Source organism: Bidens hawaiensis, unplaced genomic scaffold (genome assembly GCF_021521415.1).
Source record: "Bidens hawaiensis isolate Kalapana, Puna unplaced genomic scaffold, B.hawaiensis_p1.1 tig00024820_1, whole genome shotgun sequence".
NCBI lineage: Eukaryota > Viridiplantae > Streptophyta > Magnoliopsida > Asterales > Asteraceae > Bidens > Bidens hawaiensis.
The window spans coordinates 102,123-162,593 of NW_027493931.1; the positions used below are offsets into that span (position 1 = coordinate 102,123).

The 60,471-nt window shown below is 35.6% G+C and overlaps 5 protein-coding genes and 1 pseudogene across 5 annotated transcripts; 3 read left to right on the plus strand and 3 right to left on the minus strand.

Moving 5' to 3' along the window:
* Positions 1-266: 266 nt before the first annotated feature.
* LOC143570077 (receptor-like protein Cf-9 homolog) lies at positions 267-1,409 on the minus strand. Its single transcript, XM_077055823.1, has one exon. It carries the CDS (start codon positions 1,407-1,409, stop codon positions 267-269), a length of 1,143 nt encoding a protein of 380 aa, XP_076911938.1.
* Positions 1,410-10,463: 9,054 nt separating this feature from the next.
* On the plus strand, positions 10,464-13,410 carry LOC143570068 (uncharacterized). Its single transcript, XM_077055817.1, has 4 exons — positions 10,464-10,833; positions 11,036-11,289; positions 12,297-12,458; positions 13,352-13,410. The coding sequence occupies exons 1-3, from the start codon at positions 10,536-10,538 to the stop codon at positions 12,375-12,377; spliced, it is 633 nt and encodes a 210-aa protein (XP_076911932.1). The 5' UTR covers positions 10,464-10,535; the 3' UTR covers positions 12,378-12,458; positions 13,352-13,410.
* A 4,226-nt stretch (positions 13,411-17,636) lies between these two features.
* Positions 17,637-23,458, plus strand: LOC143570070 (nuclear pore complex protein NUP88-like). The gene is made up of 9 exons (XM_077055820.1): positions 17,637-18,008; positions 19,839-19,990; positions 20,083-20,205; positions 20,282-20,426; positions 20,505-20,566; positions 20,647-20,863; positions 20,932-21,843; positions 22,757-23,006; positions 23,089-23,458. The coding sequence occupies exons 1-9, from the start codon at positions 17,637-17,639 to the stop codon at positions 23,361-23,363; spliced, it is 2,508 nt and encodes an 835-aa protein (XP_076911935.1). The 3' UTR covers positions 23,364-23,458.
* A 1,051-nt stretch (positions 23,459-24,509) lies between these two features.
* LOC143570078 (uncharacterized) lies at positions 24,510-25,184 on the plus strand. Its single transcript, XM_077055824.1, has one exon. The coding sequence runs from the start codon at positions 24,510-24,512 to the stop codon at positions 25,182-25,184; it is 675 nt and encodes a 224-aa protein (XP_076911939.1).
* A 3,890-nt stretch (positions 25,185-29,074) lies between these two features.
* LOC143570062 (receptor-like protein 9DC3) lies at positions 29,075-32,201 on the minus strand. Its single transcript, XM_077055814.1, has 2 exons — positions 30,497-32,201; positions 29,075-30,418 (listed from the first exon to the last, which is right to left on the minus strand). The coding sequence occupies exons 1-2, from the start codon at positions 32,199-32,201 to the stop codon at positions 29,100-29,102; spliced, it is 3,024 nt and encodes a 1,007-aa protein (XP_076911929.1). The 3' UTR covers positions 29,075-29,099.
* An 8,150-nt stretch (positions 32,202-40,351) lies between these two features.
* LOC143570063 (receptor-like protein 9DC3) lies at positions 40,352-43,066 on the minus strand (annotated as a pseudogene).
* Between the last annotated feature and the right edge of the window lie 17,405 nt (positions 43,067-60,471).

Sequence of the window (60,471 nt, forward strand, 5' to 3'; positions counted from 1 at the left end):
CGTACATACCTATATACATCGATGCAAACCTACCGAATAGCCCGGGTACATTGTAATACAAAATTAAAACAAATACTTAAAATATAGCATAATTTGATAAGAAAGTTCCCTACAACTGCCTGATTCAAAAGGGTCCAGATGCACCCTAAACTTCTTTACCTGCATCATATTTAAAAAAAAATGAAAGAAAACAAAGTTACGAGTTCTGAACAGTTTTGGAGAATAGAAAAACATATGAAATACATACCATTCATGAACTAATTTTATCATCTTCTCTTATTTTGCCTCTTCATGATCACATAGTTTGCTTCATCAACAATTGCATTGACCCATTTCGATCTTCCGGTTGATAGCATTAGATATCCCAACACGAACCCAAGTAAGATTCCACATATGTATCCCATCATCACCACTTTCCATGCAAATCCACTCTCATCTTCATCTCCATCACCTTCAAGTTGTGGTTCGTGCAGACGCTCACTGCAATTTTTGGGCAATGGAAACCCACAGAGTTTTGGATTCCCTCCAAACGAATTCCCTTCAAATGTGTTGAACTGTTTTCCTTGCGGAATGTGGCCCATGAGATGGTTTTGGGACAGATTTAAGAACTCAAGAGAGGTCACATCAGCAAGGCTTTGTGGGATCTCTCCTGTGAGTTGATTCCATGACAAGTCTAACGATTCAATTTCTGAAATATTTCCAAGAGCCTGTGGGATTCGGCCCGTTAGGCTGTTATGGGACAGGTTGAGCGCTTTCAAAGAGTTTAGATTACCAATGATGTTTGGAATCTCCCCTTCAAATTTATTGTTTGATAGATCGACAATAGTGTACTCAACGAAAAGTCGCGTGAAAATTTGATCCACTCCTTTCACCGCACAAGTGATAGAGTAATACTTGCCACCTATGTATAAATAGTATGGTCGTGTGTTCTTTTTTACCACATTCTTCATCGCCTTGAAATTTTGAAAATATTTTGTAGGGAGTTTGCCTACAAACCCATTATGAGATAAGTCAAGAACTCGCAGACTTGGAAATGGGAAATTAACAAAGGAAGAGGGTACAATGCCACCATGAAAATTGTTTGATCTGAGGACAGGAACCTGTAAATTGGGAAGATCTCCTAACCAACCCGGGAATGTGTCATTTAAGTGGTTGTTTCCCAAATCAATTACACTCAATTGTTTACATTTGTTTAAAGAAGTTGGCACCTTTCCTTCTAACTCATTTCCATTCAAAAGAAACCCTTGTAATTGGCCCCAATCCTTGTATACATTTGGAATGGTGCCCGTTATCGAGTTATTTGAAAGATCAAAAAGTTCCAACCCATTTCCTCCTATCTCCCCTACCCAATCAGGAATGTGCCCATGTATATCATTTCTTGACAGATCTAAGTAATAAAGAGCTGTCATGGATCGAATGGATGCTGGAAACACCTTTAGATTGCAAGAGGCCAAACTTAAGGACCAAAAATTAGGATTGACATAATGATTAGCATTATTGGTGGTAACAGATATACCACTAAATGACAGAATGAGAGCATCAAGGTTTGTGAGGCTTGATAACAATGTATCCAACTCCCATTCACCTTATAAGCTTGTGTATGACAGATCCAAGTAAGTTAAAGATTTGAGATTGCCAATTGAGATGGGTATCTCTCCTGATAAGCTTGTGTATGACAGATCCAAGTAAGCTAAAGATTTAAGATTGCCAATTAAGATGGGTATCTCTCCTGATAAGCTTGTGTATGACAGATCTAAGCGAGTTAAAGATTTGAGATTGCCAATTGAGATGGGTTCTCTCCTGATAAGCTTGTGTATGACAGATCCAAGTAAGTTAAAGATTTAAGATTGCCAATTGAGATGGGTATCTCTCCTGATAAGCTTGTGTATGACAGATCCAAGTAAGTTAAAGATTTGAGATTGCCAATTGAGATGGGTATCTCTCCTGATAAGCTTGTGTATGACAGATACAATTCGGTTAAAGATTTGAGATTGCCAATTGAGATGGGTATCTCTCCTGATAAGCTTGTGTATGACAGATCCAATTCGGTTAAAGATGTGAGATTGCCAATTGAGATGGGTATCTCTCCTGATATGTTTGTCCGTGATAGATCTAAAAACGTGAGAGGGGAGTTAGTGCTTGTGTTAACATTGGGAAGTGGACCAGAGAGATTTTTGTTAATTTTCATTATTACCTTCTGCTCGAAGTTAATATCTTTTTTCAAAAGAAGTTATCACTAAATAATAACAATGATTTGTATATATTGTATTTATTTTTATTTTAAAGAGGGTTAAAACATTCAAAATAAAAGTTCACAAGATTAAAACACCTAACTAAAGTTTAGTGACGTTAAAATAACAAAGCACTTGTAATATTTTAGTGAAATAATCAGAAAATATTATTCGTTGGTGAAGTTTTTATGTACTTAAGATGATGTTCATTCTAGTGGTGCACAAAACTGGTCTTTGGGTCAACCGAACCGGTTTGAAGACTATTTACAATCAAATTAAAACATGTTGGACTCAAACCAGGTCTAGTTTAGAAACAGATTTATAATGAAAACCATACCGGATAGAGCCAGATCTGATGATATACCAAACCAATTTTGTACTAACGGATTGGATTGTGTTCAAACCGTTTTTACCCAGATGGTTACATGATTCGTTTCGGTTTTGATTGAGCAATAGTTCAATTTTAACCATTAGGAAAATGATATTGGGCCAAGCTACCAATATCTCAGGCTCAAAAACAAGAGGAGAAGAGCCCGTTTCAAATATGAAAATTATAGGCCCAACACATGTAGCTAAAAGTCTAAAACTAGGTGGAAGCCCATCACCTTATAGAAATAGAACTAGATACCCATCACATTATAGAAACATAAGCACTGTCGATATCTTATGTTGAAATGTTTTTTTTTCCTGTAAACTAGTTTTATCTTGCTCCAATCTTGATTTCTCAAAATAATAAAATTAAAAATTTAACCAAAATATTCACCCAAAAAACTCATTGAATGACAGATATTAATAAACATAAAATCAATCTCTTTATCCATCAGTATCATTATCCAAATGGAATGAGCACCTCTAGGCATAGCCCAGACTTATCCCTTTTATCTTTTTAATGACGACTCACACTTTACTTTCTATTTCTAAACTACACCAAGAGGGTAATCTACTCCAATAATATGATTTGAATCATAGTTTTCTCTTCAAAAGGTAGAAGTCTATACCACCCAATCAAAGCTGGAATAGTTGCTTAACACAAATATGATGACATGAACATGATAACATATGCCGTTGTAGCATCATAAAGAAACTCATAAGTTAAAACGTATTCCCGATTACGAGTTATAACATTACATCCACACCACATAATAACAAATCAAAAGTTTGTTATATTAAAAAACTAGGTTAGGTACCCGTGTACAACACGGGTTTAACAAAGTTAAATTTATAAGTTCAATATATTCGAAATATCAAAGTTAAATAATATATTTTTTTTAATAACTAACATAATGTCACTAAAAAATATATTAATAGACGTGGTATAAGCCATATGACAAAGCACTAAGTTTAGTTGTATAATTCATTACATACACAATCGCTTCCTATACAAAAGGAACCTTCTAATTTTATTGATAGCAGCAACATGACATCCGTTTTAGCATAGAGGCCACCAATTTCAGTTAGAGAAAAAATAATGGGTAAAGTAGGTAAAAGTTTTGCACTTGTGACTTGTTTACCTTGTTATCCGGTGTTTATATGATGAAACATTCATTCATCATGGTGGTAAATTATATGATTTATTATTAAGTAGAAAAGTACATTAAGAAGAACGACCTTGTACTCCTTTGACTCATATAAAGTCAAATGAAAAACAAAAATTTTGGTGGGTCAACCCAACCCACTCTGACCCTTTAAGATCATCAAGATAAATTCATTTGTTTATTGCTGAAGAGAAGAAAACTAAAAGTATTCATGAAATAAAAACTAAAACATCTAATTATGAATAAATTATTGCCGAAAGGTAAAAAGAAAGAAAAAAAATCACTTTCTTTTATTAATAAATTTCTTAAAGTTTTGAGTAAAAGAACAAAGTTTTGAGTAAAAGAACATGAACTATGCATTTTTCAAATATGTCACATAACTTAGGTACAATAAGCATTAAGTAAGCTTATTCTTAAGGAGTAAGCTCATATCACCAACTTTTTACGTAAACCTTGTTATGACATTAGAGGAATCACTTGAGCAAACAGATTTAGAAGCGAAAGCTTCTGCGTGGTCTAAAGAAAAAAATAATCCAAGTGAAAAGATAGCATATCATCATATAAAATATATAAGTTAGTTCATGAGAAGTAACAATAACCATAAAAGGGTTGAAGAATGTTCATTAGGACCAGTATCTGAAGCTAACTCATTACATGGTGCAATACTTAAAGAAAGATATGCTAATCCACTCTGAAAAATTTATATCATAGTCAGTTTTTGTTTAACAACATAAAAGATAAAAAATCAAACTATTGATTTGTTAATAGAGGTGTCATGCTCAACAACATTAGAGCACTATTTGAAGACAAAATGTTCTAGAAATAAGATATATTCATGAAATTAGCTAAACAAAAACTCGTCTAAACATTTAATGAATTAATTGACATTTTGGAAACAGAATAATTATTTTGAGTATGAATCAATCAATTTATTATAAAAGGATTACATGTAATATAAAAAAAATCTCATTAATTAGATTAAAATGTCAAAAAAATATGCGGTTAACATAAATGGTTAAAATTTAAAATTGAAATAGATAGTACACATTTACAAATTATTGAAGTCAATCATGATAGTTTCAGCCACTTTTAGTGTGTTTTTTTCTTTTTAATAAAAATTTGTGAAGACAAGGGAATTAGTAAACCGCATTAACGGCAGAAAAGATTCATGATTGGGGTTGGTTTTGTGGTAAACACTAAGGGGACTAATTCAGTTTTTGGTACTTTTAAGGTATACAAATGAAGTGATTGAATTATTTTTATCAATTTGTATAGATGGTAAGAAAATCTGTATCAGTTTTGTATTTGGAAATTGGTTTACTTGACAATAAAAGTCATATATTAACTTTTAACTAAATATAAAATTTCAATGAAGTTTTTGGCATTTTAATACGATTGTTCTTATAAAACATCAACTTTCAAAAGTCAAAAGAATACTATTTTTTGCTGATATATGTGTTCTTGTCACACCAGAGCAAAATTTATATAATAATGAGCTATGGTTCAATGTAGAACTCTATTTTAATTAAGTGAAAGATTTTTAAACTTATGATATTTGTTTGACTAATCTTTAACTGCCAACAACTTGTAGTTTGTGAAGAGTTGTAAATCATGTTTTTTGGGTGTTTGGATGTGGCTTATCATGAAGTTGAGCATCAATATTTAATGTCAAGAAACAAAAGTATATAAAACATTACTTCAAAATACATGATTACTAAAAAAATTCGGCAACTTACCTGAATGGTGTGAGGAAACAACTTGTTTTGATTACCGATTGCTTCATCAAGTTGATTGGGCATAATCAACTTCAAGAAAAAAAATTGTAAATGAACAATAACTATTAGCCAGAAGTTGAATATATAGCACTAACCCAAAAATTACAATATATATGTTATTGAAAAAATACATGGACAAAACACTACCTATTTATTTAAACTTACAATATATATGTTTTACTCCTACCACAAAACAATTAACAGACAGAGACCACTTAGGCTTTGATTTCGTTTGAAAAGTCATAGAATTTGGCGAGGAGTTTGGAAAGATTTGGTTGCCGGTTAATAGTCAGCAACATTAAATAGCCAACGCACAATTGATTTAGATTCTGATTAATTTTGGAGTTTGGGGAGTTGGCGCGATGATTCTAAAACAATACCAAAGGGGCAAAATTGATTTAGGGTTTCGCAAAAATTATGGTGAATCTAATTGTTTGATTATAAAATCATATCCAGAGTAAGGGATCAGACCGTCATTGGGAGGGGAGTTTGTTGTAGGCGGGATTTGAAGAGGAAGAATAGGCTAAACTAAGGACATGTAGCACAAATAATCCTTTATTTATTAAATAGTATAGATAAGTTTTAAATATTGTTATAAACAAGACATTTATATAAGTTTTATCATAATTTTATGCCATTACCATTTTTAGATTATATAATTTTATTATTATTATTATTATTATTATTATTATTATTATGTTACTGGCCCTCCCGATCATCTTCATTCCACGCCTAGGAGGAAACCGACCATAGGTGCCAAAATTCCCTAGTCCAGCCTGAAACCTCCTTTTATTTTATAACGAGTGAGACTTGAACTAAATACCTCTTCTATTTCTAATTATAGGTGACAAAGAAAAATAGTTTTTACAAATTATAAAACTATATTAAAAGTCATATATTAAAATTTAAAACGCACAATATGATATGTGTAAGCAAATACGCAATGTCCCATATATTAAAAGAAATTATCCTAAGGCTTTTGAACCTCCAAAAAGGGTGAGTCATTTGGACGAATCCGGGTATGATATACGTAGACCCATGGGTCAATAGATAAAGATTGTTGTGGGCCCACTTTATTATCTAGAAAACATGTCGACGTCATCCTTTATGTGTGTAATCTGTGTTTCTCTTTTTCTGTTTTCTATTTCAATATATTTTCATTTTATCAATCATTTCATCTCATGATAAAGGCCCAGGATATATGTTCATATTAATTAATTAAACGGGAATTAATTTTCATGATTTGTTAAGAGGATGACTTTTTACTTATTGTTTTGTTTGTTTAATGTAAATTAATTAACAAATGTACAAGAAACAGTAGACTAGAAATTATAGACTTTCAAAATATTTTAAATTTGTATTATGAAAGTGGACCTAAAGCGTGCAATGAAAACAGTTACGGTTTCAATAAAGAAAAAGAATTACTTGTGTTTAAAATTAGACGGTTACTCTACTAAAATATAGTACCCGTTCAATATAAAGATTTTTTTTCTTAAGTAGAGAATGTCGAAAACCGCATATATACATCGGATAGTTGTCAATGTTTATGTGGTACCTTCAAGCACCTCTCCAACAGCTTAATTATCTAATGTTCATGTGATCTTGCTCTAGTTTATGTTGATGTTGACTATATGAATGGATTGTCATTATCATTGTCATTTTACCATTAGATGCTATATGTTTTTCGGCACTAAATCTCCCTATTCATGGTTATAAGTAATTAACTCATATTTTTAAAGGCCTTCATTATTCCTTTGTCATCACTCATCATACCTTTTGATTTGACAACAGTAGAACTACATATTTAACTCATAATACAATGTTTTATCTACATATAAATTATCTTGAATTAAGTCTACATTATATTTGTGGAATGGTTTTAGCATAACCTATATGACTTCAGTGTATTTCTACAGTTGATCAGCTTGTTGACCTCGTGACCAAGTGATTGGCTTCCACACAGATTAATCATATTTGTTTCAAACTTCACGTGATCACGTCATTGTGAGCGTTTACCCTAGGGTTAAAATATTAGTTTTGTCAGTCTTAAGAGTCTGTTAAGTTCTTTTTGGTTATCATTAGCTGTTAATAACGACAGACTCACATTTTGCAATCTCTATAGCGTCTACTTATTAGTGTGAATACAATATAAAGCTCAAATACTTTTATTTTTTCTAAGTTGATAAATTCAAAACAAGATTTATCTTTTTAGTGTCATTTTCTTACCTTATTTTAAGCTTTGTATTTCATGTTCACATGTCTATGAAAGAATAAAGCCGTGTAAAGTATGGTTATATAATATCATCTAGAAACAATGGTTTTAATCTTCGACATTTGGGAGCATGTGACTTTGATTTTTCTATCTATAACTTGTATACATTTTAGCATTTGACTTCTTATTTTAATAATAAGCTCAAACATCCAATGCTCATTTTATGTTATGTTTTGTTTTGAGACATACATGTCTTCAGTGTATTGGATGTTTGACCACATATCCCAAGTCTCAGTTACCTGACTTTTCGTAGTTAGTTTGACTTTTTTGCCTTTCAAGTTTTGTACATTACAGGATGCATATGCATACATGTATATATATATTCACTAATTCGAATTTGGTTCTTTTTTATTTCTATAGAATGTCATTCACCCGAAACAATCATTTAAATCTTCGATTTCATCTATACTAGATCAACATTGTTGGTTTAACCGTGTATGTCTGTTTCAAATCACGCATGTCTTACTTTTTCTATTTATCGTCATTTTCATTATTAAGTTCATACTAACACTCGTTTCTTTCAATAAGAATGCTTTATTTAAAACTATTAATAAATAATAAGGTAATGTCTAATTCAGTGATATTCCATTTGTAGTATAATTTGTTTGCAAAATTCGCTAAAACTCCAATTGTCCACCATTGCCGTCGTTGCCGCTGCCGCCTCCAACGTTAGCTAACAAACCAAATATTAATATTCCACATAAAATAATACATTTAAATTAATTTGACAGTATTACTTTTTATATTAATATTTGTTTCTTTTTTGACAAATTTTAATTCTTTGATTGATTTCAAATCACTTAAAAAAATTAGAAGCAAAAATATTTATGACTATTTTGTCTCATATATCTAAAATTATATTCTTAAAAGTAACACCACTCAATATTTTAAATACATAACCAACCAACAATTTAACCAAAATTAGTGAGACATCTCTAGAATATTCAAGAACGTTGATTGTTATCTAATCAACCATGAAGACGTGTTGCTATTCCTATACAAAACGTACAAAAATATAACCATCATAATTCATATTATTTGAAAAGTATTGAAGTTTGTTTTGTTGACCCTTGACCGGTCTCGATACATCATGCAAGCATTCACCTACAAATGTTTCTAGCCACTAAAAAAAAGATCTTAATTTCAAAGAAAGTGATGGGTGCATGATATTTATATTTTATATAATGGCGTCATTGGATAAAATTCTTTATTTGGTTTCAAAGTTTATTTGCAGATATTTTTGAAAATTTTGATAATGTATGAAAGAGGACGAATTAGTAAGTAGGATTTTGGTTACTATTAAATTGTAATGTTTATTTAAATGTAAAAGATAAAGAGTGAGGTTTAGAATAAAGGTGTGCGGTTTATAAAATAACTAGGAACACGTCGGGTATATTACGTGTTGGTAAAATCTGAGCGTTGTTTTTGTAAGTTGGCGTGAATTTGGTTGGTATCGGGTGCGCTCTTTACGGTACCAAAATTATACCAAAAAGTAATTCCTCAAACTAACGTATTTAAAACAAATTTAAAAACGGACGTTGCGGCAGCGATTCGACATAAATTTAGTAGGTATACGGGCATGAAAAACAACAGAATCAAGTTGTAGTATGTCTAAAATAACTTCGACGTGTTTTTGAAATGAATGTAAGTGAGTTTTGATATAAAGTGTTAAGACAAAAATACCCTCCTTCCTAGCCTTCTTAGGAAAATCAAACTTTTTATTTGAACCTAACCCATTATGTTAGATAAAAAACATTATAATAAAAGGTAAATGATATAGAAACATTATTAAGTTCTACATTTGTGGTAAAAAATTAAGTTTATTTTCATGATTGATATAATAATCACTTCTAGATAAAAGTAAAAATTAATTAATCAGTATGTGTCTACTATGCCTTCCTATACCAGAAGTCCAGAACAAAAATGACTAAAGAATGAAGGAAGATGATCAACATCCAAACAAAATCTGATGACGATAAAGAATTAACAAATAATAGTGAAGTAATGAAAACCATTAATCATTATTTATAAAGTTTTATATCACACTATTTGTCATAAACATTGGTATTGACATTACTATGCTTATTAATAACTAAAATAGATTAAATTTTCTCTTTAATTTATGCACTCTATTTTCTATTACATAACATAAATTTCACCAAATCATTTGTTCTTCTATACATGTAATAAATATTAATATTATCGAACTAACTTATCAACAATTAAAATAGATTAACATATTTTCTTCTATATATACCAAATTAATAAAAATTTCATTAATACAAACATCTATTTCTCCATATATAATTTGTTCTCATATTCTTAGCGCTTAACCTTGTTTTACAAGCAATATTATAAAACTTAAAAATCTTGTAACTCAATAACATATTTACACAGTTGACAAATCATTGTATCTAGAAAACCAAATAATGCATATAAATAACACTTAAGACCCTTAATCAGGTAATTTCCGTTTATCTCATGCCTCTTTTAACACAACCCACCCGACCCCACACACATTTCATACGGTTTACAAACAATATAAAAAAAAAAAAAATTGATTGAGAGAGAAAGTGCCCCTCTCTTCTCCCCTATGTGACCCCCTTTATTTCCCAACTCAAACATTTGTTCTTGCTTCTTCTCTTGTCTCTAATATTATTATCATCACCAACATCATCATTATTATTATTATTATTATTACTTGCATACCTTCAAAAACATCATGGGGTTTTTGAAAGATGAAAGAAGTAAGAAGGCTTTACGAGGATTCAAAACCTTGTTCTTTTTAGTAACTATGATCATTTCCTTCATGTTCTTTTCGGCCCCGATATTGTTCGCAGTCGCAGACGCTTTGCTTCCCACAGCTCTGTTGTCCGCTTCGCTCTCACCGCCTTTATCCGACTCCCCAAAGGCGTTTTCGTTTATTCAACCCCTTAATTCTCATTTGATCAACTACGATTTTCGGTATTCGCTGATCGATATCCCGATAATTTCCATTATCCGATCAGCCATCATTCTTTGTGAGTAATCAATTTAAAAAACCCGGTCTAAGTGATTAGCCTGGATGCAGCCAGGAGGCTTCATGTTTAAACATGGGACCTCCCGGCCATGTGACCCTACCAGGCTAGCTCACCTGAAAGGGTTTTTACTTTATACCTTTTTATCGTATAAAATAAATATTTCTCTAATTAATTAACGATTTGACAATTTATGTTAACGTAGGTGTATACGGACTATGTGATGGTCCGGGGTTATCAAGGGGACCATACTTAGGAATTACGACAGTAAGTTCGGTGGTGTCGTTGTTGTTCGTATCGATCAAGGCGTCGTATGTGTTCGGCCGCGAGTTTACCTCGGTGCAAGTGGCTTTGTTTGTATGCTCTATATCGTTGGCAGTCGGACACGTCTTAGTGGCGTACCGGACTAGTTGTAGAGAACGACGGAAGCTTCTCGTATACAAAATCAACGTTGAAGCGGTAAGTATTTGTTTTGATGTATCGTCCTATTTAGCTGATAATTTTTATAATATAGTTGCCGTTTTAAAAAAATATATTTTTGAATAAAGATTCTTACCCATTAAACCTACAATAACCCTACCTTGAGTCCATTTATGCTTTATTTAATTCCTAAATAATTCACTATGGATTAAAAGGTTGTACATTATGCATAAGCTACTTGTAAGCCATCTCTCACAAGTTGTACATAACTGAAAAAGTGGGGCCGTTACAAAAGACGTGAAACGTTTTTTTCGTGATTTGCCTTTGTTGACTATTTCAACGGTGGAGAAGAATTTTAGGTGGTTGTATAAATGCTACATTAATATTTTTGTACATTTATTAATTAAAAGTGTTAATTATATATTTACATTTAACCAAAAGTAGTCAAATTAATTGAAAGGCGTTACATAGGGCTTTTGGCAAGCTAGAGTTATATTATTAATGTACAACTTATTAATGAGGGACCATGACATGTTACATGCCAACTACTAGAAGAGAGAATGTCCATTTTGTAGGGTAGTAAATTGATTTGACTCTTTGAGAAAAATACACTTTACACGCGGTTTGATTTTCTTTTACTTCAAGAAATATCTATAATTGTGGAGTTTTTCTGACATCGACATACGAAGCAGAATTCGGTCTTCCCAAAATATCACAATTTGTACGTAATAATATTCGTTTAAACGAATTTATTGATTAATGTATAGAAAATGTAATGGAAACTAAAGTGTAAGCCACTTTAGAATAACATCTACCGAGTGAACCGAAAGCGTTATATGATCCATATTCGATTGGGCCGATTGGCATAACTTTAAAACAAGCTAAAGGGACTCTATGTTTAACAAAATTCCTTTGAAGTACAAGTTGAGATTCAACCAAACCCTTTTGGTATAACTCTAGCAAGATAATTAAAGATTTGATCTTTTTATTAATTGGAATAAAGGGTTATCTTTATTTAACAAGATTATGTATTTTTTTTATTTCAGGTATCGACATTCAAGAATGGGTTTCCAAGGTACTCAAAGATTCTTCAAGATGAAAGAGTGAAAGTAAAATTGCAAAACTAAATATGCAACCTTAGTAACTATTCACATCCCATATTCAATATCTTTTCAATGGCCAGCCAAGATTCCACATCCAAGTTTCAGGTAACATAATCTTTAAAAATTAGGTTAGGAAAAATGTTCAAAATGTCCATTTGACTCTTGAAGACAAACATTTTGTTCATTTAAGGTTTCCTAGAATGTCCACGCTAAATCTAGTTGACCCGTATACTTAATAATCACTACCTGACTAAAATTTTCAACCAACCAGGTCACGCCATTGAGACTCCCAGATTTTTGAGAAAAAAACGTTTAACCAATGGGATTTTTAAGCGTTTCAACGAGATTCTCTTTGTCTTGCTACAAGATTTTTTTTTTGTTTCCGATGAGATTTTTTCGTCTTTAGACGGGGATTTTTTTTTTAACTTTTGCTGAGGGTTTTTAATTTTAGCTTATTGGTTGAAGATCTTATCGAGTAATGATTATTAAGTAAGCAGGTCGACTAAATTTGGAGTAAACATTTAAAAAAAAAACTGGTGAAGCAGAAATTTTGTTTAATCCGACATGTAAATGCACATTTTGGTCATTTTTCCCAATTGTCAAATTGCATTTGCTAATTTGTAATGTACAACTCATTAAAGCACGATTTTTATAGTTTAAATTTTCCCATTTTGTGGGCCATTGGTGTATAAATAATAAACATTTAACAAGGCCCATGCCAACCCATTTTCCCAGACAGATTGCTTGGTATCTAAAAAAGACTACTTTTTTCCATCAATCTGTCCTGTAATTGAACCTATTCAGTCATCACCATGTGCTCTTTGGCAACTTGTTCATGCCAACGTGGAATATAGTCACTTTTGTCCAAGATTTCAGTTAGGTTTAGTTTTTAATGTAATCTAACCTCATCTTGCATTAGTTTAATAATACATGGTAGGTGCATAATCAAGAACGTGAACGGTGAATCTAATCTTTGTTCGGTAATGTTCTTTACGCAGGTTAACCGAAGGAGAACCGTAACTTGATGGCCAAAGATGAAGAGATAATGACCAAGATAATATATAAGTTTGGGTACATATCACATATGTAAACTATGAGTTGTGTTTCGGTCTTATACAAGTGGGGATAAGTATCGCGTTTGAGATCTGTCTCCCACGAAAAAAAACATGTATAGATTTTTTTTGGTTTTATCAGAGAATGAAATGTTTACACACATTTTTGTCGGTACGAAAATTAATAACATGGTATGATCTTATATCAAGATGTATATGCTTTATAAACATCTAGAAGAAAGTGTTTTGTAAGCATGTTCTATGGAGGTTATTTTTTTTAAATGAACATGGTTACAAGTCCCACATGAATGAATATTATTGTGGACAGAGCATAAAGCAGACCGGCCGGCCCGGAGAGGCAGAAATATTGTATAACCATCTTCCAAAAAGATTCTGAACAAGATGGAATAATAGCTGGATGGATACAAGAGTAGGCCTTAAAACATTAAAACAACAATCTTGTTGTGGGTACCAACACACATTCCGATTTTTATTTTATTATTTTTTTCCGAACGGCAACTTTTATTTAGACGGCACAAGCGTTACAAGACGCTGGGGCACGGCACAACACAACACAACTAAAACGAGAAGTTACACTAATTTTATAAGATAAAAACTTAAAAGATTACCTATTTTTAATCCAAAGAAATGTCAACGACTTGATCTTCTACACCGTTTAGGTAACCGTGTAAAGCATACGGAAAAAGTATTTTCGTTTCTTGTCTTCCAAATGTATCAAAAAGCTGTCAAAATGTGTTTGTGCAAAACTTTTTTTATTTTAAAACAAAGATGCGTTGATGTATGAATCAAGAGAATATCTTTAACTAAAAAGACAAAAATCGGAGGATTATGACACCGCATATAATCGTGTTCCAAACCTACATGGTCAAGGGGCACGGGATGAGAAGATGGCTGGAGGTTTTACGACCATCCACACACATACCACATTCAACCGAACTTACCATTATGGATCAGAACCATAGCGCCTCTTTTGTCACAAGCCAGTCCTTCCTTACCTTCCACACAAAGATGCTGACTTTTTTTGGCACCCAATTGTTCCAAGACATAACAAAGAAGCCTGCTGGACTGTACACGCTAAACAAGGGTTTTTTTTCATAGATGCCACCGTATACTTTCTCCACGGGTCATCAAAGCCAAATCCAATCGTCCTTGGTATCCATCATACCAATTTTTATATTTAAAGAAAATTGTTGTGTGCACAACATAATACACGTTTGATAGAAAATCAATTTTAAGTTTAAGTAGAGAACCACAATTATGCATGGGTTGTATCAAACGACCCACTGTAAATTCATAGATCGAGACTTATTCGCCTACTCGGTTATACAACATAAAAGGGAAAAGAAATTTATAAGGGAGCATCAATTCTTTACATAATATATAAATACAATATGGGACATAACTTTGCACCCAACAATTCATGTTTTAAAATTGTTTTAACTTTTTAAAGTAAAAAATATTTATTTAAAAACTATGATATGTTGTTTCGTATATTATTCAACCAAACTACCCAACTATTGGTAGAATATCTTTGAAAGTTGGTTAGAAAAGACAATAATTAGAATTTAGAAGGTATACGTGCCTAATAATAGTAATAGTAATTACTAATTGACAAAAAAGTAAATATTAAAGCACTCATGTTTATTATTATTATTTTTTTAATTAATACTTATTTTGAAGTTTTGTTTCTGGTATGTTTTGATGTTTAGTGGAATATTGTTCGGTTTGATTTGTTTTCCATTCATTTCCAATCTCCATCTTTGGTGAGGTCATTGATTTTTAATTTAGATATTTTCAAACTTTGCATAAGTTTTGAATAGATACAAACAAAACAAACATGAGAAGGGGTCATAAAAAAATTGACACGGGTATGCCCAAAATCTTTTATATTTTTAAGTAGGAACATACACAATAAAATTAATATTTAAGCGACTATCTACCATTTGCATTAGACATAATAACAAGAATAAAATTCACAATTTATAATATCCGAATGGTTGATTTGAGGACTTGGAAGCTATCTACAATTGATTCGTGCGAGTGGAAGATGGTCAAGTCCATATTAATTGTTTAAAGTGGTTTAAATTATCCAAGCTAACTTTTTAAAATATACTCGATTTATACAAATTAATCGTCTCAATTATACAATTATGCTCCATGAGGGCGGTTCAAAAATTTCATGATTGGTGAGGTGGTCAGTATTAAATCGTATATATACTATTAAAGAAAGAAATTCAAGAGTGCGCCTACACGGCTGCACACCATCTCTCCAACGCAGGTCTGCCATCGTATATGTTTAGCATATCCGCACATGACAGGAAACATCTAACTTGATGGATATCTTAAAAAAACAACTCAGATGATATCTTACATCACAATGAGCCAATGACAAAAACAACACCAATATAATCCTCAAAAGCATCGGATTTGCTTTGCTGTTTATATAAACAAGAAACCACACGACACATAAACGCACAAATAAAAAAATTATCGACAAAGTTGAGCCAAAAACTTGCACATATACTGGCTTTCATAAAGGGAATAATGGTCCTATTGTGTAAAGATATAAACTTTATGAAGCAAGTCTATCTGGATTACAACATAAAGTTGCTTATAAAACATATTTTTATTAAACAGTTGATGGATGGTTGGATGAGATAAAGATCTTCCAATGAGAGATACATACCTACTACCATAATTAGGTTCTTATAATAAAACAAACAAAACCACATCAGCATTAAGTGGATGTGTTTGGAACATGATTAGGAACCAGAGTGGCATAACCAACTTGTGCAACTTTTTTTTAGGTAATCTTGAGTGGTCTCTAATCAGATTATTAGTAGCGGGGAACATGCATAGCGTTAAAAAGATGTGACGATTAACCTTTAGGAGTGGTGTAGTGATAAACATCTTATCCCGTTTAGCAAATCTCCCAAGTTTCGATTTTGCTTACACTTCCCCAGGTTTCCTACGGTCCTACCATAACAACTTATGCTATTTAACCTCTCTAAAACACCTGCTCAGCAAAAGTTTCAACTTTAGTAGGGCATCGACGGGTCATGTGAATTTATGGTCATGGTTTTTATGGTTAGAAAAATGGACGTATACGACATTTGAAGATGGATCCTAAACAAAATAATTGAACTTTTTAGCTTCACGGACATATGAAGATGGATCCAATAAACAAATTAACAAAACTCTATAAGTTCTCTGTTGAAACATATGTCTGTTTTCAATTTAATATCAAACTTATGCTATATATGTGCTTCTCTAGTTGTTGGTTAACTTGTTTTTGTTTCTTTTGTGTGGTACGTGTTATACTGAGGATAATGGATTTGGCCATTTGGGTATGCTAGTTGTTTTGAGTGTGGGCTAAAGATTTGCAACTGAGTAGTAATATAATCGGGCTTAAGAATGAGTTGAATTACTAGTAAGTTACTATTGAAGATGGGCTGGTTTATAGAGATGGGCTCAAGGCCCATCGCATCTTCTAATATATATTGAGATGTGTCAAAACTGTCGATTATTCATCATCGTCTTCTCGTCTCATTTATATTATGGGTTAATATTCCCGTTTGACGAACCCACTTTCAATCATATCTTATTTTGAAATATAATTTTATAACCCTAAACATTTGTAATATTTATTTTAATCGGTTCGTGCAATACATGAGTTTCTATCTTCTGATCTATTATCCAATAACAAAATGAATAACAAGGAGGTAACTTATACTAACGAAGTTTCTTCAAATGTCCCACAAAAGGCATTCATTTTTAATTATTTACATTTTATTTAAAATTACTCGGCTTTCATCAAGCGTTTTATGAAGGGGTTTAGATTGGGCTATAGGTCTTTCTCATCTATGGTGGGTCCATGGCCATCTTCGAGAATTCAAACGCCTAAGACGAGTACTAAAAATGAACCTCGTATAAAACAAGAGAACGACGATAATTGTAACACGAACAAACAAAACACATAGTCATTTACTTATTGTAACAATCTCAAATACACAAAATAAAGATAAGTGATAAACAAAACAAAATTAAACGAACGAAGAGGCCCTCAGAATACTTCGAAGCAAAATTTCATGCACTTATCACGAGACACCAGCCGAGCCCTGTATGGAGTCAAATACACTCGGCTACCAAACGAGTCACACACACACCCACCGTTCGGCGATTCAAACTGTACGTCGTCGTTTTACAAACAATGAGATTCAATTTTGACTTACCGGAACCTACCACAAACACCAACACCAACAAAGCCCTAACCCTAACACCAACACCACCGTCACAGTCACAGTCACAGTCACAGTCACAATCACCGTCACCGTCTACTCCGGCAACCGATGACGTGGATTGGCTTCCTCTTCAAAACCACCCCGTTTTCTCCACCTCCAATTCATCTTCAAATAATAATAATAATAATAATAGTATTATTCAGAGGAAGCGGAATCTTATGGCGTGGGACGGAGCCTCTCGCTTATACTACTGGAATCTCAACACGCAGTCTCTCCATCGGCTTTCGCTTCGGTTTGGCGAACCGGACCCGAGCTTTATTCTCGCCACTTCGCCTTCAAAGGTTTGAAGTTATAACTTGTTTTAATTGCAAATGCAGTCAGTATTTGAAATTATATGGTTAAAATGTTAATAATTAGGGTTTTGCTGTAGTTGCCCGTTGAACTATGTCTGAGCCTACGAGTGAGCAATAACCAAACCGAAATTAACCGAAAACTGAATTAACATAAATCGGTTATCAGTTTTTATTGTACCCTTGGTTAGGATTATGTTATAATAGGAAGTATATTTTTTGTAGGAATGATAAGAAATAATCTTGTCCATTAATTTTGACTATGGAGGGTTGAGATTAGTTTTGGGGAAATCAAGTGTGAACACAAGGTCAGTTGCATAAAAGGAATAACACATTTGTTCACTTTCTCTCTCCACATGCAACGCACATGCCAAATTCCCCCATCATTTTAAAACAGTCCATAACTTTTTTTTACGACGTTTTTATTGAAAAACAAATACACCATAATAGCGAGTGTCTTTTTATCTTTTATATGAGTACCATATTGTAATATAAAAATTAAAAAAATTAGTGGGTTTTTTACAAATTGTGTTTTACCGAATTGTGTTTTACAAAATTGTGTTATACAATAGTAATTTTCATTGTGTTTTTTCCATTGTGTTATTTACATTGTGTCATACAATTGTGTTTTTATCATTGTGTTTTTTTTTTCATAGTGTATTTTTCCGTTGTGTTTTTTTCATTGTGTTTTCATTGTGTTTTTTCGGACTTTTTCGGCGAGGTGGTGGCGGTGGGCGGTGGAGTGGTGGTGGTTGTAAGAGATGAGTGAAGATGTAATTGGGATTTATGTAAGTGGGTTTTTGAAATTAATTTAAGTGGGTTTTGAGATTAAAGTAAGTGGGTTTTGATATTAAAGTATTAGACTAAAATACCCCCCTTCCTAGCCTTTTTAGGAAAATCAAACTTCTTATTTGAACCTAACCCCCCCTTGGTTAATAAAAATAAACCCAACCGAGCAACTCATGTTTTCATATATCTTTAGCTTTTATATCCCTGTTTCTTGTATTTATACCTCCATTTCATGTAACTTTAAGCAAAAGTTTTAGCTCAAGTTTGGTTTTGGTTATTAACCGGAGTTCACCGAACCGAAAACCGACAAACTAACGGAATAAATCGATTCATTTAGCTGAAAATCAGTTGGTTAATATATAGATTAACCGATAACTTTGGTTTTGCTAGGCTAATAACCGAACTGAACTGTGCACATCCCTAGACTTTAGCGAACTGTTCGGTAGGAAGTTCGTTTATGCTCTTTTGTTTAATAAACATGTTCGTTTAATAAACGTGAACAAGGAATGTCGTTCGGTTAACTAATTGAATAAACACAAACAGAGGCCAAGTTCGTTCAATTGTGTTCGTGAACATTTGATAACGTGTTGATTTACGTTCGTTAATGTTTGTTTGCTTATGTTTGTTCATTAAAAGTTTGTAATATCATCATATAGATTTAAGCAAAATTATTAACAATTAAATAAGTGTATACATGAGTATTATGTGATTATACTTTATATGTGAATTAACTTATGAGTATGAATGCTAAAAAAAACACCAACACAAACTTGGTAACTGACCGAACCGTTGACATTGACCATTCTCGGTTAACCAAATAAGATAAAGCATTGTTTGTGTTTGTGAACCGTTCACGGACAAGTTCATATATGAACGAATACGAAAATATAAATTTCGGTAGGTTAGGTGTTTGTGAACAGTTGCTTGTCTGATAAATACTTAATGGACGAACGCGAACAAGGCATTGTTCGGTTCAGTTTGGATCATTTACAGCCCTATGAATAACCTGCGAATGTGTTTTGTACACTATAGGTATTGCGACCTGACGTGGAGCTTAATTTCACGGTAGATAGAATTACAATCAACAGACACGGATCAGCATTGCTCTTAGAAGGATCAAATGGATTATGTGTTATGTATCTGTATGGGCGTTCTTCATCAAAAGATAGTTCTGTTATATGCAGGTAATTAAATAAATATAACTTTTGGGTCTTAATTTTTTTCTGTTGTATTACTGCATCTCTTTCGAAAACACTTTCATTTTACTAATTTGCAGGACGATCTATGTTGGCTCGAATCTCTACCTCAACACGAACAATGCAATACGGACTTTGAAAGTTTCATGGCACCCTTATAGTGATACTCATCTTGGAATTCTATCTTCTGATTCAGTTTTCAGGTCTGCAATTGAGTTTTCATTTCTCATTGGTTGTTTTATTTAGTTGTAGTTTATGACTGTATCTCGCATTTTGTAGGCTTTATGATTTGTCCTCAGCTATTGAGCAACCAGAGCAAGAATATTATTTACAGCCAGTTTCACGTGGTCGATCAAGGAATGCCTCATCAATATGCCCTGTTGACTTCTCTTTTGGTGGGGATCATTTGTGGGATCGATTTAGCGTATGTTGACTTTTAATTGTTTTTTACATGCTTTTGCTATATCGATTGCTCAACTACTTGTAATATTTGATTCTGCAGGTTTTTGTTTTGTTTAGTGATGGTGCAGTGTACATCTTATGTCCAGTTGTTCCTTTTGGGAGGTGAAGTTGCAAACTTATATATGTTTCCTTTTAAGCAATATGGTATGATGCTATGATCTCATTTATTTATGTTGTTACAGCGTGTACAAATGGGAATCTGTATTGGAGATATATAATGATGCTCAAACATTTGGACTAAATTCTGGTAGCTCAAAAGCCTCTAGTAATGAAACTCTGGCAATTTCTTGGTTAGAAGCCACATTTCCTGAACTGGCTAAACAAGCAGCAGAAGGCGGGGTTCAACCTGCACTAAAGTCCCATCCTTATGCTCTGTTTGACGCATCAGTTCCATTGCAGGTATCTCTTTTTAACTACTTTTAGTATTATTTAAAACAATCCTTAAAACAGTTTTTATAAAATTATAGGGACCTTTGCATAAAGTGTACCATGGAAATGAAGAAGATTCTGAATTCAAAGTTACCGAGTGTGAGGGCCGAGCTGTCAGTTTTCTTTACAAGGCAGTAAGCAAAGATTCAATCCTTGTTACGGTTTGGAGCGGTGGGCAGTTACAAATAGATGCATTAGCTGATGAAACACAGCCTATTTGGATGGTGGGTAATCATCCACGTATCTCTGTTGATTCTCAAAACCGAATGGTCGGTTTTGCCATGATTTGTGAAACACAATCCAATGAGCTATCGGTTATGTCATTTGAACAATCGTCTGATAAAAACATCTGGTTGGGACATCCACCCCCGTTGTTGAAATTGGCCACTATTGATTTAGCCCTACCTGGGAAAACCGAGACCGGTTCCATAATTTCATTGTTTATTGATCCACTTATACCCGAGAGAATATACTGTGTTCATGATGGAGGTGTAGATTCAATAGTGTTGCATTTTCTTCCTTTCACTAATCAGAAGAACGGGATAGATGATGATATGAGACCGCCAAATGTGCAGTCGGTTCTCAATACGTGCCAGGTGGAATCCTCGTTGTCGTCTCTATATGGTTTTTTGGCGTTGGCGGATTCATTTGGATGTTGTTGGATTGTGGAACTCACGTCTGGTTTTGAATGCATTGTAGTTGGGATGGAAAGTTGGAATCTTTTGCTTCCTGCTCGAGTTGATAAAGAAAAGAAATATGAAAGTTTGGAAGAAAATGTTGGTACCGGAGATGCTACTATTATAAGTAAAGAATTACTCGCAGGCCCGAAAGTGGTTATTGTGCCGCCTACCTCACCGAACCCTGTTGCTGCCGACTCTATTGAAGGGAGGTCAACTCTTCATCAGTACTTCAAGCTTTTTCATGAAAACTATGTTGAGTATGCACATAAGGTAAGTTTAGGGTTTTGACCTTTTACTTACAAATTGGTAATAATATATATGTATGTATATATATATATATATATATATATATATATATATATATATATATATATATATATATATATATATATATATATATATAGGATCAGGATCATGTGAGAACTTTTTGGGAATTGAGAACTATGAGAACCATTTTGGACCACAAAAAAACCAAAAAATAAAAAAATCATAAAACAAAAAAAACACAAAAATAAAAAAAGTAAAAAAAACCAAAGTTCTTATTTATCACCCCGGTTTCTAAAAAAAAAAACCCTTAAAAAAAAACTCGGTTTAGCTAAATTATACATATATGTATAATATGTACACACATGTTTTTTTCCTATACACATGTATATTTTAAGGTAAATGATAATGTACATATGTGTACATTACGTAACTAGAGATTAAATGAAAGTATACATATGTGTATAGGTATAATACGAATTAAAAAGAAAAAAAATCGGTTTTTTTTATTATACATATATGTATAATATGTACACACATGTTTTTTCCTATAAACATATGTATAATTTAAGGTAAATAATAATGTACATATGTGTACATTACGTAACTAGAGATTAAATGAAAGTTTACATATGTGTATAGGTATCATAAGAATTTAAAAAGAAAAAAAAACTTTCGGTCTTTTTTTTTTTTTTGAAACCAGAATGAAATATAAGAATTTTGGTTTTTTTACTTTTTTAAAATTTTTGTTTTTTTTTGTTTTATAATTTTTTAAATATTTTTTTAGAGGTTTTTTTAGTGGTCTAAAATGGTTCTCAAAGTTCTCAATTTGCCAATGGTTCTCTTAGGATCCTTACCCTATATATATATATATATATTTTGGAGTTTGAAAATCTTGATGCTTTATGTGGTTTCTTAGGTTTACTTTGAGCTCAAACACCATGGACCGCAACTAAAGAAAATCATTGACGAACAACATGCTCGGTTACGTGAGGCACAACAAAAGCTAGCAAAAGTCGAAGAGAAACAAGAAAAGTTGGAAAACCGATTAGATCGTGCAATTGAGACTCATGGTATGTTGGAAGAACGGTTGATAAACCTGAGAAACCTACCAGGAATCCACAAGAAGCCATTGTCGAAAGCAGAGCGGGAGTTCAAGATGGAGCTTGGTAAGTTGTCTTCAACTATTATCTTTCATCTTGTTTGACCAAGCCATCCCATTTTGAAGATGGTTTTGTTTGTTTTATGCAGACAGATTTAGAGGATTAGAATTAGACGCGTTGCACACGACCATAGAAGCTATAAACGGTCGAATAAAAAGATACTCTTCTTTTTCTCCGCAAACCAAAAGACCGAATCAAAGAAGGCAGATTGCACTTGCAGGGAGGAGGAAGGGAAATGCTGAAGATGATGAGATCTCCCACCTCAAATCCGCTATCGAAAAGCTTTCTTTGGTCAACAGCGAGAACACCAAAAAAGTCAAACTTGTGGATTCGGCTTTGAGAAACCGCGAAAGCACAAGTTGAGGAAAGGTAACATGTTACAACTTCGTTCGAAATCAAGAATTATGTTATTACTAGCTTTGAAAGATTGTGAAATGCTGAATAACTTTTGTGTTGGCATTTTTGATTTTGAGTTCAAGAAAATAGTAGTATTATTTTCATGTTATAGAATATTTAATGTGCTTATAAATTACTCAAATATCACTTCAATTAGTTTACACAAACAAAAGGTGTTAAATTTTAACACCCTTGTTTTAAAAAAATAGTGAAATTATATACCCTAATTTAAGTGCATGGTTTGGTTTGGGACCCAAAACTAAAATTTTGGTTTTTAGTTTTTTGAAAAGCGTTTGGTTTTGTTTTCCTAATGTTGCCATTGCAGGTTGAAAATTTTGGGCTGATAAAAAATTGTCTAAAAAACAATGAACCTGGGTCTAAATTATATTGTTAAATAATAAATTGATTATACCATTTGACTAAAATAATATCTATTAATTTTCATTAGTTACTTAAAATAAAAAACAAAAATCTATAAATTCGATTCGTTAATAACTAATTGATTAATATACTTATGGGCCAATTTTGATAAGTTATTGGGCTATGATATGTCACTAACAACCCTAATTGATTCATTCACCTATATATACAATCACCGGCTATCATTCATCAAACGCACAATTAGTAAGCCCCACTTTAACCTTCATTATTTACCTGCAACCTTTGTATGGCGAATCGATATAATATTCGGAATATTGTCAAGACTGCCCGTAAAATCATTGGCTCGTTTTCGGTGTGTATGCAAATCATGGTTCAAGTACATCAACGATCCTTACCATTCATGTCAAAGAACCCACACCAATATTCTTTCAACTTTATGTCAAAAAACTCACACCAATAGGGTTTCAACTTTCTCCAGTTAATGTTTGGGGTTACATCAAGATCAGTTTTTTGCATGGTACTACTAGTCTGCGAAAGAAGCCGGTTTTGGAGTTGGATTTTATGGGTCGCTTCTTCGATTGTTTGCTTGTTGGTTCATGTAATGGGCTAATCCTGGTGTGTAATGAGCAAGACCCCCGTGACTCTGAAGGCATTCATCGGGGCGTCTTTCGGTTTGCACTTATCAATCCTCTCAGTAAAGAGCGCTGTCATTTGCCACCCATCCCAACCAAGATGACTGGACTAATTGACTTTCGCAGTCCATACTACTGGGCATCAGGGTTTGGTTTTGACGATTCCACCAACACTTTAAAGACGGTGTTTTTCGCTAACTTAAACCTAGAGGCTTATGTGCCATGCACCATGGTTCATTCTTCGGGATCGAGCTCTTGGCGAGAGGTTGCCCAAAACCCTGCTTATCCGATAAAGGGTGGAGGGGTATTTGCTCATGGACGTTTGTACTGGTTGGCAGAGTCGTTCACATTAGTATGGTTTGATGTGAAGAGGGAGGAATTCGGGTTAATCGACCCTCCCAAACCAAAAGGAGACCGTTGGTTTGACTATAATGAGTTGGATGATTTAAACGGTCAACTTGGATTTTCGTATTACGGCCCCTTTGGCATCAAGACATGGATATTGAAGCAACACGAAGAATGGGTGTTGCACCGTTGCTTTGATATCAGTCCTATTCTGCCACCACCGTATGAGGAATATGATTTGGAAATTTTGGGTTGTTGGAACAACGATGGGGACATATTATTGATGGGCTACATTTATCAAACGGAACGGTTGTTTGTTTACACCCTCAAAAGTGGTGATCTGCGAGAAGTTGATTGCGGGGATGCATCTGGAGGATGGATCCGAATGTACCAAAGCAGCAGCTTGTCTTTGCTCCCCACAAGTGCTTGATCATATGAACTTCTAATATTTCAAAATCTTTGTTCTTGTTTGTTAGTATAATGGATTACCTTTTTTGGCTTTAGTCCATTAGTTTTTAGTATGGATTGGTGGTATGAATTGCCTATTTGTATATTCACAACCAACTTTGACAAGTAACTAGAAATTTTCCCGTCGCGCGTTGCGGCAAGGGCACGTTTTGTTAAAGACGCGTACGTCAGGTTTTGAACCAACAAAAAGGGTGAGTCATTCGACGGATACATAGACCCTGGGTCAGAAGATAAAGATTGTTGAGGGCCCACTTCTATATTATCTAGAAAACATGATGACGTCACCCTGTATAATCCATGTTAGTCTTTTCTATTTTTATATTTCTGTTTCTTTTGAATGTGATCCTCATACACCATCCCCTGCTAAGACAGGACATGTATATACGTCTCGTATAGGCATATACGGGCATGACTGACATGGGACAAAAAACAACATTTTTGCAGCCTATACAACCTTATAGACCTATACGAGCCGTATAGGCATTTAATTGCTCGTATTGCTCCCTGACACCACCCCCTGGCGACAGGACATGTCTTTACGGCTCGTATAGGCATATACGGGCTGATAGGCTACGCATGACTGACATGGAACAAAAAAACAACTTTTTTGCAGCCTATATGACCGTATAGACCTACATGAGCCATATAGTCATTTAATTGCTCGTATTGCTCCATGACACACCATAAAACCTATACGACCGTCTATTGCACCATGTGTTTAGAACATAATGTATTTCGGGGTGCATTTTTATTTTTATATATGTGGATCAGATGTTTATCAGTGTGTTTTGACAAAATGTTTTCTTGTTTACTTAATCATTGATTGATTATTATGTATGGAATATTATAAAGTGTAACATTATATAATCTTAAACGAAGGTTCTCGGTATACAACCACAAAGGAGAGCGGCTAAAATTGCTAAAAAAAATATGTTGCAAGTCAGATAATAAATCTGAATGATGGCTATATAGGATGTTAAAGTCATAAATCACATAAATCTATGGTCGTAAAAAATTTGTGTCCAAAAAATTGTCTATACAGCCATATAGGGCTATACGAGGTGTTATACGACTGACGACATCCGACAAAAACTGGCACGATTCAGGTGCTATACGACCATATAATCCTATACGAGCCTTATAGGAAAAAAATGATGTGTGAGGATCTCTAGTGATGTGGGAAGATCTTAACCCATTTATAAATGTGAAAACACGTTATGATACTTTCAGCCTTTTCAACTCCCAAGCCCTAAAATTTCTAAATTTTTTTTTGTAAACTTGTTTATAGCGTACCACTTGGGGTAACTGTTTCGGTCATTAGGAGTGATGCTTGGTTTATTCTTATAAATTATTTTTTATTATTTCTACTAGCCTATGATACTTTTCTTTTTGTTCACGTTTTTTTATTTGTTAAAAATTATTAAAAAATTATATTATAGACTTATAATACTTTAATATTTTATTTTTTTATATATCAATCCATTATAATAGATTACTTAATTTTAAATGTCATGAAACTAGGCACCAATAAACTGTTATTTATATTATAATAAATTTAATATTCATTTTATTGGAAAAATTGCATTAGTTTCTCAACGTGGTTAGGTGAATTTACAAATGTACCTAATAAAATTTCTCAAAAATCTTAATTAACATTATTAGTTATATTCGGTCATTACCCTTCTTTTGTTTTCTACAATAAAATTTCACATTTCTCTTATAATTGCAAAGATAGTTGTAAGTAGGAACATAAAACCACTAGACCAAAAAAGTTATAAGACAGTTATTGACCTTCTAATAGTTAAATCTGCATATATCAAAACACTATAAGAAGATGTTTGTTAGTCAGGAACTGACAACCTGAGTTCAAATCTTTGGTCATTTTTGTGTAAATCTTTTATTAGATAGAATGATTTGGGTGTCATCGTAAAAATAAATAAATGGTCGGGAACAATAAAGAAACTATATTTGAAAAAAGATGGATGGATATTGGGGGGTCCGTTAGTAGATAAGTTTTCTCAAAAGGATGTTTGTAACAAGATTGATGAGACTAATGATCTCGCTTTTGCCACAAGTTTAGTGGCAAGTCAAATTTGGCATCTTATTGTGTCATGGCTCGGTCTTTCTTTGATGACGGGTTTTAATCATGGTGAAATGATGGATTGATTGGAAACACTAAAAGTTCAAAATGAAAAAAAGAAAGAAAGAAAGAAGAAGAAGAAAAAAGAAAAGGAGGAGGAATGCTTATTTATTATAATTAGATCATTTTTAACTTTTAATCAAAATTTCGTTTTCACTAACAAATGATATTTTTCCTTAGATTTCACAACCAACACACTATTTTGATTCATACATTTCCAGTCTCCATTTATTTGGAAGTGGGATTTAGGACCCCGCGCTTCTCGACGGGGCCGTTAAATCGGAAAAAAAAACATACGTAAAAATGTTAAATCATAAACTCACTGCAAGTCGACGTGAAGTCAATATATATCAAGTTACGACATCGAAAGTAAACAAAAGAAATAAATCCGTCAATGTCAAAATACAACCAATTATCATATATAGAACCAAAAAACCAGGCATGTGACAGCTGCAAACCAACACAAATTCTGTTAATATCAGCGGTACCAACACAAATTCGTAAACATAAATTAGTAAGCCAAAAAATATTTTAAAGGTGAGATGTCAAACGTTGAAACGCGGATTAAAACCACGTGACGATGGAATATTTTAAATCATGAAAAAGTTTCAGTTATTGTAAAGATGAACTATAAAAAATATGAAAATGAAGTTTAAAAAAATCGTTTAACCTACATGTAAAGCCGATACTTGCCCAAGTTAACGAAATAAAAACAATCATTTTTATTTATGAAATTATGTGATGAACAGGGCTAATATATTAGACGGGTTAGACGCGTTAAAGGGAAAGCTTTCATCATAGCTGAATCTAGATACTTCACTCACATAGCGTGATCTCACATGTTACCGCCCATTCGAGCTGTGGTCCATAAAAAGCTTGGGACACCGGTTAATGCAGCCATTATCATGACTGCTACAAACTGCCTGGTCACGAGCCTCAATGTTCTAGCAAATCTTCTTTCCATATCTTGGGACATCGGTTAATGCAGCCATTATCATGACTGTTCATATTCTTGCTAGTGGCAATCGGGCAATTGTGAGACGATACTACTCAACGGGGGTGACAACGGGCCAATATAGAACCATGCTGATTATCTTCTTGGTGTTGACCGTTGTTCGGCTACTGGGATGGGTTTAGTTTGGGCATAGGGAGTAAACTGTTGGTTTGTGTATCTGTTTGTTGTGCATACTAAGAAAAATATATATATTCTGCACAAGCAATTGCGCTGAACCACTTTTGTTTGAAAATACAAAAACATGCACATGAAAATCTGCTAATTTCATGTTAAATCAGCAACTAGTCACCCCTGCAGCAAATCTAACGCAAAAAATACACATGGAACTCTGCTAATTTCATGTTAAATGTCTGAATAACAGCAATGAAAAGTTAAACCAATTACTATTATAAAAGAGATTTTCGACTATCAAACGTAATTTTGAGACATTGTAATGCAAAACTAAAACAAATACTCAAAATGTAGACATTGTAATACAAAATTTAAATAAATACTCAAATATAGACATTGTAATACAAAATTAAAACAAATACTTAAAATATAGCATAATTTGATCAGAAAGTTCCCTACAACTGCCTGATTCAAAAGGGTCCAGATGCACCCTAAACTTCTTTACCTGCATCATATTTAAAAAAAATGAAAGAAAACAAAGTTACGAGTTCTGAACAGTTTTGGAGAATAGAAAAACATATGAAATACATACCTTTCATGAACTAATTTTATCATCTTCTCTTATTTTGCCTCTTCATGATCACATAGTTTGCTTCATCAACAATTGCATTGACCCATTTCGGTCTTCCGGTTGATAGCATTAGATATCCCAACACGAACCCAAGTAAGATTCCACATATGTATCCCATCATCACCACTTTCCATGCAAATCCACTCTCATCTTCATCTCCATCACCTTCAAGTTGTGGTTCGTGCAGACGCTCACTGCAATTTTTGGGCAATGGAAACCCACAGAGTTTTGGATTCCCTCCAAACGAATTCCCTTCAAATGTGTTGAACTGTTTTCCTTGCGGAATGTGGCCCATGAGATGGTTTTGGGACAGATTTAAGAACTCAAGAGATGTCACATCAGCAAGGCTTTGTGGGATCTCTCCTGTGAGTTTATTCCATGACAAGTCTAACGATTCAATTTCTGAAATATTTCCAAGAGCCTGTGGGATTCGGCCCGTTAGGCTGTTATGGGACAGGTTGAGCGCTTTCAAAGAGTTTAGATTACCAATGATGTTTGGAATCTCCCCTTCAAATTTATTGTTTGATAGATCGACAATAGTGTACCCAACGAAAAGTCGCGTGAAAATTTGATCCACTCCTTTAATCGTAATAGTGATAGCGTAATACATGTTACCCGTTTGCATATATTTTGGTTCTGTGTTACTTGTTACCACATTCTTCATCGCCTTGAAATTTTGAAAATATTTTGTAGGGAGTTTGCCTACAAACCCATTATGAGATAAGTCAAGAACTCGCAGACTTGGAAATGGGAAATTAACAAAGGAAGAGGGTACAATGCCACCATGAAAATTGTTTGATCTGAGGACGAGAACCTGTAAATTGGGAAGATCTCCTAACCAACCCGGGAATGTGTCATTTAAGTGGTTGTTTCCCAAATCAATTACACTCAATTGTTTACATTTGTTTAAAGAAGTTGGCACCTTCCCTTCTATTTGATTTCCATTCAAAATAAACCCTTGTAATTGGCCCCAATCCTTGTATACATTTGGAATGGTGCCAGCTATTGAGTTATTTGAAAGATCCAAAAGTACCAACTGATTCTCTCCTATCTCCCCTACCCAATCAGGAATGTGCCCATGTATATCATTTCTTGACAGATCTAAGTAATAAAGAGCTGTCATGGATCGAATGAATGCCGGAAACACCTTTAGACTGCAAGAGGCCAAACTTAAGGACCTAAAATTAGGATTGACATAATGATTAGCATTATTAGTGGTAACAGATATACCACTGAATGACAGAAAGAGTGCTTCAAGGTTTGTGAGGCTTGATAACAATGTATCCAACTCCCATTCACCTGTAAAATTATTATATGAAAGGTATAGGGAAGTGAGGTTGGTGAGGCTTGATAACAATGTATCCAACTCCCATTCACCTGTAAAATTATTATATGAAAGGTCTAGGGAAGTGAGGTTGGTAAGCCGTTGAAATGTTTGCTGGATGGGGCCATTATCAAGCACATCAATCTGCCCGCTTAATCGATTGTTAGAAAGGGATAATTGCATTAAAGAAGAAAGGGTAAACAATGAAGAAGGTAATGTTCCAGAAAGCTTGTTATATGATAAATCTAGATATTCAAGGGATCTAAGGTTACCTATGGATTTGGGAAGGGACCCATTCAAACCACAATCTGAGAGTCTCAAGACAAATAAAGATGTGAGATGGCCAATTGAGATGGGTATCTCTCCTGATAAGCTTGTGGATGACAGATCTAAGCGAGTTAAAGATTTGAGATTGCCAATTGAAGTGGGTATCTCTCCTGATAAGCTTGTGGATGACAGATCCAAGGAAGTTAAAGATTTGAGATTGCCAATTGAGATGGGTATCTCTCCTGATAAGCTTGTGTATGCCAGATCCAATTCGGTTAAAGATGTGAGATTGCCAATTGAAGTGGGTATCTCTCCTGATATGTTTGTCTCTGATAGATCTAAAACCGTGAGAGGGGAGTTAGTGCTTGTGTTAACATTGGGAAGTGGACCAGAGAGATTTTTGTTATCTGACAAGGAAAGTCCTTCGAGATATTCAAGACTTAAGATGTTATCAGGTAACCTTCCTTGTAAGCCGGTGGCGCTAAGCAAAAGTGTTCTTAATGATGAAGAGATATTAAGATAGGTGGGTAAAACAAAACCTATATTAATTTCACCAAGCCAAAGGTCTCTCAAAAAAGTGGAATTTTCAAGGAGAATACTGAAAATATGAGGTTGCATATGCAAATTATCAATCTCATTCCCATTGTTGGAGAGATAAAGTGAAACCAATTTAGAAAGAAATGTGATTTCTGAAGGGATATGCCCTGTGAAACTGTTTCCCCACAAGTAAAGTTCTTCCAAAGACTGAAGACTGAATATGTTGATAGGTAGGTTTCCTTGCAATCCAGTGGGGCCAAGATTTAGCAATTTTAAAGAAGAAGAGATATTCAGATTATTAGGTAAAACTGAAGAGATATGAAGATATGCAAGCGAAAGTTCTTCCATAGCAGTAGAATTTTGAAGCAGATTGATGAAAACATGAGGTTTTAAAATAAGATCAATCCCACTGTTAGAGAGATCAAGGGACACCAATTTATGAAGGTGTGAAATGTCTGCGGGAACTTGACCCGTAAACCCACAATAAGACATATTGAGATGTGTGAGACTATTAGAAAGCTTGCTTATATGAGGTGGAAACTGAGAATCAGTAAAATTATTGTAAGCAAGGTTGAGTCTCTGGAGACGAGGAAGGTGAAAAAGAGTCGTGTTAGGGTGGATAGTACCTTGCACCATGCCACAACTCAGGTCAAGACCGATAACATCACCGGTGGAGCGGTCACAAGTTACCCCATTCCAATCACAACAATCTGCACCAGTTTTCCAGTTAATCATTTTTTGTTTATAACCAGAACCAAGCCAGCCTTCACATATGTGGTGTAACCAAGACCGGTTATAATTGATTGAGGAAAGGTTTTGTTTGAACAGAATCAAAGCATGGGCTTGTTTAACTGAACATCTACGAGTGGTGTTCATAGAAGATGAAGAGGATGAACTGGGAGAGATAAAAATAATAAACGAAAGGAAAAAGAAGAGCAGCATTGAATTACTCATTTTTGTTGTTGGTGTGTTTCTAGTAGCTATACATATTCATACTTTGGTACAATCTATATAAACACATCATGGCTATTTGTTTGTGGTCTCAAACTTCTACTTTCATGTCTTATTATGCAAAATATCAACTTCTAATTGTTTGTGGCCCATAATAAAACTTCTCACCCAAATACTGGCCTAATGCAGATTGTTCAATAACGTGTCTTTTGGTTTACAAGACTTTGATTTGGTCATGTCTTTTAGGGTTTTGGAAGTATACTTACAAATATCTTGTAATGAAATTAAGCAAATTGGTTTCAGGATGACAAATATCATAGACACATTATTGCTTCATAAATCAAACATAAGGCAAACGCGTTACAATTGTCTCAAATAGTGAACATAGACCACAACTTACATTATCATATTCCATATGGAGATATAGAATGTGGAGATAAAAAAATATAATAAACAAAAAAGTGAAATTTCATCTAACGTCTCAAAACACATACTCTGTCCAATGAACTGAAAATATATAGATTGGTGCCAATAAAGTTGGCTAATTTATTGATTTCCTCAAACTAGCATGGTTGTTAGTAACAAGGGATTCATCCCCAAAGAATACAAACGTAAATGATTTCTGTCTCCGATATAAATGCTAATGATTATTCAAAACTAACTAAAAGCTGTACGGAATTGCAGCATCTATATTCAGACCAAGCACAACTATGGTTATTGCCAAATATCTCCATTTGCAAACGCACTCATAAAATAATAACAGCTAATGATATAAACCTGTAATCAAATGAGGGAAAGATCCAATGCAGAGTATTAACAATCAATTCCACTGTTGCATAATCTGCAGCTGCGGTATCTGTCATGTGCATATGTTGTACCTGCAAAAAGAATAATAAGAAATGAAATGAATAATAAGAAAAACTAGTCAAAAGTGTATTCATAATTAAACCTACAATTGGGATAGTCAAAGTAATATCAAAATTCGAACTTAGACCAATATTGGAGAAATCTATCAAAGAGAGATAACATCACCTGTTGGTTGAGACGATGGTTTTGAAATCCAAGATCGATGGAATTAGGGTTATGATTAATTGGGAATGTTTCAGCGCATCTGGTTACTTATTATATATATATATGACACATATATATATTTTTAACCCATGGATACCTACTAAAATGGCTGAGAATAGAGATTAGGATTTTAGACCGGAATGTTATAAACAAAAACAAATAATTGTGGATGTTTAAAACTTTTTTATTTTTAAGAGTCTGTGAGCGTTTACCCTAGGTTTAAAATATTAGTTTTGTCAGTCTTAAGAGTCTGTTAAGTTCTTTTTGGTTATCATTAGCTGTTAATAACGACAGACTCACATTTTGCAATCTCTGAAAAGTTTTTGAGGAAAAAAATCCTAACTTTTCTTTCCATTCTCTTTCTTTTCTTTTAATGAAAAACTCAATAATGAAAAAAGAAAAATTTTCTTATCTTTTCTTTTCCAAACCCTCAAATAAAAAACTCAAGAATGCAGTGTAAATTTAGAGAGCCCCGATGCCGCATTCTGGCCAGACTATGCTGTCATAGGTTCATAGTCGGGCCCACGCTGGCTTCAGAATATGGCTTGGGCGTTCCCTCGGGAAACCATACCATTGACTACCACTTGAGAGTTGTGCCACCACAAGAGCAGAACTCTTTGGTGTAACACACGGTAGGGAGAAAACCCGGGTGAGCTTAGGTTTTGAACTGACAACCTTTGCATAAGGCCTAGCCCAAATACTTCATTGTCAATATCCACCAAAAGTGACACAAGTGGGATTCGAACTTGAATCTCTACTGAATAACCCAAGCCTCCTACCATCAAGCTACACATAATGATTTAACTAAAATAACAATTATTTAATACTTTCTTTTTATTATATAAAATGTGAGTGAGAAGGTGTGATTGGTTAAAACATATGGCCCCACACAACAAGCCCTTAGCCCGCCAAGCTAGTGACGCCACGAGGGCTCTTATATTTTGTGCCCCTATGGAATTAGGACACCTCCAATAGTGCCTACATGACACCATCTCAAAATTCCAAAAACCAAAGTAACAAACTATTGACACCATTGGAGTGGTATCATCCGTCAAAAGTGGTTTGTGGGCAAGAACTCTTACAAATGGTTTAAAGTGGGCCCAAGTAATTCCAATAAAGGGGAAAAAAGGTGATCAGATGATAATTTGAAACATAAACTAGATAATAATTATTGGAAAAGAAATGAAAGTTTTTATATGTTGCTTTGAAATCTGATGTGTGATGTTGAGTTAACGGTTTAAAACAACGATACGTGTGTTAAATTGGAGATGCTCTTAGGATGTGGGATAAAGAGTGGATGAGGAGGCAGCCTGACATGTACACCACCCTACAACACTTGGTTTTAAAATGTTTAATTTTAAAAATTTAAATATCAGAAAGTTAAATGTATTTACAGAGAAATAAAAAAATCAATAACTCTTAAAAAACTTAAAAACATTAATTCCATAGCTCTGATTCTCATAAGCGTAGCTAACCAAATTTGTTGTTGTCTTAAGAAAAGAGGGTTTCATTTTGAATTTTGCATGTCACAAAGCAAGACGGAATGGGCACAGAAATACGCGCCGGTGATAGCCAATATGATCCAGTATCAGCGGGAAGCACTAGGCCGTGTGGCGCGATACCAATGTAAAAGACACCCAAGCAGATTTTAAGCTCAAACTGAGACATTTTCTATTTTAACAGTCAATATAGTTTTTTATATTTCAACCGTCAAATGCAGTCGGGCAATTTCTTTAAAAAAATATTTTTTTTTACCAAGATTACTTAATCCCGTCTCCTTTAACAAAACAGAAATAAATGTTGCATTTTCTTTCATGCAATAAATTGTTTTCTTATTGATTTTGACTACATTAACTAGTCTTAATTGGATAGATTCATTCATAAAATTAAATACGGATAACTTCGTCATCAATACGGATAAATTTGTCACTTTTGTGGTGTCACGTCATAATTCATAAAGTGCGTTATTACGTGTAACTAAACAAAAATAATCCACATATAGCACACATTATCATATCAAATAAACATCTTAAATCTTATCATAAATATATATAAACGGAACCTTTAGAAGCTCTCTGGTTACTCTCTACATTCCCTCAAGTCATCAGATTGCTTTATTTGTAAATGGGGACTTCTCATGCATTTGACCCAAATTCACGAGTACGAGTTTCACCAAACCCATATAGCCCTTAAACGGGTTATAATATCTCATTAAATTAAAAATTAATCTCATCAAATATTTGATATAAAATCCTATAAAATAGGGATATACTAAAAAATAATATCTGATTTTTTTGTTAAAAGATATTATTTATAATTAAGAAACAATTTTATAGTAAAAAAAATAAGCGGGTCATGGGTATCACCAAACCCAGATAGTTTTTTAACCGGCTTATAACATTTCATTTATTCAAGTCAAATGAAAAACAAAAATTTTGGCGGGTCAACCCAACCCACTCTGACCCTTTAAGATCATCAAGATAAATTCATTTGTTTATTGCTGAAGAGAAGAAAACTAATTAAAGTATTCATGAAAAAAAACTAAAACATCTAATTATGAATAAATTATTGCTGAAAGGTAAAAAGAAAGAAAAAAAATCACTTTCTTTGATTAATAAATTTCTTAAAGTTTTGAGTAAAAGAACAAAGTTTTGAGTAAAAGAACAAGAACTATGCATTTTCAAATATGTCACATAACTTAGGTACAATAAACCTACAATTGGGATAGTCAAAGTAATATCAAAATTCGAACTTAGACCAATATTGGAGAAATCTATCAAAGAGAGATAACATCACCTGTTGGTTGAGACGATGGTTTTGAAATCCAAGATCTGAGGAGATCGATGGAATTAGGGTTATGATTAATTGGGAATGTTTTGGTTTTTCAGCACATCTGGTTGCTTATTATATATATATGACATATATTTTTAACCCATGGATACCTAAAATGCCTGAGAACAGAGATTAGGATTTTAGACCGGAATGTTATAAACAAAAACAAATAATTGTGGATGTTTAAAACTTTTTTATTTTTAACAATAAATTTCTTTTCAACGAAAATCCTCTTTATCCATCTTATATTTTTCAATGATTTGAACCCACCATCTTCATTTTAAAAAGATAGACCTCATACCACTAGATCATTGATGAAACCTTTTTGTTATTTCGTGAATCTTTTATTCACTATTGCATTCTATTTCAAATTAATTGAAAAATAAAAAATAAAAACTATCATTAAAGTTGAGTGATCTTAAAAGAGCAAAATGTTTTTGAATGATATTATGAAACGGAATAATAGTTACTCTTTGGTGAAGTTTTTCCATATGTAAAATGATGTTCAGTCTAGTGGCACGCAAAATGAACGTGTTTGAAGATGGTTTAAGATCGAGTCAGACAAAGGCAAAACATGTTCGACCCAAACTAGATATGTTTAGAAACGATTTATAATGGAAATAAAAACTAGACATGTCAATTTCGAACCGATTTCATACATAAACTGGTTTCAAAAATGGATTCCAAACATATATATACCAAACTGATTAGGTCAATTAGACTGTATCCAAACTATTGCCCGTTTCGGTTTGGTTGTGCACTAGTTCAATAATTAGGAAACCGATGTTGGGCCAAGCGGCCAGCATTTTATGCTAAAAAAACAAAGGGAGAAGACCCCATTTTCAAATACGAGTATTGTAGTTCTACCCATGTTCTGATGCATAAAAAATCACCAGAGTAGCCGATCCTACCCGCTGGGTATTAATACCAAAACTTGTACCCGGATCCAGACCCTATTTCCAACACCTGAGTTTTTCAACTTCCCGGTCTATAGATTGCACCATGTTTTGTTCACCGGTGCCGAAAGAATGCTTATTGGCAACAAATATGCGGTGGCGGTAGGGTGTGGGTGGGCAGAACTTTAATTAGTTGGGTATGGGTACCATTTAAGTTGAGTGGTCGGGCTAATAATTTAGCTCCACGTAAACACAAGCGGGTCAACTTATTAATCAATCCCTATCAAATGAATTCTCACTTCGCTCTAAAAAGTAACAACAGAACGTGGCATTATTCCATATTAACTATGTTTGTATCATCAGTCTGGCTAAAATTAATTAAATGTTATAAAATCTCTTAAACTATTATTAGTTGTTTAAATTACATAAAATAAGTTATAAATGTTTAAAGTTTTTAAATTAAGTAAACAAACAAAGCATATTTATAATTAAATAAATTTACAATTGTTATTATTTAGTGAATCTGTTGTTCACTATTACCCTCCATTTCAAGTTAATTTAAAAAATTAAGCGATGATTCGTATATGTTTAGTTTTAGATCACATGATTTGAGAAGAAAAAAGTTAGAACACTTACAATAAAATTTCACAATATTAACACAACCTAACCGAAGTTGAGCTAGTTTAGAAGAAAAAAAAATACTTTAAATGATGTTAATTAATGAAACAATTGGAAAACATTGTTACTATTTGGTAGGGCTGAGCACGGTTCGGTTCGGTTATTAGGTGAAACCCAAACCAAAGTAATCGGAATATGTAAACCGTTCTGTTTTCGGTTTTCCGGCTTTTCGGTTTTCGAATTTTCGGTTTTGGTTACTTTTGGTTTTTCTTCAATTATGTGTTGACATTGCAAAAAAAATTACAAAAATGAAAATGCATATTTTAAACTTGTATAAGAACATGTTAGAGTGCCACAGTCCACATATATATTGAATTCAAAACACAAAAATAGGCACATGTTACGTGGAACTATTCGAATACAAAGTTGCTAAATAGAGTTTAAAAATTTAAAAAGCATTAAAAGTTTAATCCCGATCTTCATTCATCATCTTATTTATTTATCTTAAAAGTTTGGTCAATTCCTCATCATCTTGATAATATTTATCATCGTCAATCGGTTCGGTTTGTTTTTTTAGGTTGTTTAAAAATGGATAACCAAATCGAAACTGAAATTTCGGTTTTTCAAAAAAAATAAAAAATGAACCATCGGTTAATGCTTTGGTTCTGTTTTTTGGTGCGATTTTTTCGGTTAATTCTGTTTCGATTCGGTTAATTCGGTTTTCTGGTCACCCCTACTATTTGGTTAATTTTTTCCATACATAAAGTTATGTTCAATCCTTATGGCCAAAAAATGGGTTTTTGCCAAACCAAACCTGTTTAAAGACTATAATTCAGTCAAACAAATGTTGGACCCAAACCGGATCTACTTTAAAAGGAAAACCATAACGGGTAGGGTCGGATTGGATTGCATTCAAATTGTTTTCACCCAGACAGTTTCCAGATTCTTTTCGGTTTGATTGTACACTAGTTCAATTTCTATCACTAGGAAAATTATAGGCCATCACATTATAGAATTAGAAGTAGAAGTATCCAGACCCGTCACATTATAGAAATATAATCTCTGCTGATATCTTGTTAGAATGTTTTTTAATCTGTAAACTAGTTTTATACTATCTCCAATCCGGATATCTCAAAATAATAAAATTAAATTTAACCAAAATATTCAACAAAAAAGCTCATTAAGCGACTGGTATTACTAGACATAAAATAAGCCCTTTCAACTAAAACATATTCCTTCACTTCTATTCACATCCCAAGCTCAACCTCTTTATATTTCAGTATTATTATTATCCAAATGGAATGAGCACTTGTAGACTTTAGTCATAGCCCAAACCTTTCATTTTTTTCTTTTTTTACTACGGACTACTCACACTTTACTTTTTACTTCTAAACTACACCAGGAGAGTTATCTACTCCAATGATATAATTCGATTCATGGTTTTCTCCTCAAAAGGCAAAAGTCTATATCAACCAACCAAACTGAAACAGTTGCTTAACACAAATATGATTATATGAGCATGATAATATATGCCGTTGTAGCATCATAAAGAAAATCATGAGTTAAAACTTAATTCCCGGTTACAAGTTAAAATATTACATCCACATCACATAATAACAAATCAAAAGTTTGCTATATTAAAAAATAAGTAATAAAGTTTATTATAAATAAGGCATTTATATAAGTTTAATCATAATTTTATGCCATTACCATTTTCAGGTTATAGAATTATATGTTTTTTTAACGGTCAGTTGGATCTCTTTATCTTTCATTATCATTATCCAAATAGAATGAGTATTTAATGGCTATAGATATTCATACTTTGCTACAATCTATATATACACATCATGGCTATTCGTTTGTGGTCTATATCTATTTCAAAATGTAAGACAAGACTTTTGAGTCAATAGGCCTTGAACTCTTGCAAAATATCCACCTTTTAATTGTTTGTGGTCCATAACAATAAGTCTCACTCATATAGTAGCATAGTGAAGACTTTTCATTAACGTATTTTTTGGTTTACAAGACTTTTGACTTGTTATGTGTCGTGGCCCTTAGGGGTTTAGAAAGTATGCATACACATACCTTTCAAAATAATTAAGCTAATTGATTTGAGGAAGATGAACATCATAAACACGCTACTGCTACTAAAGCTAAGGTGCATATACTGATCGTTGACCACAACTAAATAAACGTGTATATAGAGAACTATGAAACACAAAGTAAGAAATAGAAAAGGGGGTGAATGAATCGAAACAGTAGGTTCCTTATTGGTAAGTACTTATCCTTTTGTACCTATTTTTATGTAATGGTAAACAAGATTCTTACGCAAAACTTCAAAACTTAGAATATAGATTTTAATAAACAAGTGACAAGCCGGCTAAGCCTTAGCCGCCGCTTTATGGGCACAGAATTTTGTGAAAAGTAAACGGAACCCACTTTCAGCTTATAAAAATTCCACACGTGTCAAGGACGTCGAAACTTAGCCTACATCTATAGTTATTTAGCCGACATCCTTGAATCTTAGCTTCAGTAGCAGTAGCGTGTTTATGATGTTCAAATATAGACATTGTAATACAAAATTTAAACAAATACTCAAATATAGACATTGTAATACAAAATTAAAACAAATACTTAAAATATAGCATAATTTGATCAGAAAGTTCCCTACAACTGCCTGATTCAAAAGGGTCCAGATGCACCCTAAATTACTTTACCTGCATCATATTTAAAAAAAAATGAAAGAAAACAAAGTTACGAGTTCTGAACAGTTTTGGAGAATAGAAAAACATATGAAATACGTACCATTCATGAACTAATTTTATCATCTTCTCTTATTTTGCCTCTTCATGATCACATAGTTTGCTTCATCAACAATTGCATTGACCCATTTCGGTCTTCCGGTTGATAGCATTAGATATCCCAACACGAACCCAAGTAAGATTCCACATATGTATCCCATCATCACCACTTTCCATGCAAATCCACTCTCATCTTCATCTCCATCACCTTCAAGTTGTGGTTCGTGCAGACGCTCACTGCAATTTGTGGGCAATGGAAACCCACAGAGTTTTGGATTCCCTCCAAACGAATTCCCTTCAAATGTGTAGAACAGTTTTCCTTACGGAATGTGGCCCATGAGATGGTTTTGGGACAGATTTAGAACTCAAGAGAGGTCACATCAGCAAGGTTTTGTGGGATCTCTCATGTGAGTTGATTCCATGACAAGTCTAATGATTCAATTTCTGAAATATTTCCAAGAGCCTGTGGGATTCAGCCCGTTAGGCTGTTATGGGACAGGTTGAGCGCTTTCAAAGAGTTTAGATTAACAATGATGTTTGGAATCTCCCCTTCAAATTTATTGTTTGATAGATCAATAATCGTGTACTCAACCAAAAGTTGTGGGAAATTTTAATCCACTCCTTTCACTGCACAAGTGATAGAGTAATACTTGCCAGCTATGTATAAATATTCTGGTTCTTTGTTCTTTATTACCACATTCTTCATGGCATTGAAATTTTGAAAGTATTGTGTAGGGAGTTTGCCTACAAACCCATTATGAGATAAGTCAAGAACTCGCAGACTTGGAAATGGGAAATTAACAAAGGAAGAGGGTACAATGCCACCATGAAAATTGTTTGATCTGAGGACGAGAACCTCTAAATTGGGAAGATCTCCTAACCAACCCGGGAATGTGTCATTTAAGTGGTTGTTTCCCAAATCAATTACACTCAATTGTTTACATTTGTTTAAAGAAGTTGGCACATTTCCTTCTAACTCATTTCCATTCAAAATAAACCCTTGTAATTGGCCCCAATCCTTGTATACATTTGGAATGGTGCCCGTTATTGAGAGTTATTTGAAAGATCAAAAAGTTCCAACCCATTTCCTCCTATCTCCCCTACCCAATTAGGAATGTGCCCATGTATATCATTTCTTGACAGATCTAAGTAATAAAGAGCTGTCATGGATCGAATGAATGCCGGAAACACCTTTAGACTGCAAGAGGCCAAACTTAAGGACCTAAAATTAGGATTGACATAATGATTAGCATTATTGGTGGTAACAGATATACCACTAAATGACAGAACAAATTCTTGAAGGTTTGTGAGGCTTGATAACAATGTATCCAACTCCCATTCACCTCTAAAATTATTATATGAAAGGTCTAGGGAAGTGAGGTTGGTAAGCCGTTGAAATGTTTGCTGGATGGGGCCATTATCAAGCACATCAATCTGCCCGCTTAATCGATTGTTAGAAAGGGATAATTGCATTAAAGATTGAAGAGAAAACAACTTCGGTGGCATATTTCCTTGGAATATGTTATGATCAAGCACGATATATTCTAAAGAAGAAAGGGTAAACAATGAAGAAGGTAATGTTCCAGAAAGCTTGTTATATGATAAATATAGATATTCAAGGGATCTAAGGTTACCTATGGATTTGGGTATCTCTCCCGACAAGCTTGTGTATGACAGAACTAAAACCGTGAGAGGGGAGTTAGTGCTTGTGTTAACATTGGGAAGTGGACCAGAGAGATTTTTGTTATTTGACAAGTAAAGGCGTTCCAGTAGATATTCAAGACTTAAGATGTTATCAGGTAACCTTCCTTGTAAGCCGGTGTATCTAAGCCAAAGTGATCTTAGAGAAGAAGAGATATTAAGATAGGTGGGTAAAACAAAACCTATATTAACTTCACGAAGCAAGAGATCTCTCAAAAAAGTGGAATTTTTAAGGAGAATACTGAAAATATGAGGTTGCATATGCAAATTATCAATCTCATTCCAATTGTTGGAGAGATAAAGTGAAACCAATTTAGGAAGAAATGTGATCTGTGATGGGATATGCCCTGTGAAACTGTTTCCCCACAAGTAAAGTTCTTCCAAAGACTGAGTATGTTGTTAGGTAGGTTTCCTTGCAATCCAGTGGGGCCAAGATTTAGCAATTTTAAAGAAGAAGAGATATTCAAATTATTAGGTAAAACTGAAGAGATATTAAGATATGCTAGCGAAAGTTCTTCCATAGCAGTAGAATTTTGAAGCAGATTGATGAAAACATGAGGTTTTAAAATAAGATCAACCCCATTAAAAATCCTAATGTTAGAGAGATCAAGGGACACCAATTTATGAAGGTGTGAAATGTCTGTGGGAACTTGACCCGTAAACCCACAAGAAGACATGTTGAGATGTGTGAGACTATTAGAAAGCTTGCTTATGTGAGGTGGAACCTGAGAATCAGTAAAATTATTGTAAGCAAGGTTGAGTCTCTGGAGATGAGGGAGGTGAAAAAGAGTTGTGTTAGGGTGGATAGTACCTTGCACCATGCCACAGCTCAGGTCAAGACCGATAACATCGCCGGTGGAGCGGTCACAAGTGACCCCATTCCAATCACAACAGTCCGTACTAGGTTTCCAGTTAATCATTTTTGGTTTACAATCAGAACCAAGCCAGCCTTCACTTATGTAGTTAAACCAAGACATGTAATCATAAAAATGTATGATTACAAGTGTTGTTTAAAAATTAGATGTCATACCAAAAATGCCACTTTTGTGGGAAGGCAGTGTGCGAACTAGCAAGTTGGCAGCATGTGGGTCACAATGCACAAATCCATGTTTAAACATCATCTCAGCAAATGTTCTACTCACATGTATTGTCAAAAATCAGTAACATACGAAGCAAAAAAAGAAATAATGACAATTTACTATCTAGAAAGAAAGAACTTACTAGCCTTGCAATGTCATGAGGGTTGAGTCCAAGTTTTTGAATGCTCTTCAAATCATTGACTTGTGGGCCTTCCACAAACTCCATGGTCAGCAGGTGCATAAACATACTCTGCAATATGAGGAGATAACCTTCGAAAATTATCCATACATTTTATGCTGTTGTTGGCCTCATTTAAGAAATCTAGTTCCTGATAACCATCATCGTAATTTTATTAACAATATATTTTTAAATGCATAATACTACCTTACATTTGTTCATCCAGTTTTTGGTGTTTATAATGCAGCAGGATATCATAACAATTTGGGAAGCAGGTCAAAGTCAAAGATTAGCCTCTAACCTATATTCAGACCAAGCACAACTATGGTTATTGCCAAATATCTCCATTTACAAACACATGCATAAAATAATAACAGCTAATGATATAAACCTGTAATCAAATGAGGGAAAGATCCAATGCAGAGTATTAACAATCAATTCCACCGTTGCATAATCTGCAGCTGCGGTATCTGTCATGTGCATATGTTGTACCTGCAAAAAGAATAATTATCAATATAAAGAATCAAAATAAGATGGAATATTAATGGTAACAATTAAAGTTCAACCGAACCGGATTGAAGACTATTTACAATCGAATTAAAACATGTTGGACTCAAACCAGGTCTAGTTTAGAAACCGATTTATAAAGGAAAACCATACCGGATAGAGCCAGATCTGATGATATACCAAACCAATTTTGTACTAACGGATTGGATTGTGTTCAAACCGTTTTTACCCAGATGGTTACATGATTCGTTTCGGTTTTGATTGAGCAATAGTTCAATTTTAACCATTAGGAAAATGATATTGGGCCAAGCTACCAATATCTCAGGCTCAAAAACAAGAGGAGAAGAGCCCGTTTCAAATATGAAAATTATAGGCCCAACACATGTAACTAAAAGTCTAAAACTAGGTGGAAGCCCATCACCTTATAGAAATAGAACTAGATACCCATCACATTATAGAAACATAAGCACTGTCGATATCTTATGTTGAAATGTTTTTTTTTCCTGTAAACTAGTTTTATCTTGCTCCAATCTTGATTTCTCAAAATAATAAAATTAAAAATTTAACCAAAATATTCACCCAAAAAACTCATTGACTGACAGATATTAATAAACATAAAATCAATCTCTTTATCCTTCAGTATCATTATCCAAATGGAACGAGCACCTCTAGGCATAGCCCAGACTTATCCCTTTTATCTTTTTAATGACGACTCACACTTTACTTTCTATTTCTAAACTACACCAAGAGGGTAATCTACTCCAATGATATGATTTGAATTATAGTTTTCTCTTCAAAAGGTAAAAGTCTATACCACCCAATCAAAGCTGGAATAGTTGCTTAACACAAATATGATGACATGAACATGATAACATATGCCGTTGTAGCATCATAAAGAAACTCATAAGTTAAAACGTATTCCCGATTACGAGTTATAAGATTACATCCACACCACGTAATAACAAATCAAAAGTTTGTTATATTAAAAAGCTAGGTTAGGTACCCGTGTACAACACGGGTTTAACAAAGTTAAATTTATAAGTTCAATATATTCGAAATATCAAAGTTAAATAATATATTTTTTTTAATAACTGACATAATGTCACTAAAAAATATATTAATAGACGTGGTATAAGCCATATGACAAAGCACTAAGTTTACTTGTATAATTCATTACATACACAATTGCTTCCTATACAAAAGGAACCTTCTAATTTCATTGACAGCAGCAACATGACATCCGTTTTAGCATAGAGGCCACCAATTTCAGTTAGAGAAAAAATAATGGGTAAAATAGGTAAAAGTATTACACTTGTGACTTGTTTACCTTGTTATCCGGTGTTTATATGATGAAACATTCATCATGGTGGTTGTTCCATAAATAAATACAGAATTGCGCATTGAAGAAGCTATATTACATGGTAAATTATGTGATTTATTATTAAGCAGAAAAGTACATTAAGAAGAACGACCTTGTACTCCTTTGACTCATATAAAGTCAAATGAAAAACAAAAATTTTGGCGGGTCAACCCAACCCACTCTGACCCTTTAAGATTATCAAGATAAATTCACTTGTTTATTGCTGAAGAGAAGAAAACTAATTAAAGTATTCGTGAAATAAAAATTAAAACATCTAATTATGAATAAATTATTGCGGAAAGGTAAAAAGAAAGAAAAAAATCACTTTCTTTGATTAATAAATTTCTTAAAGTTTTGAGTAAAAGAACATGAACTACGCATTTTCAAATATGTCACGTAACTTAGGTACAATAAGCATTAAGTAAGCTTATTCTTAAGGAGTAAGCTCATATCACCAACTTTTTACGTAAACCTTGTTATGACACCAGAGGAATCACTTGAGCAAACAGATTTAGAAGCGGAAGCTTCTGCGTGGTCTAAAGAAAAAAATAATCCAAGTGAAAAGATAGCATATCATCCTATAAAATATATAAGTTAGTTTATGAGAAGTAACAATTACCATAAAGGGTTGAAGAATGTTCATTAGAACCAGTATCTGAAGCTAACTCATTACTTGGTACAATACTTAAAGAAAGATATGCTAATCCACTCTGAAAAAATTTATATCAAATAGTTAGTTTTTGTTTAACAACATAAAAGATAAAAAATCAAACTATTGATTTGTTAATAGAGGTGTCATGCTCAACAACATTAGAGCACTATTTGAAGACAAAATGTTCTAGAAATAAGATATATTCATGAAATTAGCTAAACAAAAACTCATCTAAACATTTAATGAATTAATTGACATTTTGAAAACAGAATAATTATTTTGAGTTTGAATCAATCAATTTATTATAAAAGGATTACATGTAATATAAAAATAATCTCATTAATTAGATTAAAATGTCAAAAAAATATGCGGTTAACATAAATGGTTGAAATTTAAAATTGAAATAGATAGTATACATTCACAAAGTATTGAAGTCAATCATGATAGTTTCAGCCACTTTTAGTGTGTTTTTTCTTTTTAATAAAAATTTGTGAAGACAAGGGAATTAGTAAACCGCATTAACGGCAGAAAAGATTCATGATTGGGGTTGGTTTTGTGGTAAACACTAAGGGGACTAATTCAGTTTTTGGTACTTTTAAGGTATACAAATGAAGTGATTGAATTATTTTTATCAATTTGTATAGATGGTAAGAAAATCTGTATCAGTTTTGTATTTGGAAATTGGTTTACTTGACAATAAAAGTCATATATTAACTTTTAACTAAATATAAAATTTCAATGAAGTTTTTGGCATTTTAATACGATTGTTCTTATAAAACATCAACTTTCAAAAGTCAAAAGAATACTATTTTTTGCTGATATGTGTGTTCTTGTCACACCAGAGCAAAATTTATATAATAATGAGCTATGGTTCAATGTAGAACTCTATTTTAATTAAGTGAAACATTTTTAAACTTATGATATTTGTTTGACTAATCTTTAACTGCCAACAACTTGTAGTTTGTGAAGAGTTGTAAATCATGTTTTTTGGGTGTTTGGATATGGCTTATCATGAAGTTGAGCATCAATATTTAACGTCAAGAAACAAAAGTATATAAAACATTACTTCAAAATACACGATTACTAAAAAAATTCGGTAACTTACCTGAATGGTGTGAGGAAACAACTTGTTTTGATTACCGATTGCTTCATCAAGTTGATTGGGCATAATCAACTTCAAGAAAAAAAATTTTAAATGAACAATAACTATTAGCCAGAAGTTGAATATATAGCACTAACCCAAAAATTACAATATATATGTTATTGAAAAAATACATGAACAAAACACTACCTACTTATTTAAACTTACATTGGATAATGATGATCTTTTACTCCTACCACAAAACAATTAACAGACAGAGACCACTTAGGCTTTGATTTCGTTTGAAAAGTCACAGAATTTGGCGAGGAGTTTGGAAAGATTTGGTCGCCGGTTAATTGAGTTTGATTTAGATTATGATGAATCTATTCGATGTTGGATTATGATGAATCTATTCGATGTTGGAGTTTGGGAATGAGTTTTGAGAGGTTTGGTCGCCAGTGATTCTGATTATTTTGGAGTTTGGGGGAGTTGGCGCCGATGATTCTAAAACAATACCAAAGGGGCAAAATTGATGAATCTAATTGTTTGATTATAAAATCATATCCAGAGTAAGGGATCAGACCGTCATTGGGAGGGGAGTTTGTTGTAGTCGGGATTTGAAGAGGAAGAATAGGCTAATCTAAGGACACGTGGCACAAATAATCCTTTATTTATTAAATAGTATAGATAAGTTTTAAATATTGTTATAAACAAGACATTTATATAAGTTTTATCATAATTTTATGCCATTACCATTTTTAGATTATATAATTTTATTATTATTATTATTATTATCGAATAGTCAGTTGGATCCCATGATGGGTTACTGGCCCATCTAATCATCTTCATTCCACACCTAGGAGGAAACCGACCATAGGTGCCAAAATTCCCTAGTCCAGCCTGAAACCTCCTTTTATTTTATAACGAGTGAGACTTGAACCAAATACCTCTCCTATCTTTCTAATTATAGGTGAAAGAAAAATAGTGTTTTACAAATTATAAAACTATATAAAAAGTCATATATTAAAATTTAAAACGCACAATATGATCTGTGTAAGCAAATACGCAATGTCCCATATATTAAAAGAAATTATCCTAAGGCTTTTGAACCACCAAAAAGGGTGAGTCATTTGGACGAATCCGGGTATGATATACGTAGACCCATGGGTCAATAGATAAAGATTGTTGTGGGCCCACTTTATTATCTAGAAAACATGTCGACGTCATCCTTTATGTGTGTAATCTGTGTTTCTCTTTTTCTGTTTTCTATTTCAATATATTTTCATTTTATCAATCATTTCATCTCATGATAAAGGCCCAGGATATATGTTCATATTAATTAATTAAACAGGAATTAATTTTCATGATTTGTTAAGAGGATGACTTTTTACTTATTGTTTTGTTTGTTTAATGTAAATTAATTAACAAATGTACAAGAAACAGTAGATTAGAAATTATAGACTTTCAAAATATTTTAAATTTGTATTATGAAAGTGGACCTAAAGCGTGCAATGAAAACAGTTACGGTTTCAATAAAGAAAAAGAATTACTTGTGTTTAAAATTAGACGGTTACTCTACTAAAATATAGTACCCGTTCAATATAAAGATTTTTTTTCTTAAGTAGAGAATGTCGAAAACCGCATATATACATCGGATAGTTGTCAATGTTTATGTGGTACCTTCAAGCACCTCTCCAACAGCTTAATTATCTAATGTTCATGTGATCTTGCTCTAGTTTATGTTGATGTTGACTATATGAATGGATTGTCATTATCATTGTCATTTTACCATTAGATGCTATATGTTTTTCGGCACTAAATCTCCCTATTCATGGTTATAAATAATTAACTCATATTTTTAAAGGCCTTCATTATTCCTTTGTCATCACTCATCATACCTTTTGATTTGACAACAGTAGAACTACATATTTAACTCATAATACAATGTTTTATCTACATATAAATTATCTTGAATTAAGTCTACATTATATTTGTGGAATGGTTTTAGCATAACCTATATGACTTCAGTGTATTTCTACAGTTGATCAGCTTGTTGACCTCGTGACCAAGTGATTGGCTTCCACACAGATTAATCATATTTGTTTCAAACTTCACGTGATCACGTCATTGTGAGCGTTTACCCTAGGGTTAAAATATTAGTTTTGTCAGTCTTAAGAGTCTGTTAAGTTCTTTTTGGTTATCATTAGCTGTTAATAACGACAGACTCACATTTTGCAATCTCTATAGCTACTTATTAGTGTGAATACAATATAAAGCTCAAATACTTTTATTTTTTCTAAGTTGATAAATTCAAAACAAGATTTATCTTTTTAGTGTCATTTTCTTACCTTATTTCAAGCTTTGTGTTTCATGTTCACATGTCTATGAAAGAATAAAGCCGTGTAAAGTATGGTTATATAATATCATCAAGAAACAATGGTTTTAATCTTCGACATTTGGGAGCATGTGACTTTGATTTTTCTATCTATAACTTGTATACATTTTAGCATTTGACTTCTTATTTTAATAATAAGCTCAAACATCCAATGCTCATTTTATGTTATGTTTTGTTTTGAGACATACATGTCTTCAGTGTATTGGATGTTTGACCACATATCCCAAGTCTCAGTTACCTGACTTTTTGTAGTTAGTTTGACTTTTTTGCCTTTCAAGTTTTGTACATTACAGGATGCATATGCATACATGTATATATATATTGGAATCCAAATTCAAAACCATATATTATTGAACGAATATTAATATATATATATATATTCACTAATTCGAATTTGGTTCTTTTTTATTTCTATAGAATGTCATTCACCCGAAACAGTCATTTTGAAGAAACACTAATCGACCCCGGCAGACTACGGATAATCTGGGGGTTAAATAGATGTTTCCCACGAGGGTTAGGTCCGGCAAAGATGGTTATTCTTCTGATGACCTGCAAAACAGACACCGTGAGCTCGTCACTGAGAAGGGGGGGTACCTCCTTGTGACCACCCTCCGGCGTGAGAATCAGACTAGATTGCTCTGAATATAAGTGTATATTAAGAGAAATGACTAGAGCAGATATATGGTATATGATATGATAATAAGATATGATACCGTTCCAAGGTGTTGGAGTATTTATAGCCGAAGGTAGGTGTCCAAGCAGGTACAGCCAGCTGTATAATATTCCTTTTCTACCAACTGTGGGCTACGCACGTGCCATGCTGGTGGTTGGTGGGTAGGCAGCGGCTGATAGTGACATGGCCGGCTGTGTACTATTCCTTTTCCACCAACTGCAGGCTATGTACGTGCCACGACAAGGGTTGGTGAGTAGGCAGCGGCTGATAGTGACATTAAGTACTAGAGCGTGCTCCTCGTCGTACTGTTGTCAGTGAGCTGTCGCTGCTTTGGTCAGATCTTTTGTCCATACCTTGGCAGGTATAGTACAAAAGATCCTCCAGTAGCGTACGAACTGGCTCATTTGGGCGGGAGTATTCCCGGCTTTGGGCGGGAGTATTCCCGGCTTGCTCATTCCTTCTTCAGGTGACATTACTGAATTATTTGAGAGTTAGTGCCTTGTACGTGTAGCCTTGCTATTAGTGCGGGTAGCCTTCCCTGATGGCTAGTATCCGCAGCTGCGGGAACAGGCGGGGTACGTCACCATTGGTAGGCTTTTCCTGCGGGAACAGCTGGTCGTACTGCGCGTAAGGACGTCATCTCTTTGAGCGTGGTGGGTCCTGCAGATCTAGTTGGTCTTTGCGCAGACGTCCCTCTTTAAGGTGAGTCTTGCGGGTCCAACTGCGCAGACGTCCCTCTTCGAGGTGAGTCTTGCGGGTCCAACTGGGCTCTGCTAGGACCTACCTCTTCAAGTCCCCCCAGTCCAATGTTTTTCTCATGAATTGTTAATAAGTGAGGTGAACTTTTGGACTTAAGCAAGGGGTTTTGAAAAGGGTTTAGTTTTAAGGTTCTCCGCGGGGATTCTTCCCGCGGGTTTCCTAATGTCACGTGCAGAAATTCCCGACTTTTCTGCTTGATCTTTGGGTATGATGCGGGTAGGTGTGTAACCTCCTCGCAAGTCAGGAGCGTTGAGTTTCACTTGTGTAGATTATCCACGAGGTTTTGGTAGTTTTAGACATAGTGATCAATTATGTTAAACAACCAATTCCATCTTGGAGCTTCAAACAATCTAGTTCTCAACGTTCCCGCTATGCGGGGATGTTATTTCCCTTTCCGCAAGCATGGGCCAGAAGATCCTTCTTGGTATCAATTCCCTGCGAGTGCTAAGTATGTGAAGGGTTTCGTCTTGACACTGTACCCGCACTCGTCTTATAGTTACTTTACTTCCAAGGTATTCTTGGTGTCAATTCCCTGCAGGTGCTAAGTATGTGAAGGGTTTTGCCTTGACACTGTACCTGCACCTGTCTTATAGTTACTTGGTTGCCAAAGTATTCTTGGCTTCAATTCCCTGCAGGTGCTAAGTATGTGAAAGGTTTTGCCTTGACACTGTACCCGCACCTGTCTTACGGTTTCTTGGTTACCAAGGTAAGGGGGTGTAGTCCCTCTTACTTTTGAATCTTTTTGAATCTTTTTGAAATTCGAAGAGTTGGTGAAAGGATAAGAACAGTCCAACTGTTGAAGGGACGTCAGCGTGGTCTGACGGTTTCTTCTGACAGTTTCAGGACGTGCATGAAGTTCTGGCGACGTGACAGTATATGGTCATTCTAGACGCTTTTTCAGGCCCGTAGGCGCGAGTTTTCGGGCGCGTGGGCGCGAAATTTACGGCGCGCGTCCTTTCGACAGCTGTTGCCAGCTTGCTCTTTCCACGTGTCATAGTTTCATTGCACCTGCGCTTTTCCCTCTCTCCCGCATTAAATTCATCGCATTTATTGCGATGAGTATATAAAGGGAGGAGAGGATGCATCTCAACTCACAGTTTCACTTCTTCTTCTAAGCGATTTCCGGAGAATACTCTAACTTTTGTCGAGCATTCTCCTGAAATAGTTCTTCTTTCCATCCTCCAAAACATGTCTTCCATTCGTGATCCTGAGGCTATTGCCGAGGAGTCCGACGTGTACACCGAGAACCCGATGTCCGCGTCTGATAAGGATGATATGAATACTGCTGGCGAGTGCCAGTGTGCTCTTTCCGTCGACCTGTACCAGTACATCGTCAGGAAGTTCATGCTCGAGCCTTTCGAGCCTGAGTTTCCTGAGTCTCACCAGACGGTGTACGATGCCCCCAAGGGCAAGATAGGGGTGTATGCTGCATTCTTCATCTATGGGAATCTCAGGTTCCCATTGACGAAGTTTGTGTACCGTGTTCTGGAGAAACACGGTGTACATTTGACGGAGGTGCACCCGATGGCGATCGCAAAGGTTCGCCACTTTGAATGGGTGTGCCACATTCTGGGCGTTGAGCCCCGCGTCGACCGCCTGATGACCTTCTATTCCTGGAGGTGCATCCAGGGCTGGTATACCTTGATCACTCGGATCAAGGGTTTGAAGATCTGTGCTACCGAGCGCAGTCTTCGGTCTTGGAAGCGGGAGTTCTTCTATATCTCTGCCTGTGTCGTCCCCATAGCGATGACATTCAAGAACGGGAGGGCACTCCCGAACCTTCACGCCTCCAACCACCAGGAGGCGGAATGGTTTACCAAGATCTCCCGGATCCAGACTCCGGTTTACCGCTTTGCGGAGTCTGGGATGGTGATGCTCGGGATGAGCCGGGTATGGAAGGATGCTGGGGCAGAGGCGCCACAGATTCCCATCGTCCTCGAATACGGTTTGAACTCTATCCCTTACGGTATGCTTCATATCCTTTTGCTGATTTAGGGTTTTTCTTCTAACTGTTTCTGTTTATTTTCAGAGGGGAACAACTTGCAGTCGCTTCTGCAACCGCGTGAGAGCGGTGGTCCCGCTCGGCTGGGTACTCGTGCTCTCGACGAGAACGAGTTGCCCATCTTGGAGCAAACGGCGGATCGGTTTGTGGAGGTCTACCCGCCAGGCCACGAAATTCTGAGCGCCACGCGGCCAGGTAAGGGTTTCTTTAGCTCTCGCCCTCTTCATGCTCAAACCTCTGCCGGAGTTTCTCTAATTTTGTCATCTTCTGATGAGGAATCCGCAGATGGTCCTTTCTTCGTGAGGAAGAAGAAAGCTGCCTGCGTGAAGGGCAAGGCGAATGTTGCCTCCACTGCCGATCAGGGGAACCGGTCTGACTCGGAGACCGAAAAGTGAGGAGGCGGCGGGGAACCCTGGTGGTGGTGAGACAACTGTCCCGGAGGTTGAGACAGCTGCCACCTCCGCGCGACCAAGTGCTACGACGGTGACTGGCGTGAAGAGGCCAGTTCCATCGGGTTCGTCCCCGCCCGTCAGAACCTTCAAGATTAAGAAAACCCGTAAGTACTTTTTATTTATCTTACCCGCAATTCTTTCCGCCATTGTTTTTAATATCTTGTCTTCATGCAGGCGTGGATGTAACCGCATTCCAAAGTGATGCGGGAAGGAGCAGTTCTGGACCCACGACGGTAGGTTTGGTCAACCTACCCGAAGCGATGACCCAGGCGGCTGCTCCTGTTTGCAGCATTGGTTCAGTTGCTCATCCCGTTGAGGCAACTGTTCCAACTGTGACGTCAGCTCCGCCGGCTGTCAGTGCCATATTCACGGAATCCTTCACTGAGCCGGCGGTGGTTTTTCCTGCGGGTTCTTCTGCAGCGGCGGCCACGGTTGTGAGTTCACCTCCAGTGAGTTCACCTCCGATGGTCTCTACCGCAGCGGCTTCAACCGTGCCCCCGGCCGGTCCATCAGGTATGTTCAGCGTTGGGGCTTCTAGCCAATCTCTGCCTCATTCCCATCTGCCTGACCTCTTGGATGGATATCCCTTAGGTTCGGGTGATGGGTTTGGCGGCTACCAGCCTGTTGTCGACCCTACAGGTGCGTAGGGTTATTTTGGCCTTTTTATTTCATATATATCATCTTTTCCTAACCGCTTTTTGTTTTTGCAGTGTCGGATTCCAATGAGGTGTATGTTCCACGGTGGAACATCCGCCGGGGAACAACCCTTCGGACGGCTGTGGACTGCGTCGAGTGGGCGCGTCACGCAGCCCCAAGTGGTGCGTTGGGAGAAGCTATGTCTAGCTACCAGGAGGGTAGGCTGACGAACGAGCTTCGGATTCTCCTTGCCCGGATGCAGCCGCGCGTCGAGTTGCTTTGTCGTGAAAACGACAAGTTAAAGACGGCGCGTAGCCAGGAAGTGGCTCAGGCGCGGGCTATCCGGGAGGAGAACAGGAGACTTACCGCCATTGCTGCGGAGAAGGAAAAGGCCTTCAAGGCCCTCGAGGTTGAAGTTCAGGCCCGGCTCGAGGCCCGTTCCAAGGCTACCCAAGCTGTTAACGAACAGCTTCGGATGGCTAAGGAAACTGCGCGGAACGCGACCGAGAGGGCCACCAAGGCTGAAGCTGTTGCTGAGCCTTTGCGCGCCGAGAATGAGGAGCTTAAAGCCAAACTAGAGAGGCTCCAGCAGGCTCATGATGCCTTGGCCATGGAAGACGCCAAGAAGCTCCAAGAGATCTTGGACCAGAGGGGCATGCTTGACCACACCGAGCGTAAGCTGAAGGGCGTTGAAGAGGCTGCAGCTAAAGATGTGTTGCTTGCCAACCTTACTAAAAACGAAGCCGAACGCGCCCGTGATGAAGCTCAAGCTGCCCTCCAGGAGGCTCTGGTCACCAAGGAGTGGCTTCTACGAGAAGCGTTGTCGCAGGTAAGCTTAGCTTCATAATGTCTTTACGCTTTTCTTTATACTTAGAAAAGTTTGATATATTCTCTTGTTGTAGGTTGTGCATCGGATCTTCACGAACACATCTTATGACGATGCCATGAGCGCAGCCCTCAATGCTTCCCATGAGGATGGGGAAAAGGCTGGTTTCTTGCTTAGTCTGGGGTTTGTTGAGAAGGGCATCCCGCCTTCCAACTTCCCTCTTTATGATGTGGACACTGAAGCCGCTTACGACCAAGCAGTGAACCAGTATGCTGCATTCCCGCATCCGGTGGTGGAGAAGGTGAACGAAATTGCTGCTGATGATGATGGGCTAACCATTCTCAAGACTTTCCTTGAACCGCCACAGCCAACTGATGGTGCGGGTTCAAGTGGGTTTGGAGGGAGTGGTCCTGAAGTTTGAACCTTGAGATCCCTTCCCACCGTTAGGATAGATTTACATTACTGTAGGCGGGTAGATACCCGGCCATTCTTGTAATGTTTGAATTTTTTGTGAAATATAAATGTTTGTGCGGGTAGGACCGTCACTTTCACTGGATGACTTGCTTTATAAACGTTATATGACTTGCTCATGCATATTATAGTTTAATTTGGCACTTGTTTTGCCGCATAAACAATATATGATTCGCTCGTGCATACTTTAGTTTAACTTAGCAATTTTCCAAGTGTTTTGGATAAGTTAACCTTTCGACGCGTGGTTGTCAATAGGTTAGTGTTCAGTTTCCTCTATCATGAGTGTGCGGGTAGGACCGTCACTTTCATTTAGTGGGATGACCAATCTTCACCTATAACTGACCTGCGTGAAGGTTTCCCTCATCTTTTCCTTAGAAATTTCTGCCGTTTTTTGTGTTTATGCGGGTTTTGCCGCCGTCCACACGCAACGACTTTCCCACTTATTTATGCGGTGAATACCGGCATATCAGTGTTTTGAATAAGTTAAACCTTTCGACGCGCGGTTGTCAATAGGTTAATGTTCAGTTTCCTCTATCATGATTGTGCGGGTAGGACCGTCACTTTCATTTAGTGGGATGACCAAACTTCACCTATAACTGACCTGCGTGAAGGTTGTCCTCATCTCTTAGAAATTTTTGCCGTTTTTTGTGTTTATGCGGGTTTTGCCGCCGTCCACACGCAACGACTTACTTCCCCACTTATTTATGCGGTGAATACCGGCATATCAGTGTGGAAAGTTCATAAGTATAAATGTAAGACCATCAGCGTCAATGTGATAAGGAGAATCATTTCCATTAGAAGTGGCTCTGGGCATTTTCTTTACAAGTTTGGAATTGATCTACATGCAGCCTGTGTAATTGAGCTCCCTTCCATGTTCTTGGGATGGGGGTGTCATCGAGCCTTTCGAGCCGATATGCACCTGGTTCGGAATCTCGTTGTTTACGCAGTATGTAGTCTCCAACATTGAAGCTGCAGTTTCATTCGTGTTTTCCCCAACTGGGGTTCTACACGCATTAGCCTGCTTAGCGTTCGTTACGCCACGAGGTGTGTGAGTTTCCCATCTCTGACAAATGCTTCGACGACGTCCTTCAAGTCTACGCATTCCTCGGTGGTGTGGCCTTTTGTCCTGTGGAAGTCACAGGATTTGCTTTGATCAGCGTTTGGACGCTGTCGGATAATTGGAGCCTTTGGCCATGGGAGCCTCTCGGTGGCGAATATCTCGGTGACGCTTTTGGTGAGTGGCGTCCATCTGGAGTTCCGGTTCGACGACTGCATGTTATCATTTCCGCCTAACCGAGGGTGCGAGCCGGATGAGGTGTCAAAGTTTACCCTTGACTGCCAAATAGCTAGCTTCCTCTTTTTGTTTAGTCGGGCGGTAAGGACGTTGTTTTCTCTTGTTTTCTGAGTGTAGAGGTTTGTGTTCTGGGGGAGATCTCTACCCCGTTGCTTTTCCGTTTCCGCGAAGCGTTTAGCTGCTGTCATGATGGCATCCCATGTGGATGGCATGCCGTCTTTACCCGTCAATGTGCGGATAAGCTCTGGGTATTTGGCGCCTTGGATGAAAGTTGCGCGAACAAGATCCTCGCTTATGGTACCCAGACTCAGCTTCTTTGAGTTGAAGCGAGTGATGAAGTCTAGTAAAGACTCATCTTCCTCTCGGATGCAGTTGAGGATCGTCCATTGCTCTTCGGTATACTTTCTTTGTTGACTGAAGTGTTGGCTGAACTTCTGTTGGAAGTCTGCCCAATCATAGATGTGGTGGACCGGTAGACGGTCAAACCACGCTCTAGCCGCTCCAACCAGCGTCATCTGGAACATATAACACCACGTGGGTTCCGTCCAGTTGCTGACGGTTGCCCCCGCTATGAATCTGTTCAAATGATCGTCTGGGTCGGATATACCATCATAAGTGCCGATGTTGAGCATCTGCTTGGCACTCTTCGGGGCGATTGCTTCCGCAATGTCCCTTGCAAACTTGGACGTTCCCGCATTTGCAACAGTTGGTCTAAAGGTTTTGGAGAAGTCACGTGGGTTTCCACCCGCGTTTTTTGGTTTGAAGGTTTCTCCAAAATTCATTCTCGGTTGGAAGTCCGTTTCCTTACGCTTCCCTTTCGCCCTATGGCGAGGGTTTGCGTCGCTGTCGGATTCCTCCCGATCATCGTCCCAGTACTCGCACTCATTGCTCATGTTGAGCTGTTGTCGAGTGCTTCCGAATTCGTCAGCCTGTTGGAGTGAACGTAAGCGTTCATCCAACTCAGCTTGGAATTCCCTCTGACGTGCTTCCGCCCACGCTTTAACTTGATCAAGTGTTTGGCGGGGGAGTCTCGTCTGTTGTCTCTCCAACTGGGTATCGGTGAATCCCAGTGAAGGATTGTTTACTGCACTTGCCCCGGCTCGGGTAACCGGGGTAGTGTTCGTAAAATTTACTGCACTTGCCCCGGCTTGGGTAACCGGGGTAGTGTTCGTAAAATTTGTGTACTCGCCGGTGTTCCCCCCAGTAGCTGGGGTTGTGGTTACCGGGGTTTCTTGGTCACTCGCTGGCCTTGGCACCGGAGTAACCTTAACCATCTTTCCAGAAGTTTTGAAAAAACTGAAAAAGAATTAGTTTTAGCTTTTATGCACGGATGGCGCCAATGAAGAAACACTAAGTGACCCCGGCAGACTACGGATAATCTGGGGGTTAAATAGATGTTTCCCACGAGGGTTAGGTCCGGCAAAGATGGTTATTCTTCTGATGACCTGCAAAACAGACACCGTGAGCTCGTCACTGAGAAGGGGGGGGGGTACCTCCTTGTGACCACCCTCCGGCGTGAGAATCAGACTAGATTGCTCTGAATATAAGTGTATATTAAGAGAAATGACTAGAGCAGATATATGGTATATGATATAATAATAAGATATGATACCGTTCCAAGGTGTTGGAGTATTTATAGCCGAAGGTAGGTGTCCAAGCAGGTACAGCCAGCTGTATAATATTCCTTTTCTACCAACTGTGGGCTACGCACGTGCCATGCTGGTGGTTGGTGGGTAGGCAGCGGCTGATAGTGACATGGCCGGCTGTGTACTATTCCTTTTCCACCAACTGCAGGCTATGTACGTGCCACGACAAGGGTTGGTGAGTAGGCCGCGGCTGATAGTGACATTAAGTACTAGAGCGTGCTCCTCGTCGTACTGTTGTCAGTGAGCTGTCGCTGCTTTGGTTAGATCTTTTGTCCATACCTTGACAGGTATAGTACAAAAGATCCTCCAGTAGCGTACGGACTGGCTCATTTGGGCGGGAGTATTCCCGGCTTTGGGCGGGAGTATTCCCGGCTTGCTCTTTCCTTCTTCAGGTGACATTACTGAATTATTTGAGAGTTAGTGCCTTGTACGTGTAGCCTTGCTATTAGTGCGGGTAGCCTTCCCTGATGGCTAGTATCCGCAGCTGCGGGAATAGGCGGGGTACGTCACCATTGGGAGGCTTTTCCTGCGGGAACAGCTGGTCGTACTGCGCGTAAGGACGTCATCTCTCTGAGCGTGGTGGGTCCTGCAGATCCAGTTGGTCTTTGCGCAGACGTCCCTCTTTAAGGTGAGTCTTGCGGGTCCAACTGCGCAGACGTCCCTCTTCGAGGTGAGTCTTGCGGGTCCAACTGGGCTCTGCTGGGTCCTACCTCTTCACATTTAAATCTTCGATTTCATCTATACTAGATCAACATTGTTGGTTTAACCGTGTATGTCTATTTCAAATCACGCATGTCTTACTTTTTTCTATTTATCGTCATTTTCATTATTAAGTTCAAACTAACACTCGTTTCTTTCAATAAGAATGCTTTATTTAAAACTATTAATAAATAATAAGGTAATGTCTAATTCAGTGATATTCCATTTATAGTATAATTTGTTTGCAAAATTCGCTAAAACTCCAATTGTCCACCATTGCCGTCGTTGCCGCTGCCGCCTCCAACGTTAGCTAACAAACCAAATATTAATATTCCACATAAAATAATACATTTAAATTAATTTGACAGTATTACTTTTTATATTAATATTTGTTTCTTTTTTGACAAATTTTAATTCTTTGATTGATTTCAAATCATTTAAAAAAATTAGAAGCAAAAATATTTATGACTATTTTGTCTCATATATCTAAAATTATATTCTTAAAAGTAACACCACTCAATATTTTAAATACATAACCAACCAACAATTTAACCAAAATTAGTGAGACATCTCTAGAATATTCAAGAACGTTGATTGTTATCTAATCAACCATGAAGACGTGTTGCTATTCCTATACAAAACGTACAAAAATATAACCATCATAATTCATATTATTTGAAAAGTATTGAAGTTTGTTTTGTTGACCCTTGACCGGTCTCGATACATCATGCAAGCATTCACCTACAAATGTTTCTAGCCACTAAAAAAAAGATCTTAATTTCAAAGAAAGTGATGGGTGCATGATATTTATATTTTATATAATGGCGTCATTGGATAAAATTCTTTATTTGGTTTCAAAGTTTATTTGCAGATATTTTTGAAAATTTTGATGATGTATGAAAGAGGACGAATTACTAAGTAGGATTTTGGTTACTATTAAATTGTAATGTTTATTTAAATGTAAAAGATAAAGAGTGAGGTTTAGAATAAAGGTGTGCGGTTTATAAAATAACTAGGAACACGCCGGGTATATTACATGTTGGTAAAATCTGAGCGTTGTTTTTGTAAGTTGGCGTGAATTTGGTTGGTATCGGGTGCGCTCTTTACGGTACCAAAATTATACCAAAAAGTAATTCCTCAAACTAACGTATTTAAAACAAATTTAAAAACGGACGTTGCGGCAGCGATTCGACATAAATTTAGTAGGTATACGGGCAGGAAAAACAACAGAATCAAGTTGTAGTATGTCTAAAATAACTTCGACGTGTTTTTGAAATGAATGTAAGTGAGTTTTGATATAAAGTGTTAAGACAAAAATACCCTCCTTCCTAGCCTTCTTAGGAAAATCAAACTTTTTATTTGAACCTAACCCATTATGTTAGATAAAAAACATTATAATAAAAGGTAAATGATATAGAAACATTATTAAGTTCTACATTTGTGGTAAAAAATTAAGTTTATTTTCATGATTGATATAATAATCACTTCTAGATAAAAGTAAAAATTAATTAATCAGTATGTGTCTACTATGCCTTCCTATACCAGAAGTCCAGAACAAAAATGACTAAAGAATGAAGGAAGATGATCAACATCCAAACAAAATCTGATGACGATAAAGAATTAACAAATAATAGTGAAGTAATG

Excerpts from the sequence above, each read along its gene's own strand:
- LOC143570068 (XM_077055817.1), top strand. The coding sequence starts at position 10,536 with ATGGGGTTTTTGAAAGATGAAAGAAGTAAGAAGGCTTTACGAGGATTC. Across the intron at positions 10,834-11,035 it reads CCGATCAGCCATCATTCTTT|GTGTATACGGACTATGTGAT; the intron begins GTGAGTAATCAA and ends ATGTTAACGTAG. Across the intron at positions 11,290-12,296 it reads ACAAAATCAACGTTGAAGCG|GTATCGACATTCAAGAATGG; the intron begins GTAAGTATTTGT and ends TTTTTATTTCAG.
- LOC143570062 (XM_077055814.1), bottom strand. The coding sequence starts at position 32,201 with ATGAGTAATTCAATGCTGCTCTTCTTTTTCCTTTCGTTTATTATTTTT. Across the intron at positions 30,419-30,496 it reads TTCATATAATAATTTTACAG|GTGAATGGGAGTTGGATACA; the intron begins GTGAATGGGAGT and ends ATAATTTTACAG.
- LOC143570070 (XM_077055820.1), top strand. The coding sequence starts at position 17,637 with ATGAGATTCAATTTTGACTTACCGGAACCTACCACAAACACCAACACC. Across the intron at positions 20,206-20,281 it reads TCTTCTGATTCAGTTTTCAG|GCTTTATGATTTGTCCTCAG; the intron begins GTCTGCAATTGA and ends CGCATTTTGTAG. Across the intron at positions 20,567-20,646 it reads CCAGTTGTTCCTTTTGGGAG|CGTGTACAAATGGGAATCTG; the intron begins GTGAAGTTGCAA and ends ATGTTGTTACAG.
- LOC143570077 (XM_077055823.1), bottom strand. The coding sequence starts at position 1,409 with ATGACAGCTCTTTATTACTTAGATCTGTCAAGAAATGATATACATGGG.
- LOC143570078 (XM_077055824.1), top strand. The coding sequence starts at position 24,510 with ATGACTGGACTAATTGACTTTCGCAGTCCATACTACTGGGCATCAGGG.